The 72,089-nt window shown below is 37.1% G+C and overlaps 1 protein-coding gene across 5 annotated transcripts; it reads right to left on the bottom strand.

The window, feature by feature from the left end:
• Positions 1–16,824: 16,824 nt before the first annotated feature.
• Positions 16,825–69,401, bottom strand: LOC131041644 (increased DNA methylation 2). Of its 5 annotated transcripts, none has more exons than XM_057974800.2 (5): positions 69,205–69,401; positions 38,713–38,928; positions 18,905–19,058; positions 17,772–18,811; positions 16,825–17,643 (listed from the first exon to the last, which is right to left on the bottom strand). In XM_057974800.2, the coding sequence occupies exons 4-5, from the start codon at positions 18,748–18,750 to the stop codon at positions 17,369–17,371; spliced, it is 1,254 nt and encodes a 417-aa protein (XP_057830783.1). In that variant the 5' UTR covers positions 18,751–18,811; positions 18,905–19,058; positions 38,713–38,928; positions 69,205–69,401; the 3' UTR covers positions 16,825–17,368. The 5 variants fall into 5 exon arrangements, with proteins under 5 accessions (XP_057830783.1, XP_057830780.1, XP_057830782.1 ...); XM_057974797.2 differs by adding an exon at positions 57,968–58,069 and having other exon boundaries at positions 17,772–19,058; positions 69,205–69,400; XM_057974799.2 differs by having other exon boundaries at positions 17,772–19,058; positions 38,713–38,945; positions 69,205–69,400.
• Positions 69,402–72,089: the final 2,688 nt, after the last annotated feature.

The following is a 72,089-nucleotide window of genomic DNA, read 5'->3' as shown; positions in this document are numbered from 1 at the left end:
GGATCTCTTGTTTGCTTCAATGTCAGTTCTCTTCCTCATCCTCTCACTGTTGCAACCTTATTGGTTCATCCTCTTCTCCTTCTCTACCGGTTCTCTCCTTGTCTACTCTACACTCTTCTGCAGCTCTTCACTGTCAATTTGGTCACCGTCGGTTACCTCACTGTTGTTGGTTGAACTCTTCAACCTTATAATCTCTCACACTCAGTCTCTCTTCAGATACTCTTTGAGTACTTGAATGATCTTCTCTCAAATGCAGCAACCCTCTCTCATTCAGCAGCTTGTCGATTGCTATAACCTCACTGGTTAAACCTTTGCCAAAACCTATTACTGATTGTCTCCCTGTTGCTCGATCTCTATGATCCTCTGTAGATATCACACTTCATCTACTTCTCTATTTGGCCTTGTGCATCACTTGGCAGCATCTTTCTCTGAGGCATCATCAAATCTATCTTTGGCCCGCATATTTGTATTCAGACTTTCCTGCCAAGAGAAACATTCAAACTTGGTGCCTTAGAGTTTCTTCCACTAATCACGAGACACATTGAATCTAATCAAATCTTATTCGATCCTATCTCCAAGACAACTATCTACACATCACCACCATTAACATGCCTTCCAATACATATTTTCTATGTTTAGCAAACATGGACAGTTAGTTGACGAGACACAAGATCAACCACCATTAATGGTTCTGCAGATTTCATCAATAACCTTATTCTACACTTGGACACTCTGTACTAATCGATGCATCTCATTGATCACTTATGTTCGACCTTCCTCAAGCCGCACACCTCTGCAACTCCTCTACAACACATCCCATGATTTATGAGGTTGGCAATTAATATCGACCCACTCTGTAACAACCTCGTCGGTGCACACTCCATCTACCGTTGCATGCATATTCGCCACCTTGACTAAACGTGTCACCTTTGTCGACATCCACCTTAGCTTGGACCTTTGTATCGGTTCAGACAGCATCACCAACCAAACACTCAACCGGTTCTTCTTTTATGTCGGTTCACTAACCCTGTCGGTATCTCACACTTTACTGGTTACCCTTCATGTCTGCACTTTGTTGATCTTTCAATGGAACACCTTAACCGGTCACCAGACATGCCTATCCATAGCATGCCCATTCTCATCAGGTAGGAGCACATCACTTAGCCTCTTTGCTTCCTTACCGGTTCTCATGCTCATCGATATCCATCCTGATGACACCATGTCATCAACCTTCGACTGATACCATCTAAAGCATCTTCATACCAGTTGCATTCTCTACTTGTAGTTGTTCCACTTTTCCTTCTTCATCATCAGACCAGACATCATCTCAGTCGGTTTGTCAAGGTGACAAAACCATCACTTTTCATTTGTTCCAGCAACTCAATCATGCCTTCTTTGTCAGTCCAGTGCATATCCCTGATTTCATGCACTTGAGGAATTCCTTCGATTCACTAGTAGATCTATTGTGAGCCTTCAATCACCTACCTTCTACTTTTGTCTTATCTCACAGAACTAAGATGCATACTTTGCATAATAGGAGATAAGCTCCACTTACCAATGGGAGTGAGTCACTATCATCTGCATCTTGCAATGCACTCATGTGGCTTCCCTCTTTGTGTAGCATATCTTCAACAAGGCATATGTGATCTGATTAGGCACACCCAGTGTCAGTCATCTCTTCACATGGTGACTGCATCTTTATCCGGTGGGAGTCATGTTGTTTTGCATCCATACAGCATACCGGTGACCTGTACATATTTATCCTCATGTGTTGATCTGAGTTAGGTAACATTCTGCCTCTTCGTCACAAACAACAACTCAACATCTTGCCCACTCACAGATGTCATCATTTACTGGTTGTTATATCATACCGGTCTCCTGTCCATATCTTCCACACAATTCAGACACTAACTTGTGTACCAGTGACTCAACTGTGACTCCAATGGTCATTCCCCCTTTGGACATTCTTCTTCTTTACTGGTGACCTGCAATACTAGTTGACATCAATGAATTCATGTCAACAATACTCCCATATCGGTTGTCCTTCTATATTGGTTGACATCAATGACAACACAATGCTAACAATTTATTAAAGGATTTACAAGGTTGATGGAACCTGAATCCTAACAAAATTGTATTAACAAGAATACAACTTCTAAGAACTTTTTCCAAGACCAAAGGACAAATATTCCATATGGATCTTCAAAAATAAATTGAATGAAGATGGAAAGTTATAAACAAGGCTAGAAATGTATGAAAAGGCTATGCTCAACTGGAAGGAGTTGATTTTGAAGAGATGTTTGCTCTAGTAGCAAGATTAGAAGCAATCACAATGTTTTTAGCATTATCAACATTAAAGAACTTAAAGGTACGTCAAATGGATGTCGAGTTGGTATTTATGAATGGGCAATTAGAAGAAGAGGTGTGCATTGAGTAATTAGAAGGTTTTTATTTGTTTAAAAATCTTAAATTTGTATGTATATTAAAGAAATCCCTCTATGGATTCCAATAAACCCCCATAACATAGCACTCAAGAATAGATAATTGTCTATAGCAATAAATCTTCAAAAGAGGTAGTGCAGATAGTAACCTATACATAAAAACTAAATGTGATAAACTATTAATTTTTGTTGTTTATGTTGATGATATTATTTTTCGTGGGGGTAGTGATAAAATGTGCAAGGTAATTAAAAATACAATGTAAAAATATTTTGAGATGTCGATGATTGGTGAGTTATCATTCTTTCATAGTTTATAGATATCTTAGTCAAAAAAAGGCATATTCATATCACAAACCAAGCATACAAAAGAGTTGTTGAACAAGTTTAAGATGGAAGCAGACCATTCAGCAAACCTATGGTTATTGGGTTTAAATTGAGAAAACAAGATGATTCTTCTCCAACAAATTGAACCTTATATAGATCAATGATTGATAGATTTTTGTATGTGACTACTTCTAGATCAAATATACTGCAAGCAGTAGGTAGCATTTTTTCAAGAAAATGCTAAAGAAACTCATCAAAGGAAATAAAGAGAATATTCACGTATCTAGAATCTATACTAGATTTCAGTCTATGGTATCCTAGGAGAAACAAATTCAATTTGATAGCATACATAGATGTGATTGGGTTGGAAGTATTGATCATTGGAAGAGTACAAGTGGCAAAGATTTTTTTCTCGGTGACAATCTTGTGTCATGGTTTACCTAAAAGTAGGATATGATATACCTATTTACAGCAGAATTGTAATATGTTGCAACAATTTCTTGTTGTGCTCACATTCTATGGATGAAAAATAATCTAAAGGAGATGAAAATTGAGTTTGATAAGCCCATTCATATTATTTGTGACAATACAAGTGCACTAAACATATCAAAGAATCTGGTAATGCATTCAAGGACAAAGCATATTTCAATTAAGTGTCATTTTTTGATAGAGAAGGTTGCAAACTAAGAAGTGAAAGTTGAATATGTTGAGACAAAGGAGAATATTGCTAACATTTTTACAAAACCTCTTCCAAAGGAAATATTTAAATATCTCAAGAAGAAGCTAGGAATGGTAGATCCCTCCTGAATCAAGATAAAGTACAAGTTGAGGGGAAGTGTCAATTCCCTATCATAAGACTTCAGACTTGGTGGTCTTGTAGAGAAGTGTAGATTCCAATAGTGCATGATTTGTATCATTCTAAAGGAGAGATGCCTCAATGCAAAGAATCATGTGATTGATGTCGAATGGGTAGAAAGGAGGCAAAAATGCTTTGGAAAGAGAATATATCAGAGAAGAAGATATCCTACATAGGGGGAGTATTTAAAGGCTTGAAATATTGTTCTTAGGGGGGACTTTTTGTTGTTTGTCATTAGTGACAAAGGAGGAGATTGTTGAACATTGTGTTGTCGTTGATATCAAAGGTGCTAATTATTATTATGTTCCCCATGATGTCCATTCTTTCATTCATAATCAAGCAAGCTATTCTTGTAATTTTCTCTCTTGTGGAAGTCAGTTTGGTCTAGCAAGATTCCTAAGGGTGTTAAGGAATCACCAATCAACTCCTTCATGGTATTAGAGCTTCAAAAATGAAGACTCCTTTTCAAATTTGAGGAACATGATTTGGCTTGAATAATTCTCTCAATGTAAATTTTGGTTTAATTGACCTCATGGATGAATCCAGGGAACTGAAGAAAGTTTTCATTTGTTTCATCAAATTCCATTGTGTCTTGCCAAAACTACAAGGGTTTGAAGAATTGTGAAGATTAGCTAATCCAAAAGGTCACTAATTGTTCATAGTATTTTGGACCCAAATCAACGTCATCATTGCATTCAAGAGGCTGATTCAAAAAAAATTGACTATAAATTTGTCAATTTTTCAGAAAAAAAAAAATGACGCAAAAAAAATTTGTTCATGTAGGTCATACAACCCTAAAGTATAGGTACATTCATCATTATTATTCCAAAAAATAAAAATATGTTATTCATGTGCTTTTATATAGTTGAGAAAATTTAATTTTCTATAGTCAAAAATAAAAAAAAATCTAAGGCCCATTTGTAAAATTCATCAATAAAACAAAAAAAATTGTCATCTCTACAATCTACAAACTTGTTGATATGTTTGTTAACCATGTTGAATGTACCTACAAGTACATCATCGATTAGCTTTATGTTTTGGTTTGTGGGTGGTCAAAATTGTTTGACAGTGCTTTGTTTGCATTTGGAACTTAGCGCCCAAATAAGGTGCTTATGTGATAATCTATTTATTTGTCCTATATGTGCACCAGGTCACATTGGTGACCTATAGCTAGCCCCTAAGGCACCTTTTTTTCAAATAGGCATAACTTTTGCTAATGGAGGCAAAAAAAATTCAAATAAAATATTGTTGAAAAGATGCTTTCATCAATTTTTCAATGGTATAGTTATTTTGTATAGATTTTGTCATTTAGTGCCATTTTTTCATGTTGTTTGTTACCTCTCAACTCTAACATTTTGCTCTAGACTCTAATTTTTATGATTCTCACGTCAAAAAGTATTCATAAGCACTACAATTTTGTGCATGCACTTTTTGCATATTTATTTCCATATTTTCACATTTTCATTTTGAAGCCAGATGGGTAGTATTGGATATATTGTTATATATTTGCACAAAAAAGTTTTAATTTCTCTTGAATAAAGGGTTAAATTGCTTGTATTATGAGGGCTATTTTGTTGTTCCTTTATTATATTCTTTGATGTTATCAAGGATTTGCAAAAATTTATGCTTTAAACTCTAGAATATAACTATCATGATGAAAGGAAATCACAAATGGAGATTTTATTGTTGAAATTAAAGTTACCAAGAATCACACATGGCGTATATCCAGATTACCAAGGTGCTATAGAAAAGAGGAAATGGTTTGATAGAAGGGATGAAGCTCTTAGTACTCTCATTTTACCTAATTCTCTCGATGTTAAATATCATGTTGTAACTTGTATAGCTCCTAATGAAATTTGGACTACCTTAGAGAGTCTCTTTGGTAAGCCAAATAAGATGAGGAAATTTAAGTTGGAGAATGAGCTAATGAGTCTTAATCCTTTAGAGTTTTATAATATCCAAGATTTCTTCAAAAATCTCAATTATCTTAGACTATGGTTGACTTATTGTGGGGTCACTAAAGAGGATGAACAATGTATTCTCTCTATTCTTGCTAAGTGAGATCCTGATTATTTGGTGTTTGTTTCTGCATTTTATGTTACTATGGATATCTTAGGCAATGCGCACAAAATGCCTTTTCTTAATGGATTTAGAACTCAAATCACAAGGTAAAAATAATTCAAGTGGAAAAGGTAAGGAGCATAATAAGGATCCTAAGTCTAATGAGTAAGCTAAGAATTCTTCTTCACAACACACATCTAAGTCCACATCCTCTTCCAAAGAGGATTCGTCTAAAAAGGATAAGTTGAAATGTGATTATTGTAAAAAACAAGGACATTATGAGCATAGGTGTTATGATAAGAATATCAAAACATGGAAGATGGCTTCTTGATTTAGAGGCATTTCATCATATGATATCTTCTAAGGATATGCTCTCTTCTTTTGAGCCTTGTAATTCACCTAATATATTCATGGGTAACAACACACACATAAAAATTTGTGTGAGATGTTCTATTGACATGGGAGAAGGAACTTCTAATGATGTAATTTGTGTTCCCTCCATGTCATATAATCTAGACTTTATGTTTATCGAATTCCTCATAGTGGAAAAGGAAAATCAGTTGAGTTCACTCATGATTATGTATACATTAGAGACCTTGAGACTAGAGAGATCATTGTTTTTGGAGTGGTTGATCATATATTCCATTTGTATTATTTGATCTATTTTCATTGTTGATGATGATGATGATGATGATGATGTTCCTTTGACTAATGTACACACCCTTTCATCAAGGGTGAATCATGTTTGTCAGGAGAAGTTTGGTCACTTGAATCTTGGTATTCTGGAGACCAGTGTTGAGATTCCTACTCCTCATGTTGCTTCAACTTTAAATAGTTATCTTCAATAGGTGGATCATAGTTTTTTAGATCTTGCTTTGTGGGATGAATATTTGACAGTGATTTTAGACTTGTTTTTGAAGTCTCATACTGTAGATTTGGGAGCCACACTTTAGGGGATTTCTCTCCTCTTTGATGACAGTCTCAACACAATTATTTTCTCATCTTCATTGTCTTTGGAGATTAACATCAATGAATTCCTCCTCCCATTAATTTGTCATGTTTTTGGGTTGAGTGATCATGATTATGATATGACTTATTCAAGCTTGGAGACTCATCGATTTTTAGAGGCACATGTTTAGAGATTTCCTTCCTCCTTATTTTAGTTGAAAATGGAGTTGCTTCTTCATCATCCTATGAACTTGTTTCTTCCTAAGAGGAGATGTGTTTCTTTCAGGCATTGGATCAAGCATACTTCATTGGTATTGGATCTTCTTCATTATGGGGGGATATCTTGTCTCTCTTTTTCCCTCCTACATAGGGTTAATTGATTGTATATTCATGATGTGTGTAGTCCTTGGGGCATATCACCAAGTCCTTCATTCGTCATCTTTTTTGTTTTATATCTTTTCTCTCTTTTGCAGAGTCTTGTTCCATTGGGTTTTCTCCTTTTCTTAGTTTGTGAGAGATTTGCATTGTACATGGGTAGCTAAAATAGTTTTGTAGTCGAGACCCATCATAATGATCTTGCATATTTGCATACTAATATACTCCCTGAGTTGCACTTAAGTAGGGGTGTTGGTATGAATAAGGTTTTGGACCTATTAAAGGTCTTGTACCTAGTGTTTTCACTAGTTCCTAATATGAGACTTATCCATATCACTTAAATTTACTTAGGTCTTAGGTGTCCTTCTAGAAGATTGATTATTTGTCACATGAACTTATCTTTTTACAACTACTTTTAGTTACCTATTTCAACACTTTAGTTGTCTCATTGTATAGGATTATAACACATGTTAGCGTCTTGTCTAATCCTTCCTCTCACCTTGCCTTTATAAGAAAGGACTCGTGTATATTTTAATGTCCATTATTGTGTTTATAACCAAGTAAGCTATTCTTGCCATTTTCTCTCTTGTGGTATTTATTTTGGTCTTGCACAGATCCTAGAGGTGTTGAGGAGTCACTAATCAACTCCTACACTTTGATAGAGGTGCACTATGCAATGGGTATAGATTGTGTCAAGGTAAGTGTTTATGTGATGACACCTATTGTATCACTTTAGGGAAGTCCCCCTTGGTTTAGCAGAACCAAAAAATTGAATGAAGTTTTAATCGCCTCAACAATTAGTCCTCAACTACCCAAGACAATTTATAAGTGTGGTCTTTTTTTTCCAAATTTGACACCTCTAGTATTTGGGAGAAGATTCATCTTTAGGTATTTGGACTTTACAATTCAAATCACCAATAGAGGGATTCTACATTGGCATAGGAAGAGTTTGCATGTAATGATTTAGTGAACATGTCTACAAGAAAAAAAACATTCTAGGTGGCACATGGAGCATCTTCATAGGGTGTCACAGATTCGTTAAGGGTAGAAGATAGCAAGCACATAAGTAAAAAGTTGAAAGACTTCAAGTAGCACATGAAGGAAGAACATTCATGCGCAAGTCAAGGATAAACTAGAGACATTGACACCAAATACAAAGTACATGCAAATTAGCACAAATAAGAAAAGACTTACTTAATGGGGAAGTTGATCATGGTGCATCCCTAGGACCAACTCCCTCAAAAAACATATATAGTTGATGACCAAAGAAATTTGGTCCAAGTAAAATATTGCATGGATTTTACAAAATATTTATAAGATTGAATTGTTATAAGGGCTAGATATCTTGTAAAAAAATTATAGTCTCGATTTGTATTCCTTGTTGGATATTGTTGAGAAGTTTGCTGGAATGATGTGTTGCCAGTGATGTCAACATATTCTTTTGTGTATTTTAGTGTTGCAGTCAAATTGGATGTGTTGGTTAGATCAATGTGTTGCAGATGAGTTGTTGCGGTTTAATGGGTTTTAAGATACTTATCTCTACTTTATTCAGCAGAAGTTTCAGAGGTTTGTATGATGTTTTGATCGATTTATGTGATCTGGTATTATGGTTGATATTCAGTTGTTCGTGTTATTCGATATTCTGGATTGTGCTCTGCATTGCTCCAGAATTGCAAAATCTTGGTTTGCGGTTTGGCAGTGTTTGGGACATTCAGGTGTGTCCTTGATTCAAATGGTTCGTGATTTAGAAGTCCGCAAGTGAATCTTTCAGTTTGACAGTCAGTTGAGTTGATGTTCTTGAAGTTTGATATAATGATGATGAAGATTCTAGTAAATGGTGATGTTGTGGTTGTTTATGTGGTCATTCACATTGCTTGTGGATGTTTCTAGATCATGCTCTTTTTGTGTTGATGGTTCGCATTGGTCGTGATATGCGTTATTGATCATTTTCTTGATCTGGTAGTGTTCTTCATGTTATGCGACATTTATGATGATTGTAGTGTGTTGCAGATGATCGAGGCGTAATTCTTGTTGTTGTTGTGTGTTTGAAGAGTTGGTTTAGGTCCAAACTATGTTTTAGCCGACATTGTTTTGGTATGCATATGTTGTTGTAGCATGTATGGATATTATTTTGTAATTTGTGATTAGGGCTTAGCTGAACTTGAAATATAGGTTGATGATTTGTATAAATAAATGTAACAGTCATGTTGTGGATGTGTCTGCAAGGTATTTGTGTGTGTGAACATTGATTTGATCTTTCAGTAGTAGAGGAGAACTGCGAAGAAGTGTGAAGAAGTGTGAAAGTGCAGAGTTTGTGTTATGTGCTTAACCAGAACTGTAACCTGGCATGAGGAGATGTTATTTCATTAGTTCATGATCCTCTGGATGTAATTTAAATATTTTTGTAAGGCAATGAGTCTTCCCAAGGGTTGTATCCCTTCTTGTTTTTTTATTTGAGTAGTGATCTCTAGGCAGTGTGCCTAAATGCATGTGCATTCCCCATTGTAATATTTCACTTACTCCTAATAGGGTATTATCTCATTGTAGGTAGGTTCCCACCATGGTTTTTCCCTTAACCGGGTTTTCCATGTCAAAGATCTTGGTGTTCTATGTATTATTGATATGGTGTTGATATGTGCTTTAACTACTAATCATTAGTTCTGAATTTGAGTTTGTGAGCAAACTGATTCACCCCCCTCCCTCCCCCCGTCTTAGTTTGTTGCATTGTTGCCAACAATTGGTATCAAAGCTAGATCCTCTAGAAGAAGCTTGACCACTTGAGGTGATCTAGGATGGCAATCTTTGATTGTAAGAAGGATAGTACGAGATTTGATGGAACAAATCACACTCTCTGGAAGAACCAGATGGAGTGTCATTTGAGATGCATTGGTGAAGACTATTGGAAGATTACTAAGAATGTGTATAATGTTCCCCAAAATGGTCCTACAACTCCGGATGAGATTAAGGGAGATGAATTCAATATTAGAGCTAAGGAAGCATTGATGAGTGCCTTGTCTGATTCTAAGATGATTAATGTGATGGATTTGAAGACTGCTCATGAGATCTGGAAGAAGCTAGAGACCTTGTATGAAGGTGATAGTCATGTGAAAGTTGCTAAGTTGTAGAGCTTGAAAGGAAAGTATGACATGTTGAAGATGGACAAAGATGAGAACATTACCTCCTTTATATCGAAAGTGAATGAGCTTGTGTTGAATATCAAATGTACTAATGGAGTGTTGGAATAATCTAAGATTGTAGCTAAGGTGTTGAGATCCTTGCCTCCTTACAAGCACAAGGTTGTTGCTATTGAGGAAATCCGGACTGTAACAGATATGACTAGAGACATGCTAATTGGAAAGCTTGTTTCTTTTGAGTTGAGCGAGTTTGGAGAAACTCTTCCTAAATAAGAATCTACATTCAAAGCTATTGTATCCAGGAAGCATAAATATGATGTGGGACAAAGTTCTACAAGGGTATCCAGATATGAGAAGGAGATGAGAGAGCTTGAAGAGCTTGAAGCCCTGATTGCCAGAACATTGCCTAAAGGTACCGGTAAGTATGAAGGAAAGTTGTCTCTTAAATGTTTTTTATGTAATAAGATAGGACATTTTTCCTATAGGTGTCCAGAAAGAGAAAGAATACCTAAGAAGCCATTGAAGCCATATAAGCCTAAATATCAGAAGAAGTGTTATTTTGTTGTTGATGAAGGTGTGATAGATGATGAATCTGAGAAGGGAAATTCAGGAGATGAATGGGTGTTAATAGCTATCAAGGAAGATGATCTGGTGACTACTGATTCTACTAGCTACATTGTTGAAGAGAAAGCTTTGGCTGCTAAAGTTGAAGAAAAGGTGAATGGGTTATTGACAGTGGTTGCTCTCATCACATGACAGGTGATAAGAGTAAGTTTGTGAATATTGAAAAGTATGATGGTGGTGTAGTAAGATTTGGTGATGACAAAGCTAGTATAATCCGTGGTAGAGGTTCTATTTCTCTTGATGGTAAACATAACACTGATGATGTCTTGTATGTTGAAGGTCTAAAGCATAATATTTTGAGTGTTGGACAAATGGTTGATAAGGGATATGATTTGCAATTCAAGAATGGCAAATGTAAGATCTTGAGTAGCTTCAAAATTGAGATTGCAGCAAGTACAAAGACTAAAGGTAATATCTTTCACTTAAATGTTGGTGGTAAAAGTTGTTTGATTGCTCAGATTGATGAAAGTTGGTTATGGCATAGAAGGATGTGTCATGTGAATTTTGATACCATGGTTAAGATAAGTTCCACTCAAGCTATGAGAGATCTGCCTAAGATTGTAAAGCCTACTAATCCGGTATGTAAGGAATGTCAGTTAGGGAAGCAAACAAGAGTTACTTTCAAAAGCAAATAGTATACTTCTAATGGGATATTGGATCTTATACATACTGATTTTTGCGGTCCTTCTAGAGAGAGAAGTTTGCAGGGTGACAAATATTTCATGTTGATAATGTGGATTACTATCTTGTTTATGCTTATGTTGATTTCAAGATTATTTCTTTCTTTTGTTGCTTACAATATTTCAAAGTTTATCAAATGGATGTCAAGTCAACCTTTCTTAATGGTGAGTTAGAAGAAGAAGTCTATATTGAGCAACCGGATGGATTTCAGTTGATAGAAGAAAAGGATGTGGTTTGCAGATTGAAGAAAGCAATGTATGGACTGAAGCAAGCTCCAAGAGTCTAGTATGCCAGATTGGATAGGTATTTAATGAAGCTTGAATTCAATAAAGGTATTGCTGACAGTAATTTGAACTTCTAGGTATATAATGATAACATCTTGATTGTTGAGGTATTTGTTGATGACATTATTTTTGGTGGAAATGATGGTTTGTGCAAGAAATTTCTTAATGATATGCAAAATGAGTTTGAGATGTCTATGATTGGTGAGATGAAATTATTTTTGGGATTGCAAGTTACTCAGTTGGATAAAGGTATTTTCATATCTCAGTCTAAGTATGTGAAGGAATTGTTGAAAAGTTTGGTTTGGATAATGCAAAGCCTGTTGGTACACCTATGGTGACCAAATGTAAGTTGACTAAGGATGATGATTCTCTAAAAGCAAATCAAACTAGATACATATCTATGATTGGTGGATTGTTGTATTTGACTCATACTAGACCAGATATTATGAATGTTGTTTGTCTTGTTGCTAGATTTCAAGTTGATCCTAAAGAATCTCATGTTGTTGTTGTGAAGAGAATTTTCAGATATTGAAAGGGATAGTTGATCTTGGTTTGTGGTATCCTAGAGATGATGATTTCACTTTGAGTGCTTTTACTGATGATGATTAGGCAGGTGATGTGGATGACAAAAAGAGTACAACTGGTGGTGCATTTTTCTTGGGTAAGAGATTGGTTTCATGGATGAGAAAGAAGCATAATGCTATTTCATTATCTATTGCAGAAGTTGAATACATTGTTGCTACTAGCAATTGTACTCGAGTGATATGGATGAAGCGGATGTTGAAGGATATCAGAGTTGTCTTTGATGATCCTATTGCTATATAATGTGACATTTCAAGTGTTATTAACATTTATAAGAATCTGGTGTTGCATTCAAAGACTAAGCATATATCAATCAAGTTTCATTTCTTGACAGAGAAGGTAAATGAAAAGGAAGTCAGATTGGAGTATGTATCTACAAAGGAACAGATTGCAAACATCTTCACAAAGCCTTTGCCTAAAGATACTTTTGAATATCTCAAAGTGAACCTAGGGGTGATTGTCTCTCATGATGAGAACTAAGATGGAGTTGCCTCTGTCTGGTCAGCTTCACAGAGATATCCTGTCATCCGAATTGATGAGTGAGGGTGCTACTTAGGGGGAGTAGTCAGTATGGTGGTTTAGATGTTCAGATTTGTAAGTTTGTTCCAAGGGTGAGAGATTATGTTTTGCATATGTGCCTTTTGCATTGATGTCAAAGGGGGAGAGAAGCATGTGAAAAACTGTTATATCCTATGCTGGTCTCAGGGGGAGATTGTTGAGAGTTATGGGATGATTGTTGGTTGTTGATTTCTTTCTTTGCATTGATTGTTTTTCACATTCATATGTTGCCATCAATGCCAAAGGGAGAGATTGTTGGATATTATTGAGAAGTTTGCTAGAATGATGTGTTGTCATTGATGTCAACATATTCTTATGTATTCTAGTGTTGTAGTCAGATTGGATGAGTTGGTTTGATCAATGTGTTGCAAATGAGATGTTGCGGTTTAATGGGTTTTGAGATACTTATCTCTAGTTGATTTAGCGGAAGTTTCAGAGGTTTGCATGATGTTTTGATCGAGTTGTGTGATCCAATATTATGGTTGATATTCAGTTGTTCGTGTTATTCGGTATTCTGGATTGTGCTCCACATTGCTCTGGAATTGCAAAATCTTGGTTTGTAGATTTGGCAAAGTGTTTGAGACATTCAGGTGTGTCCTCAAATCAGATGGTTCGTGATTTGGAAGTCCGCAAGTAAATCTTTTAGTTTAACAGTCAGTTGAGTTGATGTTCTTGAAGTTCGGTATATTGATGATGAAGATTATAGTAAGTGGTGATGTTGCAATTGTTTTTGTGGTGATTCACATTGCTTGTGGATGTTTCTAGATCATGCTCTATCCATATTGATGGTTCGCATTGGTCGTGGTGTGCGTTATTGATCATTTTCTTGATCCAATGGTGTTCTTCATGTTATGCGATATTTATGATGATTGTAGCGTGTTGCGGATGATCGAGGAGTAATTCTTGTTGTTGTTGCGTGTTTGAGGAGTTGGTTTAGGTCTAGACTATGTCTTAGGCGACATTGTTTTGGTTTGTATATGTTGTTGTAGCGTGTATAGATATTATTTTGTAATTTGTGATAAGGATTTAACCGACCTTGAAATATAGGATGTTTTGTATAAATAAATCTAATAATCATGTTGCGGATGTGCCTGCAAGGTATCTATGTGTGCGAACATTGATTTGATCTTTCGGTTGCAGAGGATAAGTGCGAAGAAGTGTGAAGAAGTGCGAAAGTGTAGAGTTTGTCTTATGTGCTTAACCGGAACTGTAACCTAGCATGAGGAGATGTTATTTCATCAGTTCATGATCCTCCGGATGTAATCCGAATATTTTTGTAAGGCAGTGATCCTTCCCAATGGTTGTAGCCCTTCTTGTTTTGTGATTTGAGCAGTGAGCTCTAGGCAATGTGCCTGAATGCATGTGCATTCCCCATTGTAATATTTCACTTACTCCTAACAGGGTATTATCTCATTGTAGGTAGGTTCCCACCGTGTTTTTTCCCTTAACCGGGGTTTCCACGTCAAAAAACTTAGTGTTCTATGTGTTGTTGATGTGGTGTTCATTTGTGCTTTAACTATTAATCATTAGTTCTAAATTTGAGTTTAAGTTAAGTAAAGTTTGTGAGCAAATTGATTCACCCCCCCCCCCCCCCCCAAGCCCACCCCACCCCACCCCCTTAGTTTGTTGCATTGTTGCCAACCTTCCTGCCCTACACTCAATCATGAGGATCTTGTAGTCGCAAGAAGTTGCCGATTGAACAAGACATACATGAAAAATAACAAAGAAATTGCATTAATTTTGTGCATTTTAGCAAGAAGGCCCAACGAATTGAATATAAGAAATATCTTTTTTTTTTAGAAGTGCAAAGGATCTAAGAAAGACTCATGGATTTCTAAAGTTGAAGTAAACCAACTTGGGTGGCTAAATCAATCTTCACACAATCATAATTGTGAGCACAATCTATACACTTGGGGTATTTGATGCAAGAGCATCCTAAGGAGTCAAACAATCTTGCATTGCCCAAAATAAGTCTCATATGCACCCATTGTTTGTTTCCATGCTCCTTTGGTGTAATGTGTGTTTTGAGAAGCTTGTGGACTTGCATAACTCTTGTGCCTTATATATTTGGTTCTTTTGCATCCCAATGTTTCCTAAATAATCTATCTTGGGCAACTTCTTGTTCATGTGCTATGTGCAATTTATTGCTCACTAGCAAATCAAATTGATTGCATTCGATCTTAGACATTATTTAAACCTTAGTGTGCATTTGTGGAACCTACATATGGTACCTTGCAACCTTTGCAATCTTTCACATTACCATACAAGTTCATGGGATTCTCTAAATTGTAACACAATCTCCCATGCAGATTTTTGCTTGTCACACTACTTCCCACTACATTTTTTACAAGTAGACCTTTGTAATAACTTACCAATGTCACACAACCATGAGTTCCAATATTGATTGTTCTAAGAGTATTTGTTCAAATGTTGACAAATCCCATGTGATAATCTACAACTTATTGAAGCATTGCACACAAGTGATTAATTAACTTTAACTTGAAAATGAAGCTGCATCTTCTTGAGTATCAATTGAACTGTTTTCTTGATTAGTAGTTACACATTTGGCCATTGAAACTTGGCAAAGTTAATCTCATATTTGACTTTTCTAGATTAGACCAAGAGTTACAAGGATTTGTTATTTGAAGACACTCAAGGACATAATATTTCCACAACCCATGATGGTAATTGCAAGTGTTTCTAGATCTAACTATGTGGTAATATTGGTGTCGACATTTTAGATCACACATTACGATCCATCCTCAAGATTATGAGAGAACTTAAGAGTACATGAATTCATTGACAATTTGAGAGTGTTAGGGCTGCCACCTTGAGATTAGATTGTTGGTTATTAGTTTTAGAATTTTTAGGGAAATTGTAATCCAAGGAGCCTTTGCATAGGCTAGGTTTTTCTCTTTTGTTGGGAAATTCATGTAGTCAAAGTCCACTCTGTGTAAATGGTCTATATGTGTGAAATTTTGTATGTAATTAATAAAACATAAAAAATTTCAAAACAAAAACTATCTTTGTTTTTGTTGTGGCTTTATATAATTGTTATTAGTTATATATTTAACTTATTGCAATGATGAATCATTTCTAACCATTTGTTTTATTAGTTATTATAAAGTGGTTTTCAAGTTGTGCCTTGGGGAAGTCATTCTATGGGTTTCCTTAACAATGAATACTATTCGATGATGTTCCATATTGCCACTAAAAATGTGGGATGGTATGAGGTATGATGGTAGATTGTAAACGGCCATAAGAGTTCAATATTTTGCTTACGTCTTTCTTTGAGATGCATAATGCTCCTTGGATTTTTTATTGATAGTATGAGGTGAACATGCATAGCCACCCTCTATAGTTTTTCCTTTCAAAATTTTAAGGTACTTATTAATAAGATGTATTAGACTTTTATGGATGTTAATAAGATGTATTAGACTTTTATGGACCACCCAATTAGATCTCCCATTTTACCTACATAAAGTGAATCAACAAGACGTGCAACATATTATAAGAACGATCTGTCTTTATAAAATAGTTTTCACTACTTACAAATATGCTGAAACATTTTAATGACAATTCACCTCAAGAAAGCATTTGAATAAAACTCTTTTTAGGTTAAGAAAACCACCTTGAGTTGGCTAGAATATTCCCAAACTACAGTTGTTCATTCAAACAAATAAATGAACGTAATAACTTTGGCATACAAAACATACTATTTTCTGAGCTACAAACAATTATATTAATGATGATCATAGAATAGCATCACTTCGTTCAAAATCTCTCAAAATATCCAAGACAGACAATTAACAGTCCACGTTTGTAAGCATTTCTCTGAGTGAACAGGCTATGAAATCTTTTGTAACTATGACATGCGTGTCCAGCATTTCAACCACTGAAGCAAGACAGGCATTATAAACCTGGAGATTAATTTGGGAAATTGGGAAAGAAAAAAATTAAATCAAACTTTGTAGCACTGGCAATTAATGAAATGCAAAACACATAACAATACACAATAGAAACATGACTGATAATATACCAATGGCTTCTCATGATTCGACAAATAAAGAGAGAGAACCCAGAGCTGACATGGGGGATAAAATCTGAACAATCAAACCAGTATCTCTCGGTTTCCAGAGAAACAAAGAGTAGGGCAGTCAAAGAAAAGGACTGTTAACATTTATAATCTCTCATGGTAGCATATAATTTTCATTTCCTCAATTCCTTCAGGTGCCTTGCATCTATGCCTTTCTGAACTTGTGGGTAAATTATGCCCACAGCTTTCAAGAGATAATGTCGCAAGATCCAATCCAGGAGAATTGCTTGATAAATCTACAACACTCAAATAGTCAGAGAGAATAAATATCTTGCACCATGGCTCAACCATTTTCAGTATTATACAAAATGTTCGAAGCTTCAAATGCACTTTGAATTTGACTGTGCAACTTTGAATGTGTTTAAAGCTACGAAGCCAATTGTGTCCTTCACAATGCCAATGAATCAGGATTCAAAGGTCAAACAAGCAGAGACCGTTCTTTCCCTCTCTTTCATTACTATCCCCTCCAAAACACCATCAGCGCCAAAATTACCTGAAAATTCTCTGGGCTCTACAGGTCCTGGCAATTGGAAAGAGACAGTAAAAGGACCCGGTGGACACAGGTGTTGAGTTTGCATTTGAAATGTTCGCGAGTTCTTCAAGACCTTTTGCTCTCCTGTTGTAGTAGTACCCCTAATAACCACTTTACCATCACATTCAACCTCGCAACTGAATTCACCTGTCACCAGACATAAAGATCGTTATGTCTCTAAATTGTCCATTCTTATTCCACCATAAATAAATGCCAACCATGCTCTTAAATTGAATTATAAATAGCCCCACTTATGGAATAGAAAAAGAACCTACGCTGATCTTTCTTGACACCAGGAAGTGCTATGCGGAATAAATAAGCATCTTCACAAACACCAATATCAACAAGCCCAATTACAGGACCAACTTGCCTAGCAGCTGCAGATCCTGTAAATGCAATTGATGGCTTCGTAGCCTTGAGGATATTGCTCCATTGCTCTTCAGTTGGGGACGAAGGAAGCAGTATCATTGCTGGTCCGATACTCTTACTTTGTGTTGATTTTTCCTTTCCTGGCATTGCTTGAGGTGGCATTGGTACTGTCTGTACTGGTTCCTTTCTTCTTCTCTTTTGAGGTTCCTGTGAAACATCTGAAATTAAAGGTGGCACACCACCATTTTGAGCCTGCTGATGTGTCTCTTGAATAGCAATGAGTCGAGCCTGCTTTAATTCATCTCTATCCATCCTTCGGCCATGTCTGTAGAACCGTGCCTCATCTCTATCTAACCTTAATTCGGTTAATCCAGTTAATTGCTTAAACCTTTCTATGTCCTCAGCTTTTATGTATGTGATATCTGGATCATTTATAAAAACAAAATTCTCAACAACTTTGTATGTTCCTTTAAATCTAGCCTGCCGATGTAAATCAGGAGGGAAGAGGGTTGTGAACTGTCGTTCATCATCAAGATTCTCCTTTGTAGGTGGTGCCAGATGACCCTGAAGAAACTTGTAAAGGGACTGCAGCTTTACTCCTACATTTGGGTGAGCTCTTCTTAGAACATAAAAATACACGCTCTCAATTTCTGCAAGTCGTACAACCGAACCTCCAAGCTGATCATGTGTATATGGTGGAAGCTCTAGTGCTATTCTTTGCAAAGCTGATTTAGTTGGCACTTCAGCTTTCACATCTGGCCCAAAGTATGTACCCGCAATAAAAATCAATAAAAAACGCTGATCATTTGATGCTCCTACCCTTGATTTGGGAAGAGTGATAGGTTCATCTACACAAAGGTCTTGTGATCCTGAACCTGGGTCCATAAGCTCTGTGGGACAACACAAATGTCTGTGCCTCTAGGATTTCCGGACAATGTTAGAACTCCTTTTTCACTGTTGAAGAATAAAACTGTGATTCTAAATAGGATGTTTGTAAATTGGGAAAGTAAATAAAGACGGCAACCATATAAAAGGATACCCTTGGCCAACCATACGTGTTTCTATCAAGGAAAATAGACCAAATGCAAATTGCCATCAAGACTTGCACATCATTTCTAGAGGCCTATGTCACACTTGGAATGTATTTGATTTCTTTTATTGATTTTTCGGTTTCCAGCATTGTGCAGATGCATCTGCAGCAAAATAAATTAGCTATCAATTTGCTTCATGAATAACTTTTGCAAAAAAATAATTTAAGATCCGAATTAAGACATAATAGTGTCAAGAAAATTTTTTAACAACCATGAACAAGATTCAGTATTTACATTTATTCCACAACAAATAAAATTGTTTAGAATGAAGCATCTGTTCTATTAATCCTCTTACAAAAGAATGTTAGATTCCTGACATAACATGTCAAAAAAAATAAAAATTATTATATGTTGACCCAAGGGTTAGGCTTACTCATCATGGAATTTTGGCCACAGTAGGTTAAAGCGTGAGTCGTGACAAACCTGAAAGATTGCCGTGTACATTAAAATTTTAGGTTCAACTGGAGTTTGTTGTCATTAGAGGAATAGTGTTTTGGTGTACTACCTGTCTCAAACTGGGTAACATTGTACTCATTTCCACAATTGTCTGGAGCTGTTTTCTATCCATCTTGTCAATCTACAATCTTGGTCAGCATTTCATTTTTTTTAAAACCATTTATCCTAACAGGCTTGTATTCTGAGAAAAGCAGAACTACAGGCAAGCATTTAATATCTGAAAATAATCTTTTTTGAGTTGCCCTGATATTTTTGTTTCAGGCTTTCAAAATCTCTTTAATGTCTGCAATTTTGCATGTTTTAGTTTTTACACTTGCTATAAAAAAAAATTTCCCAATCATAAAAGTGATTGATTCATGTAAGTTGCTCACTTTGGTTTGTAACAATTTGGTATTGTTGCCCTAATCTTTTGTTAGAACCCCAAGTCCCCATTTATTTCAAAAAAGTTGTCTTTTCCAGAGTCATTTAATCTCTAGTTTTACCAAATTTTATCGCTTTAATTGCCTTCGTTCAAATTCCCCATTGTTCTTTGAGTTTTTCAAACAAGTTGGAGCTTTTATATTGGTCAAGAACTCCTTTGTCAGAGGTTCTGGGCCCATCAGGAACTCTTGAATCAGCAGTTCTTACTACATCGAGAAATCTTCGCTTTCACTATTTATAAAGCTTGTTGGTTTTTCTCATGTCGGAGACTTTGTTGGCTCAAGAACGCCAAACCTCCAATAGGTTCTCGTCCTTGCCTTATTCTCCGATACCAACAAAAATTACTCAAGGAAATAAGTCAGGAGTTCCATAGGTTCCCAGTACCATAGGAACTTTCAACCAGTTCTAGTTCCAATCTTCATCTCCCACAGTTTAGCAGTGTTCCACAGGGACGTGTTGATGTGTATTTTGTACACAACCAAACACAGACTAAAATACCCAGAGGTATCTTATCCTCTCTTGAATAAAGTCTCCAAATGCTGAAGATGTCGCAAAAAGGATCAATTGGGATGACTTCAAGGTTCTGCTTTGTAGGATCTCTACTTGTGGATAAGCACCAGTGGTCGTTGTGTTTGCTGTTTCTTCAAGGGGTCTTACGTACTTTCAGAGAAAGCTTGTCCGTGCTACTTCCTTTCAAATGAGGGAACAGGGTTTTCCTAATGCTGACAGATTTTCAAAAAATATCAAAAGATAAGGGGTTTCAAGGAAGAGATACTTAAACTAATCCTAAGAAAGACGCAATGAAGGCTAGACTTGATAGATTCTACCAATTTCAGTATCGCCAAGAGATTACAACTCTACTGGAATTGATGCGATCTTCTAAGGGGATTCAATAACTTTCAAATCATCAAGGATATAGATACTATCAAGGAGATACATATCAATACTTCTAATGATGATTGAATTCTTAATCAATCTCAATGTTTCCAGTTGACCACACAAGGCGTTCTTACAATCAGTAAGAAGCTAGTGGTTTGGAATGTGAATCTTATCAAAGATCAAGCACAACAATTCGTCCTTCAAACTTAAAATTTAAATGCTATTTCAATTGAAAGTGATTCAAGAAGATAAACAATCATGAAGATAGCCACAAGTATTGCAATAAAATACCATAACTTGAATATTTTATTGATCTCATAACCAAATGGACAACAATTGTTCAAATTTCTCTCTTCACTACTCAATTTTGCTACAACAATAACTTATTTCTCTCCAACTTTCTAACTTTTTTCACTCTAAACTCTCTAACCCCTTAAAATGAAATGAGTGAGGGCTTATATAGCATCCTCAAATACAATGAATGGCCTAAACCCTAATTAGGGTTTGTTACAAAAAAGTCCCCATTTAGATAAACATTACTAATCCGTAGCCAATAAAAAAATGGGCACAAATACCAAGGAGACATAGACCAATAGAAATTAAGTTGCCACATCATCCTATAGCAACTTTTCATCTAGAACTTTGTTCCCTTTCTTATGCTCTTTTCTAGCATATTCAATGAATCTGGACACAATTCCCTCAATCTCAGCAATGGGAATCTCAGGAAGATTCTTCATTCGTTCTTCCAAGTGAAGGACTTGATCAAAAGCAATGAGAAGAGTTGTCTCCCATCCAAGTTCAAGTTCTTTGGTCTTCTCAATCAGGAACATAGTAGTATACATTTTATCTCGTTGCTTTTCTGTGATGATGTTCTCTTCCTTGCAAAAGATGACCTTGATTCTATCCTCCAACTCTTGCATGTCCACATCTGTCTCGATCTCAATCCACCTGTCAAGGATGGTACACAACACCTCAAACACCTTGTCTTGAATTGGATGGATGATGTAGTTGAACATAAGAATCACAAACTCTTATATCTCCGGGTCCTCTTCCAACAACTCCTCTGTGAGGTAGTCCTGCATACTCAAAACCTCTGATCAAGGCGTATACAACATATGAACTCATGTGGAATGACTTGGTAGGTCTTAGTCTTCTCAATTGTACGTCCAGGCTGTTACTAATGATTCTGGCCCAATTGAGCATTCCCTTTCCTTGGACGATCAATTGTATGAAGAAGAACATCCATTTATCAAAGAAGAAAGCTTGAGAAGCACCTGTGACCCGATTGAGCAAGGTTATCAAATCCTTGAACTCCTCTTGGAAGTCGATTCTGTGCGGTGTATTTGGAATCTTGTTCAGGCGAGGTCTGCTCTTGAGTAACCAATTCTTATTGATGAAGTTCAAGCAGGAATCAGGATCATCCTCATAGATCGACCTAGCTCCTTCTAGGCTTTTGTAGACCATGTCTCTATGTTCCGGGAGATGAAAAATCTCACTTATAGCTTCCTCCGAAAGATAGACTAAGATAGTTCCATCATCGACCACGGTTGTCCTTGAGTGTGAATCATAGTGCCGGGCGCACTCAATCATCAACTCATGACACTTGACTGCAGGAGGGAAACCTGCAGCTTTGATGATGCCACTCTCAATTATCTTCTTTGCAACAGGTGATGGCTTTCCGATGTAGGGGACCTCTCGAAACTTCCTCACATTAAAGTTTCCTAGGTTGGTGTCTCCGATATACTCCACTTGGACACGATCCTGGTCTCCAATTCGTCATTCCTCTGATCTTCTTTGATGAGAGCCTGCCGAGTAGTAGATCCTCCGGCTTTGGGGGTTGTCATTTGATGCCTACACAAAAGATTAAAGTTAGGCTTTGAGCATAATATCTTAAGGTATAAGATCTAAGACCTTTTCAAGGGAATAATTTAGATATTAATTTGAAAATGACATGATAAATCCAAGAATTATGAATTTTCAAATTAATTATGAATGGAAATCAGATTTTACAAGACTTAGATTTTTAAAGATTGCTATGGAAATCAAAATAAACCTTGAATAAAAACTTCAAAAATCTGATTCTTCATACCTCCTCTTTGAATGCTTAACTATCAACCTTGGAAAATGAATAAAAGGAGATCAGAATTTGTTGGATAAGGACTTGCTGATGTGTTTTTTGTACACGACCAAACACAGAATAAAATACCCAGAGGTATCTTATCCTCTCTTGAATAAAGTCTCTGAATGCTGAAGATGTCGCAAAAGGATCAATCGAGGTGACTTCAAGGTTTTGCTTTGTAGGATCTCTACTTGTGGATAACCACCAGTGGTCGTTGTGTTTCCTGTTTCTTCAAGGGGCCTTACATACTTTCAGAGAAAGCTTGTCTGTGCTACTTCCTTTCAAATGAGGGAACAGGATTTTCCTAATGCTGACAGATTTTCAAAAATATCAAAAGATAAGGGTTTCAAGGAAGAGATACTTAAACTAATCCTAAGAATGACTCAATGAAGGCTAGACTTGATAAGATTCTACCAATTTCAGTATCGCCAAGAGATTACAACTCTACTGGAATTGATGCGATCTTCTAAGGGGATTCAATAACTTTCAAATCATCAAGGATATAGATACTATCAAGGAGATACATATCAATATTTCTAATGATGATTGAATTCTTAATCAATCTCAATGTTTCCAGTTGACCACACAAGGCGTTCTTACAATCAGTAAGAAGCTAGTGGTTTGGAATGTGAAATCTTATCAAAGATCAAGCACAAAAATTCGTCCTTCAAACTTAAAATTTAAATGCTATTTCAATTGAAAGTGATTCAAGAAGATAAACAATCATGAAGATAGCCACAAGTATTGCAATAAAATACCATAACTTGAATATTTTATTGATCTCATAACCAAATGGACAACAATTGTTCAAATTTCTCTCTTCACTACTCATTTTGCTACAACAATAACTTATTTCTCTCCAACTTTCTAACTTTCTTCACTCTAAACTCTCTAACCCTTAAAAAAGAAATGAGTGAGGGCATATATAGCATCCTCAAATACAATGAACGGCTTGGATCAATTCGAGATCAATGGCCAAGATTTTACAATGAAACCCTAATTAGGGTTTGTTACAACAAACTTAATTCTGACCAATGAAATAATAGCATTATTTGGACACATGTCTTCTCTGGAATACTTGACCAATGGATATCCGGGGTAGGTACATTGAATTTTGTGCCATCTTTAATGAGTCAGGTACATTGTATCTGAACATGCTGAGGTGGACCAACCCGACTGGGGGAGTGATGACTAGGATGCCACCTTGTCTAACACTTGGTTGATGCTCAATTTGGTGATGCTTTCCTTCAAATGCTGGACTGGAAGATAGATGGAGAAGGTCGTCCTTAATGAAACTGGATTGGAGGAGGTCGTCCTTAATGATGCTGGACTGGAGGAGACCGTCCTTGTCCTGGCTTGATCTTTTTTGATGAGAGTCTGCCAAGTAGTTGATCCTCCGGCTTTGGGGGTCGTCATTTGATGCCTACACAAAAGATTAAAGTTAGTCTTTGAGTATAATATCTTAAAGCATAGGATCTAAGACCTTTTAAGGGAATAATTTAGACATTAATTTGAAAATGACATGATAAATCCAAGAATTATAAATTTTCAAATTAATTATGAATGGAAATCAGATTTTACAAGACTTAGATTTTAAAAGATTGCTATGGAAATCAAAATAAATCTTGAATAAGAACTTCAAAAAATTGATTCATCATACCTCTTCTTTGAAAGCTTAACTATCAACCTTGGAAAATGAAGAAAAGGAGATCAAAATTCGCTGGATAAGGACTGAATTTCTGGTCTTCCTTTGGATGAATTATGCCTCAATCAGCCTTCAAAAGAACTTCGCCTTCCACTAGCCTCCAAACCTTAGCAAATTCTGAAAGTTAGCCTCCAACTTAGCAAGAAATTCACACCTCTAATCTGCTCCTCAAATTCGCATTTGAATAATGAATGAATGATTTGCATTTTGTCCACAATACATCTCCCTTATATAGGGCGCTCACCCTAATTCCTCATGAGGCTGACTTAGGTCAATTAGCAATACAATACAATAAAATCCCACTTAAAAGGAGGCCGACTTGACTAAAAAGACCAAATAAAAGGCTTGAGCGCTCACCTTAATTTTTTAAATTTTAAAATTAATTTTAAGGCTTGAAGGGTGGTTTTTTCATTTGTTTTAAGGCTTAAAAATTAATTAATTTAATTGCAAATACCTTAATTCATGCGAACTTGTTTTAGCCTCCCCAAATGTCTTGAATTTGGCTAATTTAGTGAAAATTGAGGAATATTAAGGTTTGATCAAGGCTTAATGAAGGCTCTTTGCTCCTTAGGCATTGAAATATCCAAAGTGATTAAGGCCTAAATTATTTCAAGACTTGTTTGAACCTCACATCCAAACTTGCACACTTCATGAGTCAAAATTTTCACAACCTAGATTTGCAAATTCCCATGCCCTTGTCTTCACAATCTTGCAATTTGCCCTTGACTCACTCTAACAAGGTTGAATGATAGGCCTTTTGATGATTTCGCCCTGGACCCTTTGGAAGGGTCAGGAGCGATTTTTACTTGCTTAGGCTTACTCCTCCATCATTTTAACTTCAATCCACCTCACAAGGTTAGGAAATAGTCTTCTTCATTCACCCAATCCAAGTTTGATTTGTTCTTGCAAGGCAAAATAGGGGATTTTAGGATTTTCGCCGTGGACCCTTTGGAAGGGTCAAGAGCGAAAATCTTCCTCTGACCTAGAATCATCACTTTTGGAAGCCAACATCAACTCAAAGGTGGTCTCAAGGGCAATTTCTACCTTGGTCTAGTCTTGTCTTAGCACAAACTTAAAAGGAACACATTGGTTTTAGGATTTTCGCTCAGGACCCTTTGGAAGGGTCAGGAGCGAAAATCAGATTTTAGGGCAATTTTCCAATCCTTTCATCTTCAAATCACCTCCAAGGCATAGAACATCTTGCCTCACTCCTTTCCAAGTCATGAAAATCAAAATCTTGTCTTAAATTGCAAGGAAAAAGGAGAATTTGGAAATTTCGCTCTGGACGCTTTGGAAGGGTCAGGAGCGAAATTCTCTCTTGGCTTCAAAACTTGCATTCTTGGCCACCCAATTCCACTCTAAGGCAATCCAAATGCCTTCTCATACCCATGTCTAAGCTTAGTTTTGTCCAAAATTTGGAAGAAAGGATAGTTTTTAGGATTTTCGCTCTGGACCCTTTGGAAGGGTCAAGAGCGAAAATCTCTCTTAGGCTCAATTCCTTCATCTTTTCAACCTCAATCATCTTCAAAAGGCAAAAACACACCTCCTCACACCCATTCAAGCCACAAAAACCAAAAAGTTGTCTTGACCTTGCAAGGAAAATAGGTGTTTTTAGGAATTTCGCTCTGGACCCTTCGGAAGGGTCAGGAGCGAAATTCACTATTTGGCTCAATTCCTTCGCTTTTCAATGATTTCTTAGCACTTCAAGTCACTCCCAAGGGCAATTCCTTCTTGATTTTACCTCATCCCACACTTGTTCTAGCAAAACTTGATAGCAAAAGAAGTTTTGAGAAAATTCGCTCTAGACCCTTTGGAAGGGTCAGGAGCGAAATTCTCAATCTTGACCAAAAATCATCATTTTCTAAACTTGAAACTTCTTTGCAAGGTAGGTTTTCATGTTTCATTGTGCTAGGAATAAAGTTCCATGTCCAAGAAAGGCTAAAAAATAAGTTTACAAGGAATTTCGCTCTGGACCCTTTGGAAGGGTTAGGAGTGAAATTCACTCTCTTGGCTAGAATCCTTCATTTTCAGAACTTCTAAACATGCCTAAGGATTTCAATATGCTCATTCTTCCTTTCATCATGTCTTGGACACCTCAATTTGACCAAACAAGGCAAGAAATGTCTCCTATAGAGATTTTCGCTCTGGACCCTTTGGAAGGGTCAGAAGCGAAATTGAGATGCCAGGCCAGGTCTTACCTTGGTTTGCTTCATTCTCCATCAAACTTGATCATATCAACTCCCTTTCTTCACTGACTCTGCTCAACTGACTCAGACCCGGAAACAAACAAGACCTTGACAAGAAAACCTTCTTTCAATCTAGACCTGACCTAAGACCTATTCACCCTGTTCCTTGATCTAACCCACTTGACTCTCCTGAAAGGCGTGCTTCATTATGGCAAACTTGAGGTTTCAGGCAGACGACCAACAACTTCCCAAAACTAGGCTAGACTTAGCTTGAAAGAAACCCTAAAACGAGCTTCTAAGGATTAGCCCTAATCTAGCCAGCCCAGGCAAACCACTCACTCACTCAAAAAACCTATAAAGCAGAGAGAAAAACAAGCAAAAGGAAAGCAAAACCTAAAGCAAAAAGAGGGGGTCCCCATTCTAATGGGGCGATGTGTGAAATGGTCACAACAGGACTGAATTTTTGGTCTTTCTTTGGATGAACTATGCTTCAATCAGCCTTCAAAAACTTCGCCTTCCACTATCCTCCAAACACTTAGCAAATTCTGGAAATTACCCTCCAACTTAGCAAGAAATTCGCCTCCAAATCAGGTAGAATTCGCTCCTCTAATCTGCTCTTCAAATTCGCATGAGAAGAATTGAATGAATGATTTACATTTGCTACAATACATCTCCCTTATGTAGGGCGCTCACCCTAATTCTCCATGAGGCCGACTTAGCAAATTAGCAATAAAATAGATCAAAATCCCTTTCAAAGGATGGCCGACTTGCTTAAAAAAAACAAAATAATAGGCTTGAGCGCTCACCTTAATTTTTTAAATTTTAAAATTAATTTCAAGGCTTGAAAGGTGAATTTTTTATTTATTTTAAGGCTTTAAAAATTAATTAATTAAATTGCAAATGCCTTAATTCATGCTAACTTGATTTAGCTTCCCAAATGTCTTGTAATAGGCTAATTTTAGTGAAAATTTGGGCTAGCTTAGGAATGTCAAGGTTTGATCAAGGCTTAATAAAGCTTCTTTCCTCCTTAAGCATCAAAATATCCAAAGTGATGGTTTGAACCCCTTATCTCGACTTGCTCACTTCATAAATCAAAATCTTCACAACCTAGATTTGCAAATTCCAATGTCCTTGTCTTCACAATCTTGTAACTTGCCTTTGACTCAATCTAACAAGGTTGAATGATAGGCTTTTTGATGATTTCGCCCTGGACCCTTTGGAGGGGTCAGGAGCGATTTTTCTAATTAGGACTTGAGTACCTTGTTTTCTTGACTCCAAAATCTTCCGGAAGGCGAGCTCACGTTTGTTTTGACCTAATCAAAGTCTTGCATTTCAAATTTTAGCATTTCACATGAGTCAATTAGGTGAAAAAAAGTGAATTTCGCCCTGGACCCTTTGGAAGGGTCAAGAGCGATTTTCTCTTTTTAGGTCAAAATTCACCTTAGTTTGATCATTGACCTCCTCCAAGACAATTTCCAAGATCTATTCATCTCACTTACTGAGTTGACTCATCAATATTTTGAAGGAAATACCACCCTTTTGGGAATTTCGCTATGGACCCTTTGGAAGGGTCAGGAGCGAAATTCACTTCTCAGGTCAATTTTCTAGTCTCCTTCACTTCAATTCATCAAAACATGCTCAGTTTGAATCCACTTCTCAACTTGCTATCATAGATTTGATCTTCACAAGGCGAAAAAGGTCAATCCTAGCCAGGGTCAGGACCTATCCTGAATTTTGCTCTAGACCCTTTGGAAGGGTCAGGAGCGAAATTCTCTCGAGCTCAAAATTCACATTTTTTGAAGGTCCAAATCTTTCCAAGGCATTCTAAATGGCTTCCTTCACTGTAGTCCAGGCCTAGCTTTACTTAAATTTTGGAGGAAAAGGTGACTAGGGTTTTTCGCCCTGGACCCTTTGGAAGGGTTAGGAGCGATTTTCTTTGCTTGGGCTTACTCCTCCATCATTTTATCTTGAATCCACCACTCAAGGCTAGGAAATAGTCCTCTTCTTTCACCCAATCCAAGTCTGATTTGTTTTTGCAAGGCAAAATAGGGGATTTTAGGATTTTTGCTCTGGACCCTTTGGAAGGGTCAGGAGCGAAAATCTTACTCTGACCTAGAATCATCACTTTTGGAAGCCAATATCAACTCACAGGTGGTCTCAAGGGCAATTTCTACCTTGGTCTAGTCTTGTCTTAGCATAAACTTGAAAGGAATACATAGGTTTTAGGATTTTCGCTCTGGACCCTTTGGAAGGGTCGAGTGAAAATCAAGTTTTAGGGCAATTTTCCCATCCTTTCATCTTCAAATCACCTCCAAGGCATAGAACATCTTGCCTCACTCCTCTCCAAGTCATGAAAACCAAAATCTTGTCTTAAATTGCAAGGAAAAAAAAGGAGAATTTAGAAAATTCACTCTGGACCCTTTGGAAGGGTCAGGAGCGAAATTTTCATTAGGCTTCAAAACTTTCCTTCTTAGCAACCAAAATCCATTTTGAGGCAAACCAAATGCCTTCTCACACCCTTGTCTAAGTTTAGTTTTGTCCAAAATTTGGAAGAAAAGATGACTTTGAGGATTTTCGCTTTGGACCCTTTGGAAGGGTCAAGAGCGAAAATCTCTTCTAGGCTCAATTCCTTTATCTTTCATAATTTCTTGCAACTTCAAGTCACTCCCAGGGGCAATTCCTTCTTGATTTTACCTTATCCCACACTTGACTTAGCAAAACTTTGATAGCAAAAGAAGTTTTGAGAAAATTCGCTCTGGACCCTTTGGGAGGGTCAGGAGCGAAATTCTTGATCTTGATCAAAAATCTTCATTTTTTCAACTTGAAACTTCTTTGCAAGGTAGGATTTCATGTTTCATTGTGCTAGGAATAAAGTTTCATGTCCAAGAAAGGCTAAAAATAGGTTTACAAGGAATTTCGCTCTGGACCCTTTGGAAGGGTCAGGAGCGAAATTTCCTTTCCTGGCCAGAATCCTTCATTTTCACAACTTCTAAACATGCCCAAGGATTTCAATATGTTCATTCTTCCTTTCATCATGTCTTGGACACCTCAATTTGACCAAACCAAGCAAGAAATGTCTCTTATAGAGATTTTCGCTCTGGACCCTTTGGAAGGGTCAGGAGCGAAATTCTCCATTTGGGCTAAATCCTTCATTTTTTCAGTTCAAAACAACCTCAAGAGGCAAAAGCAAGTCATTCTTCTTCCATCCATGTCAAAAACTTGACCTTCTTTAATGCAAAATAAGAGCTTTTGGGAATTTCGCTCTGGACTCTTTGGAAGGGTCAGGAGCGAAATTTCCCTTCTTGTCCAAAATTCTTCATTTTCTCATGCTTTCAAATCTTCAAAGGCAACAAGAATGTCCAACCCTCCTTCCAAGATACCCTACACATTAAAATTTAGCCAAAGTTAGGGAGAGATGAGCTTTAAGAAGATTTTTGCTTTGGACCCTTTGGAAGGGTCAGGAGCGAAAATCTCATTCCAGACCATATTGCTCACTTTTCAAGTTTCAAACCACCTCATAAGGCAAAGTTAGATCATTTTCCAAGCTAGGAACAAGGTTGCAAGTCTATCCAAGGCAAGAAATAGGGTTTATGATGAATTTCGCTCTGGACCCTTTGGAAGGGTCAGGAGCGAAATTCTCATTTAGGCAACAATCTTGCTCTTCAAAATCAATTAACTCCCTCTCCAGGCAAGAACACATCAATTCACCCTTAAACATGCCCTGGAAAGCAATACTTAGCCAAAAATGAGAAGAAAAGGAGGTCTACAATGATTTTTGCTCTGGACCCTTTGGAAGGGTCAGAAGCGAAAATCAAGATTTGAGCTTGATTCTTGACCTTTTGAATTCCAATTCTCTTTGAGAGGCAAACATAGACTTTCCTTCACACATCTCCATCAAGATCCTACTTTTAACTAAGCAAAAATGAGAGCTTTCAAGAATTTCACTCTGGACCCTTTGGAAGGGTCAAGAGCGAAATTCACATTCCAAGCCAGATCTTACCTTGGTTTACTTCATTCTCCATTAAACTTGATCAAACTAACTCCCTTGCTTCACAATCAGGACAAATCTATCACTCAACTGGGTCCAGGCAGGGTTTTACTAGGTTTTCAGGGCCCAAAGAAGGCAAGAAGGAGAGATTTCGCTCTGGACCCTTTGGAAGGGTCAGGAGCGAAAATCTTGTCCTTGACTGGCTTTCATCACATCAAAGTTTTAAAATCTCTTTGAAGGCAAAAGATGACAACTTTCTCCATCATGTCTCAAAAGTCAACAATTTTGGTCATACCCTTCTAAAACACCTCCAATCATCATTAGGTGCATTCGTTTATCATTCACCATTTCGACCTTCCTTTGATCACTGACTCTGCTCAACTGACTCAGACCTGGAAACAAACAGGACTCTGACAAGAAAACCTTCAAACTAGACCTAACCTGACATGAGACCTATTCACCCTGTCCCCTGATCTAACCAACTTGACTTTCCTGAAAGGCATGCTTCACTATGGCAAACTTGAGGTTCCAGGCAGAGGACTAACAACCTCCCAAAACAAGACTAGACTTAGCTTGAAAGAAAACCTAAACGAGCTTCCAGAGATTAGCCCTAATCTAGCCAGCCCAGGCAAATCACTCACTCACTCAAAAACCTAGAAAGCAGAGAGAAATTAAAAAAAAAAACTAGCTAAGGGAAAGCAAACAGAGGGGGTCCCCATTCTAATGGGGCGATGTGTGAAATGGTCACAACAGGACGTGGTTCCCCCCCTTTCGGACCACGTCTTGGAGACGGGGACATTTCCGAAGCGGGGATGCGACGTCTCCCGCTGTCTCGCCACCATCACCGAAGCTCCGTCGAAGATGGGGAAATGTCTCAACTCTCCATGTCTCCTTGGGAGACGCGGAGGCATTTCTCAAGGGGCGGGGAGACGCCTAGACGTCTCTCATCGCCCCACATCAAATGCAAAATTAAAATTAAAAAAAATTTTAAAAGTGACATTTTTGGGGGTTGGGGGTAACCCTAATTTGACGTGGGCCCCACCCCTTCCCCCAAAACAACACAAAACCGCAAGACACTTGTATACAAGGAGAGTCCAGCGGCACGATGGGATGTAGAGCCAGAGGAGCCTTCACAGATTGATGAGGATGATCCTACCACTTCTGATGCAAGGCTGGTTGGTGTGAGCTTGAGGGATCTTGATCTTCAGGAGTCCAGCAGTTCCAGTGAGGAGGAGTTCGCAAATGATTAGAGGCCTCCATTCGCTACATTTTGAGTTTTGTCATTTACATTTTGGCATTTTGTCTTTGACTCTTTTGTAATGCTATTGCTATTAGTATTTGTATTTGGCTACTCATTGTAATGATGAATCATGTAATCATCTTTATAGACTTTGCAATGGCATCAGATATTCATATTTTTCGTTTTCGATATAATAGAAATCTGCAATTTGACAATTTCATTTGTCACATTTTATTTAGCAATTAGCATTGAAGAAATCTTGGTATTTAGATTTAGTATTTCAAATTTCCTATAGTTTCATTAGTTTCATTTGAAATGTAATTCTTATACTATTATACTGTCATACATCTTTTCAAAACTAGTTTTTCAAGTACTATATGTATATGTATAACTATATCAGCACCACCACCCCGCCGCCATCCCCCTGTCGTCCCCAAACTTAGGCCCTTGGTCCCACCGTCCCCAATGCCGGTGGAACACTGCAGTTTAAGATCTTTTTTCATAGGCTTAAAGGCAAACGATGGAAAATCAGAGAGATCATAGGTTCTAAGAACCACACAAACCTCTGATGGGTTCCTATTCTTGTCTCAGCCTCGATATTAACATTATGACTTAAAGAAAGAAATGAAGGGAGTTCCAATAGTTTTGAAACCATCGAAACCTCCAATTAGTTCCCAGAATAGGAGTGGTTCCCAATAAGGTTTGATGCTCCGGCAAAAGCATTAAAGAGAAGATCGTTTATTCAAACGTTCACAGGAAGACTTCAATATTGAAAATTCATAAAAAAGAGAAGGAAAACAAAAGCCGGAAGGTTCCTTGGTAACCTCCAACAAGTTCATAAAAGGCTAGTGATTCTCGGTATGGTCATCAGCTCTGATATAGAGATCCATCAAAACGAATCCTCAAAGTTTTCAGTTCTTGAGCAATCTTTGATAATCCAAAGTGTAGTGTAAATATTGGAGAAGCTCAAAAGGAAGGAAAAGAAAGGAGTCGGAGAGATTGGAGGTTCCAAGAACCCCAAAAACCTCCAACAATTCTAGTTCCAAGTGGAAGTGCTAAAAAGTCTTTGATGGTTCCGGGTGAAGAAAGAAACTTTGACAATGGCAAAAAAATTTGTGAATATAATGTAAGTTCCTGATGGGGTGAGAACCCTCAACAAGAAAGAAGTGGAAATGGATGCACAAGTCATCTAAAATTCATCTTGAAGAAGGGTTAAAAGCATGCTTCCAAGTTCAATTTGCTAAAGTTTAGATCAAAATGGTTAAGTCTGAAGGAAATCGGAGTGTTCTGCTTGCTTCGGAACAAATTGGAGTATTCATTGGTTCCCAGAACCATAGGAACCTCCAATAAGTTCTTGGTTCCTGGTAAAACCCCGACAATTCCTGATTCCTCCTTTACCCCTGACAGTGACTAATCTACCCCAAAGTCCCAATTGTTCCCAGTACCCTCAGAACCCCCTACAACACTTTAAAAAGAGCATTTTAAATCACATTGTCAACACTCTAAAGTGGAATGGGAACTTGTTAGAGGTTCCCATAGTACCGGGAACCTCCCCAAGCCTTGACAACTTCTTAATATTTATTTAAACAGTACCTGAAACCAATATAGTTCCTGATGTCAAAGCTCCAATATTCTCCTCATTCTCAATTTGATTCATTTGCTCGTCATCAAGCACCTCGGCCAACCTAAAGATATCAAAAGCATTCAACACTGGGGAAGCCCTCAAAATTGGTGTGCAGAGCAGAACAAAGTTGAAATGACCTAGAAAATGACAGTTTTACAGCATTTAAAGGAGGGAAATCAGATATATTGGCCAATATATCAGATAATCCTGGTCAAAGTAGAGATAAACAAGATTTCTGAAAAAAACATGAGTTTTTATGGAAAAATTAATCTAGCATCCAAGATCCAAAATATCGTGATATCTGCTGCTATGCCTCTAACTAGATACAAACTGTCCTTTATTTTAGAAATTCCTAACTATGTGCTAACTGTCCCTTTATTTTAGGAATTCAATTTGTTTATTTAATTATGTGCACAGATCCTAACTGATCTTCTTATTCAGTATAAACTATAAAGTTATACAGTATCCTGGATTTTAGGGAGATGAAGCTGATTCTTTATTAACTAAGATTAAAATAACTGCTGGTTTATCACAAATTTTGGATGAAATGTATAATAGGTATTATTTTCAAGCATCGAGCTCTAAGTTTGCAATTTACAAATCTTCCTTGGTTGGTTGACTGCTACTCAATGGGTTGTTAATCAAGAGTGGAACAATTTAGGATCTCACCAAATTGTGACATATGTTGCCTCAGGCTAGAAGATTGCAGGATTGTCAAATAGTATTTTCCTCCCATGCCATATAGCATATACTATTGTTCCTTTTGGCTGTTGGATCTTGTGATTTTTATCATATAAATGGAATTGTCATAGAATTCCTATTGTTTGATGGCAATGATGGAAAGAAAAGGCATGTTGTTGCTTGGGAAATTTGGGTTATTCTTAAATTGTTGGTAAGGTAAGGCCTTGGAAAATTCCGAGAGATTTTTAGGGGATTTGCCTTGGAAAATCTTCCGAGGCATGATGTTAACACTAAAACCAAGAAAGAGATCGATGGGAAAGATACTCAATTTTCTGACTTGATATTTGGATCATTTTTTGTTCAGCCTCAAGGATTTCCTATTTTTGGCTCACTATAGAAGGCATGGGAATCAATTAAACCCGTTGTGGTTAGAACTCATGTATTTACTTGGTTTGGTGGTGTTTGTTAAGGCTACGGGTACTTGTGGTGAAATCTTTCTATGCATATTAAACATTTGGCCTTAACAGCATGCCCCAGTAAATTATGTGTTTCTTATGAGATCAACATCTTTTTGGATATTCACTAGATGGGATAGCTTACTTGGCATGAGCTGAAACATTAATTTAGCTATCTTGGTTCTCACAAAAAACAACTTTCACTGTGCTTATTGTTTGGATATAGGGGATATTCACCTGGGGAATCACTATCTTAGAGTTTACCTATAGCCTGGAATGTGGTGAAAAATGCGATGAGTTTCTAGTATTGCGATGTAGCTTTTTTTGTTAAAATGTGGTAATGATGTCATAGTGGTTGCACTGCATCATACATGGCTTGTCTAGATATGGAGATGCTAGGATAGCCATCGCAAGGTCTCTAGAAGAACTCGCCATTGCAAAGCTACTTAATATTTGCTAGATGCTGTCACATCCCCGTCAATGAACCCCTTGCTGAACAGTGCAGGTGTGAAAAATAATAGAAATAAATAAAATGTTGGAAAGATGCGACGGGGAGAGACATGAGACATGGTGCCAATATGGGTTCCACATGAAGGTATGGGCACTCATGCAACAGAAGGCAGCATGGTCATCCTTATTCACTGAAGGCTTTAGAAACATAAAAGTGAAGGCAAGGAGTAGATTAGAGAAAAAAAAGAACCGATTCCTCATTCCTGAACCGCATCCTGCCGATCTGCACACCACAATGAGAGCTTCTAAACAGGTCATGGACAACAATCAAAGCATAATAGGATGGATGAATGTGTTATTTTCGGAAAGGTATGCAGATTAATTCGTGATGAAGAACAAAAAGGTGGAGAGATTGATTGTCGGAGAAAGATAAAAAAACGAGAAATTGCAAAGGAAGGGCACACTAGGAGAGAGAAGAAAAATGAAGAGAAGAAAGGTGATTTCAGAGGGAAAATGTGGAGAGAAAAAGAGATGTTATAAAAGCCATTAAAATGTGAGTAGAAGAGGAAGAAAGGAGGGATGGAAGGAGAGACGGCATGAGAGAGTGAACAGAGGGAAAACTAGGGGGAGAACGAATGAGAAGCCGTGCAAGAGTCAAAGCATAAATGGAGATAAAAATCCTTTAAAAATAGGTTTTGAGGATTGCAATGGCAAATATATTCACAAGACGAATTTATTTAAAGGGCTTTACAAAATGCAGTAGGCATATGCAAATTTTGTCCACAGTTTTTATGCCATCCTCCTGCATGTGTCAAAATAAGAACATTGGAATTGGAAGAGAGATGAGAATTCAACATCAACATTGAAAATATTTTCAACACCATTTCTAAAGATCGGTACTCTCCTCCACCATATTTCCTTTCTAATAACCTTTAATTCTCGATTTTTCACTTCTATCACTGAAAAAGAGTTGAGAGGTACATAGTAGGAAAATTGTGCTGCTTAGTACAACAATAATTGGGCAGAGATGTTGGGATAACTCTAATATTGTACTATATAACTTTACAGTTGCTAAGCCAAGTACAAGCACTAACTTTTACGGCAACGGATGGAGTTAGGATCCTACAAAGGCATAGGTAGAGGATTGTATTCCTCTAGCACATAGACTAGCCCTCTCTATCTGAGGTGATCAACGAAGGATAAATCCTATGACCCACTTAACATAAGCTTATTCACTCGAGATTGACAGTAGTCAAGGAGCATACCATGCCAATAGATTGACAGCTATACCACCTAGATAGTGGATGGTTACCGCTACTTGCATGCAGGCAAGGGATACCCTACATTGATCTAGGGTATTGGATAGATTTCACCAGGAGCATGTAGACCTGGGAGTCATTTGCATGTCGGTGATGAATATCCTTGTTGCTTAGCCATCCGATGGACTAATTTCTAATGAAGAAAAGGCAGATAATAATTAGACCAATCTCATAGCATAATTTTGGGCATATCTTGGTATGGAAATGGTATACTTGACCTTAAGGAGATGAGGACGAACACTCGGTGTAGCATGGGTACATCGAATCTTGTTCCCACTTGTTCGTTGGTGCAAAAGACCAAAGAAAAGAATGTGGACCACAGTGTAGTGCGTAATGCACTGACATTCCTTTTATCTAGGATACACAATGAGCAAGTGATAGTAAGCCATTGGGGATGTTTAAATCTCTCACCGAGTATATGTGATGTAAATTGGAGCTAGTCATTATGTATATGACATATGATGGAGCTAGTCACTAAGTATATGTGATATATATTGGGGCTAGTCATATGTATAGGTGAAGTATGTTGGAGCTAGTCATTGTGTATATGTGACCCATGTTGGAGCTAGACATTGTGTATATGTGACATGTATGAGCTAGTCATCCTGTGTATATGTGACATGTATGAGCTAGTCATCCTGTGTATATGTGATGTGTGCTTGAGTTAGTTTCAATGGAAATCGGAAATTATGAAAGGATGACCCTTGTGTAATTGTGTATGTTTGTACAATACTTAATGGCAATTGGGTATTGCTATATCATGATTGGACTAATTTTAATGAATAGCCACAATTTAAAAAGAGATCAAAGATCTCATACAAGAGGAGAGAATGAACTCCCTCTAAGCTTCAAGGGCGAACCACAAAGCCTCTGACTTCCCTCAAAGGGATGCGTAGGCAAGGTCATCAAGAATGAACCCTTGAGGCATAGGTCTAGGTGTAATGGGGATCTTGACCTTGAGAGCTTACCTCCTTTGAGTTAAAGCATAAGTGGTGGTTTAGAGTTGTCACTGCTATGGTGATTGAAGAAATTATGAAGTCAACACTTCTAAGATAAAACAAGAAGCTTGGTCAATTAAGTCGGTACTTGTGAAAAAAAAAATAGGAGCAACCAGGGAGCGGTTGCTATAGAAGCATGGTCAGTTATGTAGGTGCACTTGCAACAGAACTAGTGAGCATTTGAGCATGATCTAAGAGTTGGATAATGCTCTAGAAGATGATGCAATCTGAAGTGAAAAAATGGTAGTGGTGATTATATGGGAAACATGTTATACCAAATTCCAACAATGTAAAAAGTTGTAGCTATCTCAACAATGGCAAAGATTAAAAGAAGCTTATGCACACAAAGATATCTTACTTGATGGTAAGTGTAGTAAGTTGATGTCACATATGTAAAAGTGTGGTTAGATGACTCTTGGTATTCCGTGAGTTATAGTTGGCGATCGATATCCACATGAATACGTCTATATATAGCAACTTGTGTGAATGTGCCAAGGTTCTTAAAGTTATGAACTCATTTAATAGACGTTGAAGACTATTATACATTGTACTGACTAAACACTTGACAAGTTGTAGAAGGGCATGTTCTAGAGTGAGACTTCATGAAAGATTTTCCATAGACCTTAATGCATTGAATTGGTGTTGATACTAAGTAATACAATTGTGAACATCTTTTGGTAGTGGTTTTTCTCTTGTAGGGTTCCTTGTCATGTCCTAAACTAAAATTTCCTTGAATTTTGCAATTTCACAATGAAGAATGCATCAACCTTAACACCTTTTGATCACCAATATCCCAATGCAAGCAAGGTAAGAGCATACACTGAAAGGTGGTTAGGCTGATCGTTACCAAAGAATTCTCCTTTGCGCCAAGCCACACAACTCAATATAACAACTAAAACAAAAACCTGGAAGTAATACAATACTTTCTGATAGCAAGCCTTCCAGACTAAATACAAATACTAAATCTAAAAGCAGCACATATTATCATTAGAAATATAAATGCTGGAAATGAAAGTCATTTTTAGTGTCCAAGTGGCATAGCCATCTAGACTTTCAATATTTATATCCACTTCTAAAATTTAGAATGTTTTTGGCAATAAACTGCACAAAAATTTACAATGTAAAATATTGTTTTTCTAATCTGAAATGCTAATAATGATCAACAGAAATGTTAAACAAAAGCGAGTATGACTGCCAAAAAAGAAATCAAAATATCAACAACTAATGACAAATTACCTCAATGTTGATTATTAGACTTGAAACATTTTAAATTGCAACTTGTATAGCTGTGATCCCCTTTTCCCATGCTTCAATAGTCAACTTTCATATCATTAGAGTATTACCTCCCATGGAATCCTACCAATATTAAATTGGTAAGGCTTCCTTTTTAACTCCAAATAGGTGCAACCAAGTAAAGAAAGTGCAGTGGCTGTCTTCTCAAGAGTACAGAGGCTGCAAACAAACATAAACTGGTACAATAGTGCCTTTCGTTTCAAAAACAATAACTTTCAATAGAAAAATCAGCTCTTAATGATATGGACATTAATAAGAGGTTCAGCTAGGCAAGGAAATGGCCCAATATAATATAAAAACATTTAAAAGTTTCAGACAATAATCTAAACAATATAAATAATCTGGAATCATCTTATTAAGGTATTGGAAATTCTACACACACAAAACAGCAAACTAGAATAATGTATTCTGAAAATCTCACACAACCAAAATAACTGAAACTAGAAAACTTCCTGCAATTACTTGACTCAACTGTAATCCTCGAATGGAATTACTTAAATGAATAGGAGGGTTTTCCTCGAATCCATTCTTTACCAAAAGGTTATTACCCTACTGTAGAAAAGAAGAATGATGTTCAATCTTCAAAGAAATGAACTTGATAATATGAAGTTGTAACCCTCTCCATTCTTCAACTCCTCCTCAATGCTCATATAAGCTTTCAATGAAAACTAATCATCATTTTCATTTTTGTCTCCTTTTCCCTCCAAACTTTTTTTTGATTCGGACCCCATTCCTATTGTCACATTTAGTCTCTCTTTTAAAACAAGTTTTTTTTTAAAATAAAACATAAGTTATCTTTTAAATTACTTTTTGGAAAACTTAAATTAAATTATTAAATTATTTCCTTTGCACCACCCCATTAGCCCATGGGAAATGCAATAATAGGCTAAGGGTCTTCATTGGACTTACACTAGAGAAGGGAACATGACAGTCCTCCCTTCCTAAAGTTGCATGCCCTCAAGCAATTGCAAATTTGGATGCTCTAAAATCTACTCTACTTCCCAAGTGGAATCCTCTATAGGAAGATCCCTCCAATGTACCAAATCTTATGAAATGCTCATGTTTCTCAATTTTCTTTCCCACACATCCAAGATAGCTTCGAATACTAGAATCGACTTGCCTTCGTCAACAAGTGGAGGCAACTCTACTAAAAATTTGTTATGCTAACCAAGTGTCTTTTTTTGAGGCATAAAACATGAAACACGTTATGAATTTTACTTTATTATAGTAACTCCAATTCATTAGCAATCTCTCCAATCCTCCTCAAGATCGTGTAGGATCTATAGAAACATCTTAAGCTTTTCAACTCCACTTCTCTTGAGAGACGATTGCCTATAAGGTTGCACCCTTAAGAAAATCAAATCATCAACTTCAAAATTTATCTCCAATCTTTGTCAATCTACATGTATCTTTTATTGATTTTGAGCTTGTTAAATATTTTTATTAAGTACCTTCAAAATTTCTTAGCTTTGTTGAACCCAATCTTTTTCTCCTAGCACCCTATTGTCAATGATGATCAAATCCATTAAAAAGAAAGCGCCATATCCATACAAAGCTTTGAAAGAAGTCATACCAATGGACATGTGATGTGTGGTATTATAGTAGTACTCTCCAAGATAGAACCATTTGACCCATGCCTTGTGTTGTCCTACTACGTGGTGTATCAAACAACCCTCTATCCATTTGTTAATAGTGTCAATCTACCCATCAGTCTGAGGTTGATAATTGAACCAGCTATCTTTATCACTTATTATCTACGTTCCACCAACTTTCGAGGACGAGGACGGCCAGATGTGTTTCTGGTAACGGGGTACTTTTGGGACATTTTTTAGGGGATGATAGGAGACGACTGTTAAAAAAATAGGGGAATTTTTTAAAATATAGAGAAATTTCAAATATGCATATTATAACATTGATAAAACATTCATCATAGACATTGTAGAAGAATAATACATAGCATTAGACTTGAATTGAGATTTCACTTAGAACGGACAAACAAATTAACAAAATTCAAATGCTTTCATTGTCAATGTGCATACATATTATATTAGAATTATAACAAAAATGCCCAAAGGCTCCAAGTATCAACTATGAAATGACATAAACTGTAAACAATAAACATAGAAGTCCATAATCAGCTGCCCATAATAATGAAATGATAGAACTGAGAAAATATATGGCTGTCCATAATCAGCACAAGATAGGTTTAAGAGTCTAAATAAAAATCAGAACTCAAGTCTAAGTCCCTACTCCTCTTGCTGCTCTTCTGCTTTGCAAATCTGAAAATGAATGTCTTTTTCTTCTTATTAGTTATTTTATGCTTAGATTAGGTTTTGGAATTGTTTATGTGGTTTGGAGGTCCTTGTGGGCCAAGCCAGCCTTTTTTCAAATTAAACAATGTTTTTTTAATCTGGCTGTCCAAAAATGGCCTAGGACGTAGGGAATGGCTAGGCGACTTCCAAAAGTACCCTAGCCATCTTAGGGACTTCTATTGGTCCCCTACATCACTGATCACTCCTAAAGGCATCCCAGAAACGTTTCGAAACTTTGCTTGATTTGGGGACGGGTAGGGTACTTCTAAAACTCGTCCCCACGTCCCTATACCATCCCCGGTACAAGAATGGGGGTACCAGCACAGAGGATGCGCCCGTGGAACATAGCTTATTAGTGTTTGAGGCAAATCATGGGTTCTAAAAACTTTTCTGAATAACAATTCAGCTGATTGAGGTGCCTTATATTCAAGAGGTAGCAAGAATATGCATACTTAATAAGTCTATCAACCACAATGAAGATACAATCCTTGCCATGCACCTTTGGGAGTCCCATAATGAAATCCATTGAGATGTTTTATTTTTTATCTAGAATAGGTAGAGATTGCAACAGACCCATTAGAAAGATTGCTCAATAGACAAACCATGCATTCTCTAATGTGCTCAAGGACAACATCATCTTTGAGTCATTTCCAAGTGGAACTTTTCCTAATCTATTTGAATGTCTTGATATTCCCCTAGTGTCCTTCTAGAGGGGCATAATGGGCTGCCCTTAAAACTTTATCCTTCATTTTTTACTAGGGGACAAAATATACTCTATCCTTGTAGAGAATGATCTCATTTGCTACCCGATATCTATCAAGTTTCAACTTATCTTCCTTGATTTCAATAGCAAAAGCATTCTTAGAGTTAGAATATTCTACTAAAATTTCAACTTCAGAATTTGCTGATATATTATTCATAGAGTTGGCTTTCTTGACAAGGCGTCTACTACTATGTTCTTTTTTCCTTTAGCATATTCAATGTCAAAGTCATAGGCCTAAAGTTTACTTACCCATTTATGTTATCTTTTACTCAAATCCCTTTTCCTAAGAAAGTACTTCAAGTTGTGGTGGTCTGTTTTCATCAAAATTTACCACCAACTAGATATTTCCTGAATTTGGCCAATGCATGTTTGTTGGCCAACATATCTTGGTCATGGATTGAGAACCTTCTTTTTGCCTCTAATTTTATGGCTCTCAAAATCTATCGGGTGCTTATTCTATATCGAAATTGCTCCAATCCCTTCTCAAGATGCATCAAATTCCAAAACAAAACAAAATGAGAAATCAGGTAAAGCCAAAATAGGACACAAACTCATCACCTTGAATTTGTCAAAGGCTCCATGTGTTGCATCAATCCATGATATAGATGAGGATATCATCAAAAAAATCAAAACAAATTTCATCAATTGTTGTTGAACACTTGGTTCATGCAAGACTGAAAAGTAATTGGAGCATTAGTCAAATGAAATGGCATGACTCGAAACTCAATGTCAAAAGTGACATCTGAAGTTGTCCTATGAATATCCTCATCTCAAATCCGGATCTAATGATATGCTGATCTAAAGTTTTATCTTTGAGAAATAAACTACTCCATGTAACTCATCAATAAGCTCATCGATCTTGGGAATCGAGTATATGCTTTTTATGGTCTTTTTGTTCAAAGGATTGTATTCTATGCACATCCTCATGGTTCCATCCTTCTTAAACAAGACTACAAATGAAGCAAAGAGACTTGAACAAGGTCTGATGTGACCCGTGTCCAAGAGGTCCTTAATGGCTATCTCAATCTCTTATGTCTTTTGGGATGGCAATGAGGAGTAGTGATGACTAGTTTGGTTCCTCCTTCCATCTCTATGACATACTTGAAACCTCTATTAGTTGGCCTTCCAAAAGGTATTGTTGATGTGTTTTTTACGCACATGCAAACACAAAATAAAATACCCAAAAGTATCTTATCCTCTCTTGAACAAAGCTTCTCAAATGCTGAAGATTAGCTTAAGGATCACTTGAGATAACTCCAAGGTTCTGGTATGTCGGGTCACGACGTGTGTATAAGCATGAGTGGTCGTTGTGATTGTTGTTTCATCAAGGGGCCTTTTTGCATGAAGAGACTTATGAAATACTTTGCGGATGATATGCAGTGAAGTCTTTCCTACAACTACGAGATGTTTATCAAAAAATAGCAAAAGATGAGGGTTGAGAGGTTCTAAGCTATCCTAAGAATGAATGGATGAAGGACGACACAAGTGAAACTCTACTAGCCTTAGTGTCGCCATACAAGAACAATTCCACTAAAACTAGTGCAATCTTCTAAGGACACTTGAAGATTTTCAAATCGTTACCAAGCATAGACACCATCACTTGAATGCATACCCATGATTGAGCAACAATTGAACTTAAGCACTTTCAATGATTCCAGTTGACCACACAAGGCGCACTTACAATCAGCAAGAGGCTAGTGGTATGGATTACGAACTTCACAATAAATCAAGTACAACATTCCATCATTCAATCTAAATACTAAAACTAGTATCAAAGATTGATTTGAGGGGGTGAAAAACCATGCAATAAGCTTCAAAGATTGAATAGAAATACCCTAACTTCAATGTTTTATTAATCCAAAAGCCAAATAACAACAATTCTTCAAGTCCTCTTATCACTCTTGAACTCTATCTCTTATAGCTAATATCTAATATCTCTAGCTGATATCTAACTTTCTAACTGACTAACTCCTTACAAATGAAATGAGTGGAGTTTATATAGTACTCCCAAGTACAATGAAGGGCCGAGATCAAATGAAGATCAAGGGCCAAGATTTTGCCACCTAAACCCTCACTAGGGTTTGATATAAATGAAACCCTATCTAGATAAACATCATCATGGAATCAACCAATGAGAAAATAACATGTGCTAGCACAGAAATCGAGGAAGCATCCTCCAATGAGAAAATGCACTACCAAGTAGGATCATAACAAACTATCTTCTAGAATCTTGTTTCCTTTCTCCCCTTCTCTTCTAGCGTATTCAATGAATCTAGTCACTATGCCTTCTATCTCAGTCATCGGAACTTCAAGTAGAAATTTTAATTGTTCTTCCATGTGCATGACTTCATCGAAAGCTTTGACGATGGCATTCTCCCATTTAGGTTCAAGCTCTTGAGTCTTGCTGGCTAATACTACGAGTTCAAGCATATCATCCAACTGTCCTTTGGTGATCATTCCATTAGTCCCATGAAAGATAACTCTTACTCTTTCTTCCAACTCTCTAGCTTCTATAATCATCCCAGGATCAATCTTCCTCTCCAAAACGATATGTTCTACTTCTATTGTCTTATCATGAATACGATGCATATCATCTTGAACTTGACTGCATCTGTTTCCAATTTCTTCAAAAATGATCTTCTTCATGCGAAGTAGACTACTCCATTGTAGAAAGTTGGGTGTAGATCCTTCTCTTCTTATCTTCTCTCTTGATAAGACTTCCATGGGTGTTTTCCTTATTACTTGCAATACTGGAATGATAACATCTCTAGCATGAGCAAATGCTTCGAAGGCCTGTATGAGAACATGAGTTCTTCCAAGGACTCTTATGACTGTGTTGAGTGTCTTCATTATGCCCTTCATGAACTTGCTAACTTTGGTATATGAGTCTTCTATCCATGTGTCCATCAATTGTGCCGAATTCCTCATCTTCTCCATATGATCAACTGATTCCACAGGAAGTAAGGGTGGCAGTGTAGCTACTGGACTCTGATGTCTCAAAGGTTCCTGGAATTGTTGGAAGTAGTTCCCCCACGCACTTATCCCCTTCTCTAACCTTTTATTCTTTTCTAGTTCAGCTCTTAGCATATCATTAACTGCCTTCAACGAATCATTTGCATCAACTATGGCTTTCTTGGAGGTGAGTGGACCCAAATCAATAGTCTCCATGTCATACTCCTTTGTTGTGATTTCACTTTCATACTTATCAACCATTGGAGCAGCTATTTGGAACTTCCTTGATCCTGAATCATCTCTAATCACCTTGGACATCTTTGTAGCTTTCCTTTTCTCGGTGACTTCTCGAGTCCGGCTTAGAAGGCTCTCTAAGTCGTATGTTGGTTCTTCATCCACTACTATTACTTCTTGGGCTAGTCTTTCCTTAAGCCATTCAGGAATAGAGGATCTCCCTTCTTGAACCTGTGTTTCTTCCGCACTTTTTACTCATCTCTAGGTGGTGAAGTAGTCTCATCATTGTCTTCTTCTTCATCTTTTTCAATCTCTTGAATGTGATGAGTGAGATCTTCTTGTCCTTGTGATTATTTCTCTTTGCCATTATCATTGTGAACTGTGAATTCCATTGATTCATTTGCTCCTTGACTCAATTCCTTTTCTACTCCATGTTCTTCATGTCTTTCACCTTGACTCAACTCTTCTTCATGCCTAGAGGAAGGATGACTGGAACTTGATTTATGTTTTTTCCTTGAGGACTCCTTTTCTCCATGATCTTGTTTTCTCTTCGAACCTCTTGAGATGGTTGAGAAGCACTCCCACTTGCGCTTGCTTCATCTTCACCATCTTTCCTCGCTTCTGAGTGGAATGTCATTGTTATGTTCTACTCTTTCAATTTTTTATGTTGTATGTCTATCCATATGTGAGTGTATTCCAAGACTTGTTTCATCAACTCCTTCAAATCTACAACCTCTGTGTCAACCCAATTGATGTTGATCTCCTTGCTTTCTTTGGCATAGGCTGATTGAAGATATTTACCACTATCCTGGACTTGATCAGTGACATTGAACAACTTACATTTCCTGATGAAATCAAGGGGTAGTCTGGAATACATCTTTTTCTTCACTTCCACATCATCTTGAATGTTCATCCAATAGTCCTCCAACTGCCACTGGTGTCCATACTTCTTTACCAAAATTCCTTTTACATTATCATATGGATCGAAGTGATCTCTGGGAGTGAATAGCTTCAGTGAGTAGAGTGCTAACTCTTTCTCGGCATCTTCAGCTACTTGAAAGGAAGGACACACTTCAATAGAGTCTCCAATGCTTATGCCTATATGCTTTGACATATGCCACCAATTGTCTCACCACCTCAAATAGTACCACTCTGTTTGTCGGGTAGCGTGGCAACATGTAAGGAGGAGAAGGACACCCTTGAACTCTGATATAAGTGAATTTCGGGAATTGGATGAACCATGCACCATGTTGTTGAACCAATGCTTGTGCTTTTGGAGAGAGTTTTTTCTGAAGTCCTCATCGAAGTGTCCACGTGATGTGCATAGTGAATGCATCATTCACTCTCCTATAGTGTTGTTTAGGCGGATGATGAAGCTCCGTATAACATTCATGCACTTTTATCTCTCCGGGTTTACTTCCGACTATACCCCTATACATTAGTCTGGGATACTCGTAATTTCTTGCGAGAGGGTATATGACATAGGAGCTCATGTAGAATGTTCTAATGCGCTTTAGTCTTCTTAACTGCAAATCGATATTGTTGCTCATGAGCCTCACTCAATTAATTGCATCCTTGCCATGAGTGACAGTCTCTATGAAGTTGAACATCCAATCCTCGAAATATGAAGCCTCGGGTGCACCCACCACTCGATTAAGTAGGGTGATGAAGTCTCTGAATCCATCTTTGAAATCCACCCTATGTAATCTGTGGGGCCACCTACTCTAACCACCTCTACTCTTCTTTAACCAAAACTTGTCGATGATCTTTGAACAAGCTTCTCGATCATCGTCATAGGCAGACTTAGCTCCCTCCATACTTATGTAGACCATGTCCTTAGGCTCGGGTAGATGAAATGCTTCAATAATTGCTGTCTTTGAGAGATATGCAAGTACCGTTCCATCCTTCACCACTATTCTTCTTGAGGGAGAATTGTAATGTTGAGCATATTCAATGATTAACTCGTAGCATTGCACCGCAGGAGGGAAGCCAGCTACATTTATGATCCCACTATCAATCATCTCCTTTGCTGTAGCAGTAGGTTCACTTGTGTACAACGGGTTCCGGAACTTCTTGGTGTTGAATTTCCCGAGATTGGTGTCACCTATTTTGCTCCAATGAGACGTGATCCTAGTTTCTAATGTACCGTTCTTCGAGTCTTCCTTGATGAGTGCTTGACGGGTCATGGTTCTATTTGGTTTAGGAGCCGCCATCCTTCACCTATAAGAGATATGTAAGTTAGGATAATGATGAAAAGTATGTGAAATGTTGATACAATGAAGCCTATTCACTTAGTAGGCCACCTATGATTTTGATATAAATCAATCTTACATCTAAATGAATATGAAATTTGAATGCTAGATAAGACTAATTTTTACATTTTCTCAATGAATAAGGAGGTCTAATTTACTAAAACAATCAGTTTCTGACCTTAATCAGACCTGTACCCGATCTTTTATCAGTCAAAATGGTGCACTTACCCCTGATTTTTGATGATTCAAACTGATATGAGTGCTAGTGATCAATTGATGTGATTGGAGAACCTGCTGTTGCTGAGAGTGAGCGAATAAATCCGCCCTTGTAGGGATGAATTCGCAGTTCTTTAGGACAAATCTGCTGGTGATATTCCTTCTTCTAGATGAAATTCGCTTCTTGTTGATGAAATCCGCTCAAGAGAGAGAGGAATTTGTTTTCATTTGATGTTTGAATGGTTGTTCGAATGCTTTCTTATATGCAATGAAAGGTGAAAGGTTGTGTCTTTTCCTATGAAGGCCGACTTGTTTTGATAAAAATAAAATAACAAATTACCTTTCCATGCTGGCCGACTTACCTCTTTCCATTCAAATTTGAATTTTGCTTAGGGGCGCCAAAGTAATGTTTGATTAATCTTTAAAGTGCATTGGAATATCAAAGAAATTCGCTCCCCTAGGCCTGAACATGAAGGTCGCTCCCCTCTCTCAATTCATGAAGTTCGCTCCTCTATGCTTGAAGATGAAGTTCGCTCTTTTGTGCTTGAAGATGAAGTTCGCTCCCCTCCTTGAATTCATGAAGTTCGCTCCCCTCCTTGAATTCATGAAGTTCGCTCTTGTATGCTTGAACATGAAGTTTGCTCTCCTAGGCTTGTACACGAAGTGAATTTCAAACTAAAACAAACTTTCCTCCAATTGTTTCATTGTTGCATCAACTCAATCCTTAGGGTTTTTAAGTCATCCTCATTCAAACGCTCAAATTCACGCTCAAACACACACTCAAACAAGGCTCCTAGGGGAAATTCGCTCTCCATCCTCAAGACCTGAAGTTCACTCCTCTACCTTAATTCATGAAGTTCACTCTCCTACCTCGAGACGAAGTGAATATCGAATCGGAACTCTGACTCACCTTTGCTCACTTTCACTCACTCTCTCATCTTTGATGCGTGATGCTATGTTCACTATGAAGTGTCAGGAAGAATTTCACGCCAAATGCTACACACATGAAGTGGATTGAACACTTAGTGTTTGCTCACTCACCTTGTTTCACTCTTTCCATTCAAACTTGCAAGATAAGGCTCATGGAACAAACTTCACTCTCAATTAAGGGCATTCGAAGTGAATTTCGCTCCTCAAGAGGAGCACTTGAAATTTCGCCCTCAACCTCAAGCACTTAAAGTATGACTAACTAGTAGTCTTTCACACTCTTCAGCTGAACTCATGATAGACTTGATTCTCATGACACCTAGACGTTACAAACTCACTCATTTTACCTACGAGAGGGAGATATTAGACCAAGAGACTAGGACCTAAGCAGAAAAGAGGGGTCCCCATTTTGATGGGGCGATGTGTGAAAAGATCACAACAGGTACTAAAATAATTGTTATGCTTATCCAAAAGAGATTGGATATCCACATGATAAGACATATGAGGTGGAGCTATCAAACATTGGGCAGCCCAAGTAGCCCGCCCATGGCAGAAAATTTTCTCCATTCTTTTAGCAAAAACTACTTGAGGAGCTCCATTTGACATTCCTCAAAGCACTACATTCTTCCAATCTACTTGAAGCTTGAGTTTCATGGTTTGTAAATTCATTTCCCAAGGGAATGTAACCATTGAACTCCTAATGCTACATAAGTATCAGCCAACATCATAGAAGTCATCTATCACTTTGTGATTTCCCAAGGTGAAGTTCAATTGGGAAATTGTCTTCATGTGAGGCATGGTGAATCCTTCAGCAACCATCACATTAAACCCTTTGAAGTATTGTGTCTCGAAATCTATCTTGGCCACCTAACCTTTATCAATAAAATTGTGGGTTGCCCCACTATCAATCAGCATTGTGACTCTTTGCCCATGTAGGACTCCTCAAACTTTGGAAGGATAGTATTTGGGAGTACCATATAATGTGATAGAGGTTCCTCCTAAAACCACTTCTTCATCATGCCTCTTAGGTTTAGACTTCGCTTCATCTTTCTCACTTTCTCTCAAATTCTTCCCATCCAGATTCTTCAACTAAATCAACTTCAATATGGTAGACTTGCCCATGACCAAGACATATGTGTTTGATTGTTACTCTTTTGGATTTGACCGTGTAGATTTTTTTGTTGCCAACATTTCGGATCAAACACTATGATCCATCATTAGGGCAAGAGAGCGAGAGAGCAAGAGAGCAGAAATTAAGGATATTAGCAGACCTAGAGGATTAAATAGATAGGAGGAAAAGAAGAGGGTTTGATGACAAAGGCACAAAAATCAAAAAGGAGGAACAACAATAAAACAAATAAGAAAATATATGCACATAACAAACAAACAAAATAAGTAAAACACAAAGACAAAGGAGGAGGAAAAAGATGTAAATAAAGAAAATATAAAGAAAACTAAGAAAACTATATCCATTAACAAAGTATATGTATCTCACACACACACACATATATGCACATACATATATATGTATATATATACATATATATGTATATATATACATATATATGTATATATATACATATATATATACATACATACATACATATGTATACATATATATGTATACATATATACATATACATGTATATATGTATATGTATAGATGTATAGATGTATAGATGTATATGTATATATATGTATATATATGTATATGTATATGTATATATACATACATACATACATATGTATACATATATACATATACATGTATATGTATATATGTATATGTATATATACATGTATATGTATATATACATGTATATGTATAGATGTATATGTATATATGTATATGTATGTATATATGTCTATGTATATGTATATGTATATACATACATACATGTATATATATGTATGTGTATATATGTATATATATACGTATATATACATATATATAGACGTATGTATACATATATATAGACGTATGTATATATTCGTGTGTGTGCACACGCGTAAAGAGATACACTAAAGAAAGGAAAAAAAAAAGGAAAAGAAATTAGAACAAATTAATAAAAAGAAGAAAATGAACAAAAAGTAACATGTCCAAGAAGAACAAAATAAAGCAAGGGAGAATAAAAATAACATGAGAAAACCAAAAGGGACCTAAAATAAGAGGGGAATGAACCCAACAAATGAAGGACGAAAAGAAACAAAATGAAAACAACGAAAAAGAAAGAGAAAATACACAAAGGAGAAACCACACACATCTAGTAAACACACCAAAAAGGCAAGGGAAACCAACAAAGTAAAAGAAATACAAAGCTAAAGAAAATAGAACCTAAAAAACAAAATCAAAAGAGGAAAAAAGAAAAGACCAAACATAAAGAAAGACAAAAAATAAAGCTAAAAATGAAGCAATGGGAGGACAACAGTCTAGACAAGAAGAACAAGAAGCAAAAGGAAAGAAAAGTGACAAGGAAAGGAGAAGAAGAAGGATGAGGAGAAAGAAAAGGTACAAGAAAAAGGTTGACCCAAAAGGCATGACGATTAAGGGGAAGGGCAAGGTGATGACAAGAGGAGAGAAATGAAACCTCGGGGAGGGGGAGAACTTGGTTTCATAAGATGGTTTATAAGAAGGAGCCAAGAGAAGCTTAAATTCCAAGCCCCGTCTCAATTAAGGTTGGAGGAGTGATTGTGGATTTCAATGGCCTCTTTGAGCTTCCTTCTAAAGTAGTTGTCTTCAACTGCAACAATTTGGGTGTCTTCTAAAGTAGTTGTCTTGGAAGAGTGCTCAATAAGGGCAGATTTAAGGATCCCCCCATGTCTAATGTCAGCCCAATGTTCTTTAATTCTAGTACTAATAGAGCGACCAGAATCACCAATATAAGGAATGCCACAAGAACAAGTGACTTTATAGACACTCGAGTTGAGAAGAAAGTCTTTGGGGTCTTTGGTAGGAGGTATGTGATTCCTAAGAGTTTTGAAGGGTTTTAAGGAACAACGAAGGCCTCTTTTTTTAAGAATCTTGGCAAGTTTGTTGGAGAGGCCCTCAACAAAAGGCAGGGAGGCAAAAAAGGAGGATGGAGGGGGAATAGAAGAAGGATTAGGAGCACTCCAAGATTTGGCAAACATATGTTGTCTAGCACCTACTGTTTCTCACAAGAAAAGCTTAACTTTTTCCTTCAAAGCTCATATTTTACTTCTTTGTTTATTTCTCCAGCCATTCTTTCTAAAAAGGCTTCTTATGCTACTTTACTTGAGGTACCTTAGGAATGAAGGAACAAAGGACTCCATGTTTATAGCTCTTGTGATTGCATCTTGCAATGAAAAAAGATCAAAGGCTTTTACCCAACCCTTAAGGGGCTTAGTCAAACCTTCAATAAATAAAACAATAAGCCCCCTTTCGAAGACATCTAAAACCATAACAAATAGTTCCTAGAACTTTGTCACATAATTGCACGTTGAACAATACTACTTCAACTAGGCCAATTCCCTTAAATGAACCTCATGGTCCTTTCGATCAAATCTATCAATAATCCTTCCACTAGGCTCAACATAAGTATCAATCAAACTATGGCCTTGAGTGATTGTTATGTGGTACCACCATTCATGTGCCACACCCTACAAATGAAGTGTAGCATATTTGATTGTCTCTCCTTCAAACATAGGAATTAGAGCTATGTTACCTAGGGATGTGTCCCTGACAAAATTGGGGTTGTTCTGAGGATGCAGGGACGGATCAAAAACCTCCCCTATCATCCCCAAAAATCTACTAAAAACATTTGAGCATACACAAGAAAAACCTAAAGATAGCTACCCATTCTCAGGACGAACAGGGGACGCCAAGACGTACCTTGATCATCCTAAGGATAGCTAGCCATCCTCAAGATAGAAAGGGGACCCTTGGATGTCCCCGTCCTGAGGATGGCTAAAACACAACGACAATATGTTCAATTCTAAAAAAACACAATCTGATATTTTTGGGCCTTTCCCATCTTTTGCCCAATGGTGTGGGTAGTTTGGCACTTTTATAGGCACCATGGATTCTCATATGATGAGTCAAAGTTTTGCATATTGGTAAAAAAAATTATGTTTGTCTGTTCATTCTAAACTATGTCGTCTACCCTACATGCACATGTGCATTACTTGTCACAAAGTGGAGCCAATGCATCAATCAGTGCTGCTAGGATGTTGGAAGAAGTGAGCAAGTATATATGAATGTACATGTTTTTGGCTAGATGTGTCTGAATTTATGTGGTATTACTTTCACACTTTATCACAAATCCAAGTTCCAACAATTTCTAATAGAAACATGGGTAAGTGCTAACTGCTAACTATTCAAAGTGTCTATGTTTATCTTTGGCAGAGCATGGATATAGTTTTGTTAAAGTTATACTTCTACATTTCGTTATCAAATATTGTTACAAGCTTTGTTCAATTGATTTCCAATTTTCTATAGATTGCATATGGTGATCCTCAAGAGAATGCCTCACTTGAACGTGCCATGCTACAATTAGACTATAAATTTATGTCATACCTTTGTATGTTAATGTGAAAAACTCTAAAATTATATTTTAAGGTTCTATGATGTATATGATGATTGCCTTATCAATGCTATCATATGAATATTTGAAATTTTCTATATTTTTTAAATTTTCCCTATTTTTTGAATAGCCATCCCCAAAAAATGGCTCCCTCCTATCCCCATCTCCTTGTCCCCTACCATCCTCATCCTACAAACTTGGGATAACATAGGTTTAGAGGAAAATATGTGTCCATCTCTAGATCCATGCACAGCTTATACACATGTTTGTACCATTACAGGTGGAATGACAACTTACCTAACCGTCATTGCAAATCTCAATTGTTATAGTTTGTGTTTCTCTTTCTTCTAAACCAAATTTTTATTTTCAAGTTGCAAAATTTCAATAGAGATGTGGCTGCATGAAACTCCTCTCCCAAAGATTGGTACTCATCTAAAGAATCCACAAAGTTGTCTCAATTATTTTGATTATGTTGCCCTCCTCCCTCAGGTCCTACTTCTCTTGTCAAGTGTTGAAAATAATAGCTAGCTCGGATACCTGATCATTGAATTTTAATGTTGTCAATGACAATTAAAATTCATGTGTATTATCTCTCAATTAAATGTGTTATTGGGCTGGACCCAAATGTAACGTGGAAGGCAATTACAATGACAATATAACATAATTCAATAAACATGCAAGCCAACTTGAGGATAATTGGCGCCAAAAGGTTGATATAAAACTATCAACAAATGAAGTCATTCTACAATCATATACTACGGATATAATCTGCTCTTCTATATCAGCGAACTCTCCTTACTTGTGCGAAATTATTTGAGGATATTGTTAGGTGAAGTTGAAGGCTCTCCTTGTGCGAACTTGAAGGCTCTCATTGTGCGATTCTGCTCCAGCCTATCTCAGACATCTGCTGCTGATCTCCTTTAGTCATCTGCTGATTAGAGCTGCATTCTTCATTGCTCTGTCAACTTGCTGTTTGGACAGCGATCTGAGATAAGTTCGCTATATTGTAATTGCCTACATTTGAGATAATACATATCATATTTAAGGCTGGGTTTTTCACCTCCAAGAGGGAGGTTTTCCTAGGGTATTGGTGTCTTGTGTCTTGTGTCTTGTGTTTCATTGCTGTTACTGTTTATTCACAGTCTGATTATAACCTAATTGCTTAAATTAACATCTGATTGCTTAAAATCAACATCAAGAACTTGGGTTGGAGAGCGATCTGGCTGCAAAATCGATCACCAATCTGGTGTGGTTATTATTGTTATTTGTCGTTGTACTTCACCATTCTCCTTCTGATTTGCTCTGGAAATATTCATGTTATGAAATGTTTGCATCATCTATCAATAATATTGTCAATTGTTGTTGATCTTGTATGATGGCACTAAGTTGTAACCTTCATTAAGAATTCTAATTTCTCTTTCATATCGATATCCTCTTATCTCAAACTCTACAAATGGAAACTGCTTCTATGTTAAAAGGATTAGGAGACTAAGCTCTTCTTCTTTCCCTTTGATAATGTTTGATTTTTGTCACTAAAACACGTGTGTGATCCTCTATATCAAATGATTATCTTGCATATATGCTAACAAGATCATGACTCTAATTCCAAACTAATGTTTTGAACTGAAATTTTCTTAAATTTTGCAATTTCACTATGGACATGCAAGAATCTTAACACCTTTTGATCATCAAGATCTCAATGTGGGCAATGTGAGAGCATACAATGAAAGGGGTTATCTAATTATTATAGGAAAAATCTTGTTTATTGCAAGTCACACAACTCTATATAGAAACTAATACAAAAAACCTAGAATTAATGTAATAATTTCTAGCAATGAGCTTTACAAATTAAATACAAATATTGAATCTGGTAGAGAACCGCACATATTATCATTAGAAATAAAAATGCTAGAAATGAAAGTGATTCTTCATGTCGTGGTAGAATAGCCATCTAGACTTACAATATTTTAATCCACTTCTAAAATTATGATATTTTTGGCAATAAACCACACAAAAATTTACAATGTAAAATATTATTTTTTTATATCTAAAATACTAATGATGATCAATAGAAGTCCAAGGGATTGACAATAATCGGTTGAAGCATTGAGTTCTCATTGTGGGGACCCAAGTTCAAATCCCAAAGGGACATCTAATTTGGAATTCTATGTTGTAACTTGTAACTCTTGATCTTCCATAGTTGGCTTTTATTGTGCAAGCGGTTTCTAAATAAGTGGATTTCTAAGTTGTGACTCTTTGCATTCCATAAGTGGTTTCTAGTGTGTCTACTTGAAAGGAGCTAGTATTAGTCTCATTGTTGCGCTTGCAAAAGCTTGCATTGGTCTCATGTTGATGCTCATATGAGCAATATATTTGTAAGCAATTAGCAATATATTGGTAAATAGTTTTTGTCACTACATTTAAACTATCTAACTCACCTAATAGGTAGTGACAAATTTTATCAACAAATGGATAAATTGTTACAAATTTAACAATTCTCCTGTGCGTTTGAGAGGGGCAGCCCCTTGTATGATGGGATTTTGGATTTTCAAGTACTTTTTACCAGAAATGCTTTGTTACCAAGTACAGGGGTTAGAGGCTAGGGGCAGGTGTGGGTTCGTCTCGAGTCCGAGTCTAGACTAAGTGCAGCCCCAAGTTCACCTAGGGTACTACCTTGGGGGCCCGGGTGTGCAATGGGTTCGGCTTCAATACTCTAGGCGAACCTAGGACGTACCCAAGCAAAGAACCATAGCTTGTCTAATCTTTTTATGCCAACCATATTTGGTCCACTCGTAGACCTATCAATTAATGTGTTTCTTGGTTTGTTGGATGGTCGACTCTCAAAGCCTTGAGGTGCTTCCATGGCATCATTTATCATTTTCTCATTTAAGGAACCGTTGTGACCTTTTTCACACATCACCCCATTGAGAATGGGGACCCTCTCCTCTCCTGCTTTCTAGGGTTTTGTTAGTGTCCCATGGCCTTCTGCTTCAGTTTTGTCAAGTTTTGAACGGTTTGAGTCTTAAGGATTGAAAGTCAGTTTTTGCAAGCCAAGTGATAACAGAGTCTAGACACCGTCAAAGTACCCAGAAACGCCAAAGGACAAAGAACGCAATTGATTTGAGCGAATTCATACAACTTTCTATTTTTGGAAAGTTTGCTTTTTTTGCTTTTTTCCTATTTTTTAGGAAGTTTCGTTTTTGGCATTTTTAGCTTTGTTGGTGTTGGAAATAAGCCACACCCAGACCGACGATGGATTGGTCCAAGGGGGGCCAGTAGCTCAGTGGTAGAGCACTCCAGCAGCGTATGGAAGGTCCTAGGTTCGAGTCCTAGCCGGTCCATGTCTCAACATGGTATCAGAGCCAGGTCCAGGCTAGGAGCCCCAAGCACACGAGAGGTGTGGCTTAAGGGGGGGTGTTGGTGTTGGAAATAAGCCACACCCGGACCGACGATGGACTAGTCCAAGAGGGGCCAGTAGCTCAGTGGTAGAGCACTCCAGCAGCGTATGGAAGGTCCTAGGTTCGAGTCCTAGCTGGTCCATGTCTCAACAAGCTTGATCCCCGGGATGGCTATTTTTAGAAAGTTTTCCCTACTTTTTAGGGATGTCTGCTTTTTTGCTTTTTCGGAGTGGCGACCTAGGGTTTGCACTGGTACCACTTGCCTGCATCGATCGCAATCGAAAATTTTCAAGTCATGGTGCTTCGAATGGGTTACCTGAGTATGGGTTTCAAATATCATGTTAATCTAGCTAAAATTGAATAAGTTATCAAATTTTGAAGTTTTCCAAGTATCTCTCTAGGTCTGGCTAATCATGTCAAGAGCTTCACAAAGTCCACCCTCATGGAAGGGAAGCGTGGTCATGACCTTCTCAAAGTCCGCCCTGCTGCAAATGAAAGGTTCTCAATCTTCCAAAGTCCGTCATGGAGGAGAGATAAAGTCTGCCCTATGGATGATGGAGAAGGTGCAAGGAAGTCAACAAAGTCCGCCATGGAGGAGAGATAAAGTCCACCCTATGGAGATGGAGACTCTCAAAGTCCGCCCTACTCTTGATAGCATTGGAGCATGAGCTAGTTAAGTCCGCCCTCCAAGGTTTCCAAAACTCTCAAAGTCCACCCAAGCAACTCTGCCCATGAAGAAGGTTCAAGGAGGCAAGAAAGTCCGCCTAAGGTGATGAGAAAGGGTGCCTAACTCCAAAAAGTTCGCCTAAGGTGATGGGAAAGGGTGCCTAACTCCAAAAAGTCCGCCTTGTCAAAGTGAAGGAAGTTTCTAAGTGTTTGGAGGTCATAGCCATGGTGCAAGGAAGCAAAAAGTCCGCCCTCCTAAGACCATGGATCAAAGGTCCGCTTTGCAATGAGAGTTTAAGGTTTCTCAAAGTGCGCCCTAAGGTTGAAAGAAGCAAGTAAAAAGTGCATAAGTCTCACAAAGTCCGCCTAAGGAGATGGTGTGTGGTGTGAGAACTTAACAAAGTCTGCCCTCCTACAAAAACCAAGTGCATAAGGCAAGGAAAGTCCGCCTAGGACTAGTTTGCATTGAAAGTAAAGTCCGCCCAAGGGTGAAGGAAGCATGGTCATGAGTTTCTCAAAGTCCGCCCTAGTAATGGTTGCAAAGTTAACATGATGATACACAAACTCATGGAAATCCGCCCTACTTGATGAAGTGCTAAGACTTGTTCCATGAGTACCAAAAAACTCTGCCCTATGTTTGAAAGAGCTGTTCCATGAACTTCATAAAGTCCGCCCTTGGAAGTATTGATGAAGATGATTGTGTGGTGCCACAAACTCTCTAAACTCCGCCCTAAAAGATGAACAAGTGTAGTGTCATGAGTTGGTTGAAGTCCGCATCACTGATGAAAGATCAAACAAACTCCAAAGTATGCCTTGAAAATGATCAGATCATGGTAAGATCGGGTTTGAAGATGAGGTGTTAAGCTGAAGAGGAGTTCGAGTTCAAGATGAAATGATCAGATTTTGGTTAAGTATGTATGAATATGAAGTATGATACCTTGTCTTGTTCCACCAATCTTCTAAAGTCCGCCCTATGCTGGAGTGTGGTGCCTTGTTTAGTTCCCCAACTTGAAATAAGTCCGCCCAAGTAAGATACTTGCTAAAATGGAAGACAAGAAGATGATGTCAGCAGAATCTATCATCCAAGTTTGAACTGAGTGCAGATTTGGAAAGTTTTGAAAGAAGAATATAGAAGATTGAGTTTGATTTGCAAACTAAAGACCAAATTAGAAACATTCTTTGCAGATTCAGGGTAAGGATTAGAAACAAATTTTGAAAAGATTTTCTTAGTTTCTAATTATAAAATCGAACCCTCATACAAATATTTCATTCATTCTCTCATTTTTACACATGAGGTTCAAATTTCTTGAAGCAAGTTGAGTGCAATTAAGAGAGGTTTTCTGCAGGTAAAGAACATTTTGAGAGAAATTTTAAGAGTTTTGCAGGTTGAAAGAAGATTTTAAAGGTGATTCCAAGTATAAGTTTGAGATTTTCAACCATTTACCCCAAGTTTACATGCAGATTTCGAAGAAATCAGAATTATAGGGAGCAAATTTATCTAATTTTCTGAGTTTTTAAATCTGATTCTGAGTTCTTTCTATCCGTTTCTCTCATTCAACTCAATTGATTGGAGGTGAAATTTCATTTTGTGGGCAAATTCATTCAAATTTTCAGTAAGAAGGATCATATTAAGACTGAATATCCATACCTTAGAGTGTGGAGTTTTAATATCATTTTCGAAATTCCTACATGTGAAAACTCCATTTTAATGACTAAGTATGAAAAATGAAGTAAACAACTTCAACCACTTAGTCATTCAAAACCTCAAATTTAAAGTTGAAATTATGATTTCTAACTTAGGCTTCATGTGTTTTCGCAGATTTCAGTCACGATGAAGTTCCAAGTAGACAAGGATGCTCCTCTTGAATCAAGGATGAACTCGAAATGGAAGAATGTCAATGATACCAACCTCGGACATATCAATCTGAGGGAGTTTAAGAAAAGGATGTTTGGCTTGGACAACCTTGTGCCTACTGTGACCGCACGTAAGATGATGAGGAGTGGCATCGTGCATACTGTCGGCTTTCTCCCTACTATGCAGTGCACAGAGTTGGTAGTTGAGTGTGCTAGGCACCATAACCCTGACAGTAGAAATGTTATAGCACCAGACATAAGAGTGTTGGCCAATATCAGTGATGTAGACATAAGGGAAGCCTTTAGAATTCCAAAATAACATAATGTTGTATATGTGACCAAGGATGAGGCCAATCAAATGTATCAAGACCACATGGAGGAGTACGAGGCCATCATCAATCATTCATGGCTGGACAAACCAAGAAAGGGTGCCTCTAAGCTGTCAAAAAAGAACTTGGTGAGAGCATATTTTAAAGAAGATATTGGAGACATGATTGTCCTATTGAACCAAATAATGGGTAATCCCCAAGGCGCTCCATTTGAGCCTTGGATGTATTACTTCATAAATGAGATAATAATGGACAGCTAATATAATAAGCAACAACTTGGATGGCCAGCTGAGAAATTTGGAGGGAGATAGAATCTTCTACATGAGTTCATATTTGTTCTATTCCCTTGCTAGAACTTATAGATACAGAGGCCTCACCTACAGAGGAGAGGTGGGAAACAAGGAGAACCAGTTTCCTGTTTACAATTGTTACCCCCAGCTGCATATGGAAGAAAAATTACATTTCAAGAAGGTGAATGATGCATTTTTTATGCAAATCACGCGAACACTGCAAGGTGGATTACATCAAAGAGTCTCTCAAGAGTCTAAGGACCTCATAAGCAGATTCGGGTATTGGTATATCCAATACCCAAGATTCACCTATATCAGAATTCAGGGATTTTCTGGATCTCCCTACAAGCTCCCAATTTATCCCACCAACCAAGTTGTGTTGTTGGAAGTTGTGAGGCAATTGGAGAGCTTCATGACAATTCAGAGAGAGAAGCAAAAGAAGGGAGGAACATCTTCTCTCACTATTGGAAATGGATTGGAGACATGTCCATCATCACAAGTTGCTGCCACTATGGAGAAAGAGTTGGCATGGTATCCCTTCTACCAATACAAGGCAAGAAGGAACTTTGATCCATTCTGTAAGATGAAAAAGGTTGAAGGAATTGTATTTGAACACAAAACTGATTTGGAGGATTATTGGGTTAATGCAGCCAATAGTTTCGAAATCAAAAGAAGATTTTGGTCGAGAATTCCCCTAAGCATGGTGAGAGCAATGGAAGTATTCATGTTCGCTGATCAAGTAGAAGACAATCCTAAACTTGAACAGTCGGGTTTCAAGAAGATAAGAAATGAGCCACTTGCCTTGATTGATTGGGCAGACGGGGAAAGATCAAATTTGGCAGACCTTATGAAGTCAGTGGTCGAATACTCCAAGTGGTGGAGATCTGAGAAGACAAAGCAGCTAAAGTCCAAAGGTGTTACCTTGACTTATGATTTGATGGGAATGGATGACTCTATGTCTTCCAACCATGGTATTTCTTCAGGCAATGTTCGTAATTCAGAAAGTGTTGGGTCCCGGAAGAGAAAAGAACCTGTTAGAAGTTTTGGAAAGGCCAAGGGAAAGAAAATTATTGGGGAAAGACGTGAATCAAATGAAGGTCATTCGACCTTGAGTGCCGCATCTGTTGTGCCTGACCAAAATACAATTGAAGAACAAGAGATGGACACAGATATAGAGGATAATGAAGTAAGAGCGCCTTCTCCTTCGATTGAAGAGATAATGAGAAAGGCTGTCCAAAATCCAGCCAAGGAACCAGTTTTTACTAGAGCTACAGAGGTTGAAGAATCTGAGCCTCCAAAGGTTTTTCTTGATGGTATAGTTACTGAACCTGGAGAAATAGATGGTGGATTCGATAAAGATACTATGGAGCAATCAACCATTCCAGATTGGTTGAGGGAAAGAATGAAGGCTAAGGCTCCTAAGGAAGCTCTTTCAAAGGAGAACACAACAACATTCCTGGCTATGGTGAGTAAACCGGTTGAAATAAAACAGCCCAAACTAGCCAAGAGATTCTCTTTAATTCAAAGAGATAGTGCAGGATTCAGATCAATGCAGGTAGTTGTACCCAAAAAAGGCAAAACTCGAGATAACATCACTCCTAAGGATTATAAAATCATCACTATGAATTTGGGTAAGCCTACTCAGACCCAAGAGATCCAAGATTTTGATGATTCTTGCAACGCTCTCAAAGCAAGACTAGCCATGGAAAAGGAAAAAAGAAAGAAGGTTGAAGAAGAGAATTAGCAATGGAGAAAATATGTTCTCCATCTAACTAAGCCACTTAATCATGATATACCAGTTACCCCTCTGCAGCCTCTTCCACAGGAGTCGATGAAAGATTATGAGGACATGAAGGGCACATTCAGGCAAGTTAAGGAATGGACCTCAGATGCTTCGGCACGTCCTAACATACTTGTGGAAAATTTGGTATTAGCACATGAGTCGGCTTCTTCATCGGTCAACAGAATTCAGGACTTAGCTGCAAATTGGGAGGATATTGAGGAAATCCAAGACGAAATACTTCCACAATTGAGGATTATCTGAGGTCTGTCAAAGCAAGACTTGATAGATGCAAATGTCATCCAGGCTGGGGATAAGTATGATTTTAACACTTGGTATTGTGCCTTGGTCACCAGGATTGAGGTCCTGAAGAAATCTGAGACTAAGTGTTCTGAAATTGAGAAAAATGTTAGAGAAATTTTAAGTAAAGTGTTTCGTGTGGCATCAAAAATTTGGAAAAGGGAGGGTATGCGAGAAAAGCACTTGCAGGCAGAGAACTTGAGAGCCAGAATTCAATCGAGCTTTTTCGAAGTCGGGGGATGATTGATAAGGGGGATCTCTCAAGAATTGCGAGTTTTCTCCTCATTAACGAAAACTTTATTGCCCAAGCAGTTGAGTGGGAATGCATCCTCGCCACGTGTACTGACGATGTGGACGTCGTCAACTTCCAAATTAGTAACTCGCCAAGTGTCACTATGGAAGAGGTTAGGCTCAATGTATCCAGATACATTGAATCTGCAAAAGGGGAAACTGGACACTCACCTCAGTGATAATAGCAACTATGTCACATGTCACTCTTTTGTCTGTTCTAACTAATAGAGTTTTGAGAAACCCTAATTAGGGTTTTGTAACTTTCAATCTAGGCCCTTGATCACTGTTTGATCTCGGTTGTTCATTGTTTTCTAGAAAACTATATAAGGATATCTCCTCTCATTTGGAGAGTGAGGTTTTTGATATATTGTTGCATGGTCATTTTTCAAATTATACATTGCATGTGCGCTTTCTCTTAAGGCTTTGTAATCTTTTTTATTTGAGTGATTAGCATGGTTTCAATTTCTTCAACACATTAGTTAGAAGTTAATTTAGATTTGCTTTCAAGTTATTAGAGTTGAATGAAGGATTTGATAAGTATTAATTAACGGTGTATCTCCACTCATACTTTTGGTGAATGGATGATTTCCATTTCACAGTGTAAAGTTAGTCTAAGCCTATCCCCTGTGTATGCCAAAACTTCGATCATAAGCACAACCCATTGAAGATTGCACCCGCTTTGTGTAGTTGTGCTTAGTGTGGCAAAGCAAAGCGTGGTTTCCCGAGAACACCTAGTTAATACCGTCTCCAAAATTCGTAGGTTTAAACCAGCTTTCTTAACCTTATCCCCTTTTCATTCTTTTTGAAAGCCTAAATCAAAAAAAATCAAACAAAAAAAAAAAAAAAAAAAGAGCCTGAAATTGACAAATTTATCTAAGTCCAGAAGCTTGAAAGACATTTGTAAACATAAGTCCCCCTTGAGATTTTCAGCATACACTACCCAAGTAGCTATCCCACTAAAGTCGCTTGTTCGCACATATAGACCTTGGAATCGCCAGTGGTGATTTTTCAAGAGAGGATAGCATACCTTTGGGTATCTTATTCTAATGTTTGGTAGATGATAAAACGTACACCAACAGGAACCATGCAAGAACAAATGGAATACTGTTGGCAAACAAAATCAGACATAATATCCTCATTTCTATTGGCATTTTAGAGTTTGGTACATACCTATTAGACTCATTATTTGTTCATTTGGTGTCCAATTCTTTATTTTTTCTCGAACAATGCCGGATATAGCACTTAATACATGGTTTTTGTACAATTCTTCCTCCTTATTTGCATTCTTAACTTCATTTTCTTCATATTTGTAGTTTTAAATCAAAGGCAACCTATTATAATTTGGCCTCACTAAATCTTGGTGTTTGTCCTCAGGGATGTCACAAGTCATAACTCTTTGAACATATATATATATATATATATATATATATATATATATATATATATATATATATATATATATATATATATATATATATATATATATCTGTGTGTGTATTGTCATACCTGTACCCGCACCCATACCCAAATTGGCAACTTACCCAAAAAGTACAAAAAGGCAAACAAGTAAAAACAAAAAAGAATATAAGAGAAACTCAATCATGAACATAAGAACAAATCAAAGATTCCTTGAACAAAACAAAAAAGAAAAGGTTACACCAACTATAGAAGCACAAAGTCTTCCAAATCATCTACATGTCGAGCGAGAAGTGAGGAAATGAGGAAAACTAACTAAAAATGAAATTAATTAGTTTTCAAAAAGAAATTTTGACATCTAAAAAAAAATCTTTATTTAAAACAAAAGGAGCATAAAGACTCCATTTTTTCCCTATATAAAGCTCTTCCAATTTTAGAGTCGAAAAAAGATCCGCTTTTCCGCAAATAAAAAAAAAATTCATAGCCTCCGCTCTCCCTCATATTTGATTCTTAAAAATCATATTATTAATTTTGTATGGCTTTTCAAATGCCATTCAACCTACACAGACTTCCTCTTGAAGATAAGACAATGACATGTTGTCCTCAAATGTATGCTGCCATCGTGCATAACTAGAGCTCCAATAATGAAATCTTTTGGATCTGAATTGTATACCATCACCTCACACTTGTCTTGAGGCACAAACAAGAGCAACTCCCTTACTCCACCTCCTAAGCCACAATCATTGCTTTGACAACTAGAAACCTAGATTTTTTATGATTTGTTACAAGAGATGCATTGAATGAATAAACAATTAAGCAAGAAAATTCAAGATTAAATTTATTAGCATTGTTTTTTGTGTACTAGGAAGTTGTTGGGTTGTATGCAATCATATGGCCCCTACCTTCATGTATCACCTACTTCCTTTTCTTTCAATCGATTCTAATGATGGTTGATGTCATGAGGATACCAGATGAAAATCCTGCATTGTTTTAATATTTTGGGGGCATCAACAATTTCTTCTACTTGAGAAGTTCTCATCAAAGCAGCTATACTCATCTTGACAAATGTGTGCCCTAAAGAGCATTACAATAGATCACCACTAATAAATCTCACCTGAGACTTCAAAAGGAGGGCACTCATCTCTTGTACTTCATTTGATTTCAGATCTCATGTAGAAGGGTTCTCAAAGATTACTTATGTCAATGTTGTATCCTCTATTCATCTGAATGACAACACCATATTAGCATGTACAATTTTAATTTGATTTGAAGGCTATAAAGTTGATTGAAGAATTTTATGAGCAAACGAGATTATCAAGGCCAATGCCTCAACATTAGCAAGTCACCAATACATTTGTCTCAAATTACTAAAAACTTGCTCTACTAAACTCCCTTTGGTAATTTCGGAAGCCCATTCAGAATTATTTCCATTTATCTTCTTATTTCCTCTAGCATGTCCTTTATTCACACCTCTTTGCAATTTCCAAGTTGTCCCAAATTATCGTCACTTGTGGATAACTTTCCAAGATGAATTTTATCTATTGCACTACTTGTTCTCCATTTACTATTTTACTTTCAAGATTATTTTTACTGCCCACATACTAACTAGGAGAAAAACTTATTTCAAAAGTCAATGGAGTCTCAAAATAGTCTTTCATTGTCCTCTAAATATAGATAAGGTGTGGTTGTGAAACAACAGGTTTGCCTTCTATATTAATTGTCGAGTATTATCTCTTGGTATATGTTTATTTTGAGGGATTTGAACTAAAGCATTGTTGCTCCTACCCCTGGACACCACCAGCTAAATACTATTGTCCTAATGGTGGTGTGTCTTGTCTGGAATTGCAATATGAAGGTTGTGAACCATACCCCTCCGAAACTGGAATTGCAATATGAAGGTTGTGAACCATACCCCTCCGAAAACATCCTCCATGTTTGTGATAAGTTGTTTGATCCTTTCGATGCATTTTGTTTTTGAAACTATTTGTTTCCTACCGAAGATGTTGAAAATGACCTAGAGGAACTATTAGGCGATGTTGGTTTTTTTTTTAAGGCTCCCGAGTTTGCAAGAGGCATGTTTGATTATATATTACTATAGGGACATGTTGCTTCTTGAGAACCACTTGACACAAATAGATGCTTAACTGCCCTAAGACCACCACCAATTGAATTATCGAGAACTGTTGTTGAAATAGAAATGTCCAACTTTGCAATATATTGAGCTATTACAGCTCTAATAGCTTCTTGTTTGGCAGCTTCATTTTCAGCTCCTAGGCTACCAACTTTGGGAGGAACATTATATTTTGAACTTGGATACTTATCACTTGTGAAAAAAGGTCTTAGTATGTCATTTGGATTACTAAATTTGGAGGATGGCAACTGATATTATGTGGGTGCTAGAGTTAGTTGAGCCATTGAAACGAAATTCGAATATAGTGTTGTCATCTTCAGAGCAAGAAGTTGAACCTCCATCTGAAGAATTATTCCACGCATAAATTACTATAATGGACTTAGGACCATTTTTTTGTATTTCCTCTCGAATTCTTGCGTAAATGATTTACCAAACAATTATCAAAGTCCTCACTATTGGAAAATATGCAGCTACATAATGACAATTTCTACATAACCCAAAAGAGAAATCTATACAAAAAAGTATTCAAAATCCATATGTAAAAGAATAGACAACATACCCATCAAAGATGACACAATATACCCTAGGAAAACCCTCATGAGGGAAAAAACCAACCTCCAAAAGCATCCATCCTCCATGTATTATTCAACAATACAACATTACAATACATCACACCTCTAAATCATGAGCACTCTATATAAACAAACATGTAACCACGCATCCCATGCCATGCTTCAAACCCTCACAAATGCTAAACAAGAGATGCTCTCAACCCTTAGCCAAATTAGCCACGCTGCCAACCTTAGACAACTACCTTTGTGGTTGCTTTTATAGAAACAAACTCTCACAAAACGACCAAGTGGTATTAAATAAAACCATGTGACTAATACCATGGGATTACAAACCATTGACCCCACATTTAATATTAGGTACTAAGTTTTCACTTTATTAAATTACTTTCCCCAATATTTAACAAATACATTACATGTGACATAAAACACATAAAGTGGCCCCAAGAATGTTAACTCCTAGTGATGCACGTCCACCTAGGCTCCCCTAGGTGCACCACACACATAATAGTAAATAATACATTATAAACATTATGCAAGGTGTACAACACTTAATTCCCAACATTCTCCCACTTGTTGTATACATTGCATAAGGGGTAACAAGTAACCTCAAACATAACAAGGGAACAATCCCTCTAGCCACATATACCATCAAGGAATCAAAGTGCTCCATGTGCTCCATCAAGCTACTTGTAACAAGAAACAAAATGACCACCATCTCAAACATGAATGCTCTCATCCTCCATCATGCCACTACCACTGCTCAAAGATACAAAGCCATCCAACGAGAACCCATACAATCTGTCACAACAAAGCGTAAGTCCTACCTCAACTAACATCCCAAACACAAACAATCAACCCAAAAGGTATCAATATGTATTAGTAGTTGTCAAGAAACCTCTCCCTCAATCTCGTTTGTTGATCGAATTTGATCTCATCCGTCCATTTGGTCCTCGAACGCTATAAATTAAGCTCATTTTGCTCATCCTTGTAACCATATTTTTCAAGTATCCTTGTGATCACGCTGTTTAACTATCTTCTTTATCGTAATTGCACTCACCTAATTGAGAGCTACAAATCATTACAAGAGAAAGGAAGAACAATGGAGCCACATAGAAGGAATGCATTGTGATGGTGAAATAATTTTGTGTTATTTGCATTTTGATTTGATGTCTCTATTGGTGTTATTAGGTTATTTGCATAGGGCTTAGCTTTGTGGTTAGCTTTTAACTTTATGCTTGTTTATTAGCAATTTCCTAGTCGACAATAACTAACAAAAGGATCACAAAAGGGCAAGACAACACGTGGAAAACAAAAGGACTCGACAAAAAGGGGCACTACAGATTTGAGTCCCAACACTTTCTAAGCAACTTTACTGTATGTTGAAGCAATCCTATTCTCTTTGTTGGTGCTGAAAGATAAATGGAAAATGTTTTTTGACTCCTAGAGAAAGAAAAACGGAATTTGTTGTCATTTAGTCTTCTGGTCTTGAATCTAAGAAAGCATGTTACAGACAGTTGCTCTTGGATCAAAGGCTTGTTGTAGGTTCAGTTGTTGAATTGGGATTTGCTGATGGTCTATATTCTGTGTGCAGGCTGCCTGATACTTTTCACCATCTGCTTTTATGGTCACTTTGCTAGAGATGCACGAAATAATATTTTAAATGGGTGTTTACTTTGGGCTAAGGCTTTTACTCCATGGAATGTAGGTTGGAGATGTGAACAAATAGGTTGATTCTTGTAAAATTAGCAAAAGCTTTAATTTTTCCAAAAATTGTTGCTTATTTGTTCTACTGAGGTTTTGTAGTTTTTATAGAAGAAAAGAAATGCCATACCCTTCTTTAAAGAGGGAAGAATTCCTACTAGCTTCATTGGTAAAGAAATTTACCAATTTATTATTTTGCAGAATTAAGATTCAGCTGAATGCACCTGAGCCAAAGTTTGTGATATTCCTGAACAATGGAGTCCCCAAATTTGACCGAGATTCTTGAGACATAACGGGAACTTCCCAAATCCTTCTAACTTCCTAGTTGTTCTTATTCAGTTGTTGCAGGTGTACCTGCTATGGACAGTGTTAGGGTTACAGTTAATGCTACCAATGGGCAACCTATCGTTCATTCTGATCAGATTGCTTCTGATACATTCTTCGATGTTGAGGAATGTGATGTGGACATGGATACAGAACACAATGTTAGTTCAATCCCTGTTGATACTCCCTACTCTTGTTGCAGACCTGTACAGACAACTGATGGAGATAGCTGATTCGTTACAGGAAAAAGAGAACAGGGTCCTAGAAAGGCAAACGGCCATAACTGAGATTCAAACTTTGCAAACTTAAGAAGGTTGAAAAGGTTCCTCTTGGTGGAGTCTGACTCATAATCAGTTTGACTGTATAGATGATTCCTAACTAACTTCCCTATTCCACTGGAGACTAGTGTTACAGGACAGATAGCTATTATCCTCCTTTTGTAGATAGGTTGATCCAAGATAGAATGCAGGGTACTGTATGGGATTCAAGGTATTGTGAAGACTTTAGAAGAGGAAGCGGAGAAGAAAGCCCAACAGGGATTCCTCTTGTAAGGGTGGTTATCATGATTTTGGTAATTGATGCTTCTTGTTTGTGCTTTTGACTACGACCGGGAAAGAAAATTCTATCACTAAGTTAACTTTGCTATTAGTTTACTAGCTTTGTAATATATGATGCCTGATGTTTTGGCGTACATAGCGATCGCATCCTTAAGATAGAGTGAGTTTTCTGTTTCGTCTTATATGGAGGGTGCTGAAAAAATCCCCCAAGCGAAGGCAAGTTTTCTCTATATAAACTTGCTCTTCTGATTGAGTTCCGCATAAACGAGAGAAATACACATTGGAAGTTAGTGAATTTCCAACGACAGATATGCCACTCTAACGAGAACTTCCAGAAAGCACTTTTACGGTTTCTAAAATCATCAACAAAAACCAGCACACCCAAATGCTCACTCACTTTCATGCCATACACAAATCACACACGTATACAGTTGTAGTATTTATAGGCAACCATTAAAGAAAACAAGAAGAACCCACAATTTCTAAGCAATTGGTTAGAAAACCCAAATCGTCAAACTGAATTCAGATTCAAAATTCTATTACCCCTCGCGGATCTAAGGTATCAAAGAACCCCTACGGAAGTAAAAATGAAATTTGGAGGAAAAAAGGGTGTTTGAAGTATATCGTACCACAACAGTAAGGAAGCCAAAATTCTCTGGAGGATATATGAATGAAGAGCACCGCCACAAGCAAAAGCGGGCGCAAACAAAGCCCGCTGTAATTGTGCCTTCTTTCTCCGTTGCTTGCACGGTGCACCCACTTTGACTTCTTTTTATGTGTGGACTCATTTCTAGCCGTACATTTATGAAATGGACGCTTCCGATTCTGCCACGTAAGTGGATTCCCTCAGACTTGGTAATCGCGCGGTTCTGTTTGGCAGGGTGATTTCGAACATGTGCGCTTGTTTTGGGGTGTGTATGAATACTAAAATAGATATGTTAAATATATATTTTGGAGTATTTTATTATTATTTTATATTGAATTATTTAAGAATTATTTTGTTTTTATTTGGAGAGATATTTTTATTTGAAAAAAGAAATTATTTTTATTTAAAAATTATTTTACGTTCAGGTACAGTTCATGATGAATATTGTAATATGTTTTTGGATTTAACTGTGTATTTTATTTGCATTAACGTTTCCGATAAAATTCCATGATTTATCATTGAGATGAGAGAACTCTTGAAAAAAAATAAAGTTGTTAGGTCTATAATTTATCAATTTTCTCTCAAGGGATCTCACATGATCATAGAATGTGATCCACAACATTGGTGCAAATAAAGTACATGTACTTAAATCTAGAAGTATATCACAATATTTTATATTTACTTTATTTTTAAGTATAAACATTTTTTATCATTAAGACTACAAATGGGGAACCTCTTCCTCACATAAACATTCAACAATAACATTCTAACTTCGTTTGAATCTTGATGGCAAGTGTAGACACTGAAAATTGTCCTAAGTCTTCGGCAACACTTTTCACTAATCTTTTTCGTCTAAACTGATTAAATAATTTTAATTATTTAATTAGTACTAATATTCTTCTTCTAGTTTCTTATAATTAAGTAATTCTTAATTATTTAATTATTGTTCTTCTAAACTATTAATCAATTAATCTTGATCTTAATCAACTAATCCTAACTATTCCTCTTTGATTAAATAATTCATTTAATTATTTAATCCCTTTATTCTAAGTTAATTATTCTTCCATGATTAAATTATTATTATTTAATCCCCTTCTCCAAATTATTTTAATTAAAAAGACAATTTTTTCAAAGCATGCATGCAACTTTCACTTAGATTAATTTAGGTTGGTAAATTAATCTTGCATTCATGCAACCTTTCATCTAGATTAATTTAGGTTAGCAGATTAATTATGAATGCATACAACTTTCATTTAGACTAATTTGGGATGGTAAATTAAGCTTGCATTCATGCAAAATTCATCTAGATTAATCTAGGGTGGTAAATTGGACAAGTTTCACATAGATTAATCTAAGAGGTCAAAGAATCACAATTTTGATGGTTTAATTTTGATGGTGATTTATAGTTCTTGAGTCTTTGACATTGTTGGTAGCTCTATGGCAATGTATTTGGTGCAGGATACGGCCAAAGAATCTTATCAAAAATTGAGTGTTTGTGTTTTGTATCTTAAAGCATATTTCAATTTCTAAAGGTTAAAGAACCAATGTTTGCCATGTCTTCTTTTAGATGTTATGCATGTTTTAACCTTTAGAGGGCCTACTTCTTGAGTAGCCTATAGGGTCGAGTGAGAGGGAACGACCCAAGTGGCAACGGGCTAAAGCCAAGCTCTTTCGAGCCACTATAAACAAATGCATTTGTGACAAAATTTGCAAGCGACGAGTGTTACATGTTGCCATAACGGTGTTATGTCTTCCATAGTGCCCGTGTGGCATGTAAAAACCTATAGAGTGTAACCTCTGCATGTTGGGAGGCCTCCTTTAATAGAGTGGAAAACGCTTGTGATTATGGCCACTCAAACGAATGCCTTGACTACAACCCCTTGTGTTTAGATTTGCCAAAAACCTTCTACTTGTTGACTCAGGCGTTGTGATACGTGCATGTTGAAGAAACCCCTCATGTGCCCTTCAATTAGAGAGTAAATTTCTTGGGAAGTGATGACCCAAGGAATTTGAAGCTTGGTATGCTCGAGAAGTGAGTGTCATGGAGTGGAGCTAGTGCTACCAAGCTTCTAACTATCTCGTTGAATGAGGTATTAGGGGCAAGGGGAATCAAAAAGTATTGTCCTGACCAACCTTAGGATTTATTGTTGAATGTGCATGAGTGTCTTCTTTCAAAGTCAAACAAACATTTTGTCTTTTGTGCTTGTTAAAGGTGAATTCCAAACAAAGGACATAATCAACATACCAAACATTCGCAAAAAAAAAAAAAAAAAATTCCAAAAGTAGTCCAAACAAAGTTCAACACAAAGGTCAAAATTTTTTCCCAAAGTATTCTAAATATTCATCCAACATTTGAGAAGATTTTATCAATATGGCTTGTCAAAATATTAGCCTCCTTGGTTTCAAAATTCATGTCACTTAGGGTTAGCTCTTGCATAGTTTAGGTCTTAAGGCGTGCATTCATCTCCTTTCATATTAGGTTCATTTCTTGGTCATTCTTCTCCACTTGCACTTAGGTTTAAAATCATTTTCCTGGGTCTTGCTCCTTCATTTTAATTGTATTATCATTATACCAAAATTAGGTCTTGACTTAGGTTACATTTTGCATATTTCAAGTCATTGGTCCTCACATATCCTTATCATTGCATTGTCGTAAACCCTAGTCTTGTCTTAGCTTGATCCTTAGATCTTGAGATCATATTGATATCATTTCTTGGGTTCATACCTTAGGCATTGGTCATTAATCATTGTACCCTTTGAATTTAGTCTCAAAATTAGGTTTGCCAAACTCCAAAAAATCAAAACTTTAGACTAAACCCTAAGTTGTTGTTAGGAAATCTTGACCTTGTCCAAGATTTGTCATTTTAT

This window comes from Cryptomeria japonica, chromosome 8, assembly GCF_030272615.1.
Source record: "Cryptomeria japonica chromosome 8, Sugi_1.0, whole genome shotgun sequence".
Lineage (NCBI taxonomy): Eukaryota > Viridiplantae > Streptophyta > Pinopsida > Cupressales > Cupressaceae > Cryptomeria > Cryptomeria japonica.
This window is presented reverse-complemented; position numbering and strand designations above follow the sequence as displayed.

What these genes read in the sequence shown, in the direction of transcription:
- LOC131041644 (XM_057974800.2), bottom strand. Translation starts at nt 18,750, where the DNA reads ATGGACCCAGGTTCAGGATCACAAGACCTTTGTGTAGATGAACCTATC. An exon ending in TGGTGTCAAGAAAGATCAGC is followed by an intron (nt 17,644 to 17,771) that starts GTAGGTTCTTTT and finishes GTCTGGTGACAG; the next exon opens with GTGAATTCAGTTGCGAGGTT.